The 60301-nt window shown below is 46.8% G+C and overlaps 4 protein-coding genes and 1 non-coding gene across 5 annotated transcripts; 2 read left to right on the top strand and 3 right to left on the bottom strand.

Moving 5' to 3' along the window:
* Positions 1-781: 781 nt before the first annotated feature.
* On the bottom strand, positions 782-5467 carry LOC119310076 (transcription termination factor MTERF2, chloroplastic-like). The gene is made up of 8 exons (XM_037585924.1): positions 4919-5467; positions 4406-4543; positions 4050-4295; positions 3812-3925; positions 3507-3689; positions 2848-3065; positions 1813-2289; positions 782-1532 (listed from the first exon to the last, which is right to left on the bottom strand). The coding sequence occupies exons 1-7, from the start codon at positions 5465-5467 to the stop codon at positions 1980-1982; spliced, it is 1758 nt and encodes a 585-aa protein (XP_037441821.1). The 3' UTR covers positions 782-1532; positions 1813-1979.
* A 38378-nt stretch (positions 5468-43845) lies between these two features.
* Positions 43846-49485, top strand: LOC119311604 (TORTIFOLIA1-like protein 2). Its single transcript, XM_037587262.1, has 8 exons — positions 43846-44062; positions 44689-45448; positions 46083-46277; positions 46356-46458; positions 46879-47501; positions 47988-48686; positions 48786-48967; positions 49077-49485. The coding sequence occupies exons 2-8, from the start codon at positions 44822-44824 to the stop codon at positions 49135-49137; spliced, it is 2490 nt and encodes an 829-aa protein (XP_037443159.1). The 5' UTR covers positions 43846-44062; positions 44689-44821; the 3' UTR covers positions 49138-49485.
* Positions 49486-49542: 57 nt separating this feature from the next.
* On the bottom strand, positions 49543-53513 carry LOC119311605 (protein STRUBBELIG-RECEPTOR FAMILY 5-like). Its single transcript, XM_037587263.1, has 13 exons — positions 53463-53513; positions 53281-53352; positions 53109-53180; positions 52824-52895; positions 52664-52732; positions 51915-51980; positions 51614-51834; positions 51218-51483; positions 50670-50935; positions 50473-50593; positions 50251-50387; positions 50018-50174; positions 49543-49913 (listed from the first exon to the last, which is right to left on the bottom strand). The coding sequence occupies exons 2-13, from the start codon at positions 53298-53300 to the stop codon at positions 49779-49781; spliced, it is 1602 nt and encodes a 533-aa protein (XP_037443160.1). The 5' UTR covers positions 53301-53352; positions 53463-53513; the 3' UTR covers positions 49543-49778.
* A 938-nt stretch (positions 53514-54451) lies between these two features.
* On the top strand, positions 54452-54524 carry TRNAE-CUC. Its single transcript has one exon. It is a non-coding gene; the product is annotated as a tRNA-Glu (tRNA).
* A 662-nt stretch (positions 54525-55186) lies between these two features.
* On the bottom strand, positions 55187-58553 carry LOC119311603 (organic cation/carnitine transporter 7-like). The gene is made up of 6 exons (XM_037587261.1): positions 58415-58553; positions 57524-57792; positions 56813-57050; positions 56109-56646; positions 55814-56016; positions 55187-55731 (listed from the first exon to the last, which is right to left on the bottom strand). Exons 2-6 carry the CDS (start codon positions 57790-57792, stop codon positions 55507-55509), a joined length of 1473 nt encoding a protein of 490 aa, XP_037443158.1. The 5' UTR covers positions 58415-58553; the 3' UTR covers positions 55187-55506.
* Between the last annotated feature and the right edge of the window lie 1748 nt (positions 58554-60301).

Here is a 60301-nt window from a genome sequence, read left to right as displayed (position 1 = left end):
AGGTCATGGTATTATAGTTACCCTGTGCATTTCTTTCCATTTACCATATTTTAGACGATCAACTTGTGGTTATCTTATGCTCACCACAAGAAAGCACGGCATGTTTTTCAGGATACACCGTTGGCAGGTCGAATGAAGCTGCTATGTCCAACAAGATCAAGGTGCCTTGCATGGTATCCGGAAGTAGGCCTCTAACAATGCAACAGGAGGAGATAGTCAGGGAGAAAGTCGGGGCGATTGGATCTGAATTCCCTGTGTTTGTGAACGTGATGACGGCACGCAGCGTCTCCGGGCAAGTAAAGGCGCCGGTGAGTTCAAACACCACTTGTTGCTGCATTAACCACCGGCCCAGCCGGCTTGACTGACGCGCTCTTTTCCGAAATTGGTTGAAATTATAAAACTTTGACTTAGGACAAATGGTAGAAGTACAATTAAACTTTGACTTAGGACAAATGGTAGAAGTACAATTATTCGTGGACGGGGGGAGTCTGTACAGCATTGTGTTGGTGTTCCCTACTTGCACGTGTTGCTGCTTCAACTGTCCAATGTCAGGGACCGGCTGCTATGAATTTCTTTCAGGATCATGCATAGCAGTGGTGCTCATCTCAGCTGCATATATTAATTATGGCAAATTTTAACATGCTCCCTCTTACCCTGTATTTTTACATGTGAGGTAAGAAGGGTAAGAATAAATCAGACCACTAATTAATGAGATCGGCGGCCCAGATCTAAATATACATACTTTTACCTCTCACGCGAAAAGAGGAGGTAAGAGGGAGCATGTTAAAACTGCTCATTAATTATATATACTCAACGAAAGTTTGGTGATGCACAAGCTATGATAACTAATACATATCCGTTTGAGCGACAATTAATATGGTACGGAGTACAGCAAGCAAAAACTCAGTGAAATCTAATCTACAGCACTTACCTATAACAAAATCCAATTACAGTGCACGCTCATGTATACAGCAAGTACAAAAGGGTGACACTGATTTTTCTTTTAAAGGCATCCTCAGGGTAATCGACCTCGCAATCTTCGCCTCTTCTGGCTTCTTACGCCTCGAAGAGGAGCGCGTATCAATCCAATGCAGCAACAGAGCGGTGTTCCTGCTCCTGTCGGTTGGAGCAGCACCGGATGTGAGAAGCTTCTTCTCCCCAAGGACTCTCCCCGTGCCAAAACACATAGCAGCAGGCAGTTTCAAGCACAATGGAAGTTGGGCTTTGCTGTTGACGCGGGCGCTCTTAGCTTGCTGATACATGGAGGTGCAGCTTCACATATGCACAGAAACAGACAAAGAATGGGGATCAGCTCTCAGAGGTAATATTTCTGCAGTTGGTCTCTGTCGTCAATGGTCTCGAGGGTTGGCCTCCAGTTCCTCAATCTGGTCTCAAGGGGATATCTCAACGGACTAGGTCTGAAAATTGCCGTGGCCATCCAATAATCCGTGCTGGTACTCAACTATTCATGCAAAGTTAGAGAGCATACTTATTCTTTTTTCAGTTGCAATCCAGATTTTATCATATAAGACCTGAAAAACAACATGCCGAAACAAATTAACATACACGCATAATAGGTATTTGCCCCTGATATGTAAATATGAAGCCAGAAGAACACTGGAAACCAGTATCTAAATGCAGTTCACATATTGGGGCTCTACTGATATGCAAAGTCAGCCATGGGTACTACTGGAAACTTCTTTGCATAGTGAAAAATACAGGCGTTAGTCAACTCGATTGCAAAAGTAGTCTCCATTATGACAAACTGGTATTCTGATAATGAGTAAAGAAAAACACGAGCAATCCATGTACCTTCTGAATGTTGAAGACTCGACAAGTGGCTTCCCATCTGTAAAACAGCCTCCCCAGATCCAGATGGAATCATAAAGCTGTATAATCAGGCACAGGAACAGAGTCTGCTCATGATCGAAACCCAGAAATTAACCACCTTTGATTGATTGTGGAGAAAGTGTCACAGGTCATGTTTCTATTCCCAGGTACTCTTCAGCAAAAAGTTCATTGTTTTTGCCAAACATGTCAGTCAGACTGCAGTCTATATGTCTACTCTTGATTATCCAAAACCGTGGCTTTATCCTCCCCTCCAGAGAATAGCTGAAGTACCTTGGATATTCCACAACCGCTTTAAGTGGTTTCTTCATGGTTTGTAACAGAAAATCAAGCTTTGGTTTCAGAACATGCTCAATACTGTACCCCAGAAGTGGGGAGAATCTAGAGATCATTGAGCAGACATCTTTCTTAGACAAGCCCTTCCCCAGAAAGTAATTCATTCTGTAAACATCACAATTAACACTTACGAATTAAGACAATGTCTTAGCGTTACTAGTGAAAATCACATTATTAGACTTCAGGTAAGCAGCAAATAGGAAAACCAGCTATTGGCTACAATGACTTGAGATCATAAGCACAGTTGATCCTATCTTGTAACTGGACATATTTCAAATGCTTTACCCATAGTGACGTGTTGGTGGCGACTTACTTAGTCAGTAGTTCTGATAGTAGATCTTTACATGAGAAGTAGCGGGTTGCCAGAAACTTGGACACACTGTTTTACTTGGGCACAGTTTTTTAATTATTAGTTATGTCTCATGTGAAATTATGTGTTTATGTGCAAGGCTAATATGAAGCTCGGCGGAAATTAGGTGAAAACCATCCATAAAGGCCCTAACTAAATAAATATTGGGTGTAGGGTACCTGCCTGCCTAGTCTAACTACTCATAGCCAGATGAGAAGTGAGTTAACGTCATTTACAAGTTTACAAGAACAATACACTTATCAACTGCATTGACTAAGACTTTGCAGTAAAACCAAATGTCATTTTTGTCATACCTGGGGAGCAGTGTGCGATTTATGTCCAACAATAAAAGCTCTGGGTACTTCTTAATGATACGGGGAAGGTGACGCTCGGAAATACCAAAGTCAATAAGAAAGTCGATTTTCTTTTTGAGGGTATTCTCCAAATCTGAAGCAAAAATTTCTGGAGAACGACAGACAATCTTTCCCACTGCTTTCTTATCGAAACCCATATCTTTGAAAAAGGAAACAATCTGGGACACAAGGCAGGACGATTAGTACCAAGATAGCCAGTTACTAGAAGATAAAATACAACTCAAGATCATCCCCAAATATGGATCACAATGTAACTAAAAGACTTGCTCCGTGTAACAACTACATACTGACAGGAAAGTATGCTATGAACCTATATCAACCATTTTGGACAAGAGGTTGGCCACACATTCATGCCTCCTAAATTGTAATCCTAGGAATTTTTATTTGAAATAACTAGGCAACAATATAAAATTGCAAAACTCAAAACATAATGATGAACTATTATTGATGTCAATTTAATGTAGCATGTACGATACTGAATATCTACTAACAATAGATTATTGTTTGCCAAAAGAAGAAAAAGAGCTAAAGCTAAGTAAAGAAGCTTTTCCACTACCAATGGAGTTTTTATGAAAAGCAAAGCAAACAAATATACATACCTGCAAAAACTCATTAGGTTTTCTCAGCAGCAACTGTGGACTTGATGTAAGAACAGGCACTAACATTTTCTTACTGATGCCCAGATCATCAAACAGCACCAGAATTGAGTTCATTCTTGTTGTTGAACAACCCAGAATGTGAGGCCAACTTTTGACAGCGGTACCAAGAAATGCACTGGAAATCTGAAAGCAAGAACCTGATTTACGAACATTATCGTATCCAATTATGATAGACTACTAACAAACACAACATATAACAGATATCTTAAGCCATGTTGGCGTAGTATGATTTTTCCCCCAGTTACCTTTCTTCTGTTGAAGAACAAAAGCGTCTGCTTGTAGTTTTCTATCACACTTGCTGAAAGAATCCATGGATACTTCAACAACATCCGACCAATATATTCTTGTTCTATGCCAGCCTAGGAAAAAAAAAAGAATAATATGACTCTACTGCACTTGTTGTCTAGAGAGAGAAAAAATGCAGGTTCCAAAATCGTTCACAAACATAAGGGTTCAGTTGAGAATCATGTACTTTTAGCGTACCTTCTCCCATGCATGAATCCTTGGCTTGATATCCTTTTCGACATCAGAAAGAATAATAGGAGGAAATGCCAGCAGAACTGATGGAATCCTCGGCTTGGGAACTCCAACGTGTTCAAGGAAATCAATTAATGCCTTAAGATGTTTGTCCTCTGAGCAGAGAAGAAGCATTGGAAATGATTCGATGAGATAGGGAAATGACACATCCCCATGTGCCAACATGCTCAGACCACCATGTCTGGCCTCCATCTGCAGTTATATGATCCGAGACAGATTAAATTTGAGATATTTGACGCCATGAAACTTTTATGAGGAAACAGTGATATGCTTTTACCAATAATTGGGACTGTGAAACTTACCTTTTCGAAAAATGACAGCGTACTCTGGAGTGCCTCATCTGCGGGTATTGAAAAGTGCGCCATCATGCGCTTAGCATTCCATCCGATTAGAGTTTCATAGCCACTGCTTGAAAACAGCATTTCCTTGAAGAACTTAACCTATGCACGAATAAAAACCATAAGTAACGAATGCTGCAACCTACTACCGAACATAAGATAGTAACAAACAGTCATAATCCATACTGTCAGGATATCAGAGATGCGAGTCAACGAAAATTTGCTACACATTTTCTAATCTGACTAGCAGTAAATGGTTCCATAAAATGGCTTGGCATTTTACAGGACAGACTGAAGCAATGGTGATTGATCCACCGGATTGTCGCAGGCCATGGCCACTTTCTGTTAGCCGCAGGCGGAAAATGCAGCGCAAACTGCAAGCTCTATTCTGTTGTACTAATACGGAGGCGATGTCCTAGATTGGGCAGCTTCCAAGATGGAACTTTGACTACATGAGCGTAGGCCATGGCCACTCACCCTGCGGATGAGCACCGGGAGACCCTCGGCGGCGACGTAGGGCGCGATGAGCTTGGCGGAGGAGAGGCGCACGCCGAGGCTCTCGACGAGCGGGACGACGGCGCCGTCGCGCCGGCTCCGCCCCATGAAGTACACCTTCCTGCCGAACCCGAGCGCGCCCATCTCGGCGCCGGCGCGCGCGCCCGCCCCGGCGCTCCAGGACGCCCAGAGCCCGAGCTCGTCGAGCTCCCTGACGCCGTCGGCCAGCATGGCGGCGTACCCCGGCGCGCGCGCCGCGATGGCGGCCGCGTCCTCCGGCGACGCGCCGTTGTCCCGCAGCAGTTCCGCCACCGCCGCCTCCGCCTCGCGCGGGTCGCCGCGGGCGGACGAGAGGGAGCTCGCGGCGTGGGCTGCGGCCGGAGTGGTGGTGGTGACGGGGCGGCGGCGCGGGAGCCGGAGGCCGAGACGGAGAGGCGGGCGGGGCGGGCGCCCGCGGGGTGGAGGGGCCGTGGTGTAGGGGGGCGGGGGGGAGAGGAGCGCGGGAGTGGCAGCGAAGGTGGCCATGGCCATGGCGGAGGCGGAGCTGTTTGGCTTCAGAATTATCTTCTCTGCCTCCTCCGAAGCCTGAACTTGAGGTTGAGGGAACACATTTCAGACGATTTTTTTCCCAGTAATTTCAGACGAATTTCAAGATTCAGACAAATTTGCAGAATTTCATGAAGATGGGGTCTAGAAAATTTTGCATTTCATGACATTCTTATTCTGAGTTTTTTTAAAAAAAAAAATTGTACACACAGGCACTTCACATTCTTAAAAATTCACAATAACAACAAAAATTCACAAAAAAGACTATGATTGTGCATTCTCAAGATTTGTCGAGCACCTGGAACAATTCAGACAATAATATGATTAAATCGTGTTCAGAGAAAAACAAATGTTGCAGTTACGCATGAATGTTTGTATCTTATTTTGTGCAGGATATACTTGATTGCAAGTTTTGCATGAATTTCTCGCAGGTTAGCCATGTTATATACATTAAATATTATCATGCACATATACGATGTTTTGATTAATTTATAAGATGCTGAAATAGGTAAGCCGTAGGCTGTAACACTCACGGTTGTGTGTACCAAATCGACTCCTTTTTGTTCTTCTTCCATTTGCGGGATCTTATGGCATCTTCAAGGGCATGCATATGAAGTTATTAGCTATCTATATTTTGACATGTCGACCACCATTTGCCCGCCTCTTTCCCCCGAAATTTTCAAACAGACTCAATTGACACAAAACTTAAAGATAGCACATTCGTATGACAGAAATCAAACATAATTAAACATACGGCATAGTTGAAACATAAACTAAACCTTACCTAACGGCTATTGAACGGCCGCCCGAAGTTATCGTGCAACTCAAAGGTGGTCGGGCGGCCACCGTCGGCATCATCTTCGTCCGAGGAGGACCTACCCAGTCGTCATTGTGGTCACGTCGACATCTCCAACTGGTTGTCATTGTGCGTCCACTGAGAAGGGCTTTGGCCTTCACGGCGCTCTCTTTCGCTTGTTGCCCGTGTCGCGTTTCGAGCCCCTGAAACCCTTCTTCGGCGTGGTTTCATTGAGTAACCGGTGGCGGTGGGCGACACTTTCCTTCGTGCTTGGGACAAGGTGAGGGGCCATTTGACCGCGATGTTCTTGTTTCGGAGGACCTCTAGCGCCAAAACTTGATCGCGCAAGGAGGACGTCGTGCAGCGAGACAAGGAGGGTGTGTCGCGACATCCGTCGGGGACCGCCATCGCAAGGCGGGGCGGAGGCTCAGATGACAATCAGCGGTTTGCGTCTGTCACCGACCACTTTAGCGCCTCCTGGAGCACCCCGTCGAGTGGCCCAGAGCCTGGCTCGCTGGAAACGCTCGAATCGACCATTTCCTTGAGTCGGGCACAAAAGTGGGCCACGACGTACGCCGCTGTGCAGGGGGGATCGAGCATAGACTAATGTCTACTACGCAACTTTATTCTTGTAGACTCGTGTTGGCCCTCCAAGCGCAGAGTTTTGTAGAATAGTGGCAATTTTCCCTCAAGTGGATGACCTAAGGTTTATCAATCTGTGGGAGGCGTAGAATGAAGATAGTCTCTCTCAAGCAACCCTGCAATCAAATACAAGAAATCTCTTGTGTCCCCAATACACCCAATACAATGGCAAATTGTATAGGTGCACTAGTTCGGCGAAGAGATAGTGATAAAAGTGTAGTATGGATAGTAGATATGAGTTTCTATAGTGCGAACAATAAAAAACAGCAAGGTAGTAAATAATAAAACGGAGCACAAACGGTATTGCAATGATGGAAAATGAGGCCTAGCGTGCATACTTTCACTATTGCAATCTCTCAACAATGCTAACATAGTTGGATCATATGATTATCCCTCAAAGTGCAATAAAGAATCACTCCCGAGTTCCTATTAGCAGAGAACAAAAAGGTAGAAATTGTTTGTAGGGTACGAAACCACCTCAAAACTATTCTTTCCGATCAATCTATCCTAGAGTTCATACTAAAATAACACAAAGCTATTCTTTCTGATCAATCTATCCTATAGTTCGTACTAAAATAACACAAAGCTATTCTTTCCGATCAATCTAACCAAGAGTCCGTACTAAAATAACACTATATGACACACATCAACCAACTCTAATGTCACCTAGATACTTCAATGTCACCACAAGTATCTGTGAGTTAATTCTACGATATGCATCAAGCAACTTCATGATCATAATATTCAATCCACACAAAGAACTACAAGGGGACCCAAAAGTTTCTATCGGAGAAAAGATATTAAAAACGTGCATCAACCCCTATGCATAGATACCCCAATGTCACCTCGGGAATCCGCAAGTTGAGTGCCATAACATACATCAAGTGAATCAATATGATACCCCATTGTCACCTCAAGTATTCATACCGCAAGACATAAATCGTGTGTTCTCAGATCTGAACATTCAATCTGACAAGACAAAACTTCAAAGGGTAAAGATTCAATTCATCACAACAAAAGTAGAGAGGGGAGAAACATCATATGATCCATCTATGTTAACAGAGCGCATGATATATCAAGATCGTGACATCTCAAGATCACGAGAGAGAGAGAGACAGATTAAACACATAGCTACTTGTACAAACCCTCAGCCCCGAGGATGGACTACTCCTTCCTCATCATGGTGGCCGTCGGGATGATGAAGATGGTCACCGGTGATGATGTCCCCCTCCGACAGGGTGCCAGAATAGGCTCCCGATTGATTTTCGGTGGCTACAGAGGTTTGCGATGGTGGAACTTCTGATCTAGGTTCTCCCCAAGGGTTTTGGGAATATTTGAGAATTTATAGGGCGAAGAGGGGGTGCGGGAGGCCATCGAGGTAGGCACAACCCACCAGGGCCCGCTTGGGGGCCAGGCGCACCCTGGTGGGTTGCGCCCTCTCGGGGCACCCCCCAGGTGCTGCTCTGGCCCATTGGTAGTCTTCTAGTCCATAAAAAATCCACAAAAAGTTTCGCGGTGTTTGGACTCCGTTTGATATTGATGTCCCGCGATGTAAAAAACAAGCAAAAAATAGCAATTGGCACTGGGCACTGGGTCTATAGGTTAGTCCCAAAAAATGATATAAAGTTGCTATAAAACGATTGTAAAACATACAAGATGATAATATAACAGCATGAATACTTCATAAATTATAGATACGTTGGAGACGTATCACGTAGACGGATGCAGAAGGAAATTGATGGAGGTGGGATGGTGCGAAATCTAGGCTCACCCCCCATTTACTCGGTCACCTCTCGGAGTCGGCGGCGTTGGCGACTCATATCTACGCAAGCGACGGCGACATAACTCTTCGGCAGCATGAGCTGCTTCTCCGCTTCTTCTTAGACTCTGTATGGCCATCCTCGTCTAGCCATGGCCTCCCCACCATCCTATTCGTCGGTTTGGAAGCTGCTAAGCAACATACATCCCCTTCCTTTGTTAGGTCATTTATTAGGACGGTGTAGGATTAATTGCACCATTGTTGACCGCACTATCGATGTCGCCTAGGTTATGGAAGAAAGGATGAAACTGGTAGTTCTGGCAGCAGCACTGATAGTGGTGATTCAGGCCTAGATCATGTTGGTTCACAAGAGAGTTGTTCGTCGGAGTGACAAGCCTGTCATCCGCTATGGTCCAATGTTAATCCGAAATCAGGAGAGAATAGCGAATCTAAACTACATCTGCTGCAACGACACAGAGGCTCTATGGATGCTTTGAATGAAAAGAGCACCTTTCGCTACGCTTGTGCAGATGTTCAGGAGTAGGGGCTGCTAGAAGATAGCATTCACACCATTGTGGAAGAGCAAGTTCCTCCATGTTGTAGGTCATTGTCGGTGCCAAAACCGGCAGATCTCGGGTAGGGGGGCCCAAGTTGTGCATCTGAAGATCAATGGTAACAATGGATAAGGGACACAATGTTTACCCAGGTTTGGTCCCTCTTAATGGAGGTAAAACCCTACTCCTGCTAGATTATATTCATGGGTATAGGCGTTACAAGAGTTGATCTACCACGAGATCGATTCGGCTAACCCTAGTTGGCTAGCCTAACAATGTTATGATCCTGCCTCTGTTCTAACCCTCCGATTTATATAGACACCGGAGGGGCTTAGGGTTTGTAAAAAGTCGGTTTTTACAGAAAGGAATAATATATCCGGACATATATACTTGCCATCCACGCATGTGAGAGTCCCCACCGGATATGGGAGAGGATCTTTGGTCTTGTATCCTGACGGCCCATCAGTCCGTCCCACATCAGTAGACCGGACGCCCGAGGACCCCCTAATCCAGGACTCCCATAGTAGCCCCTGAACCAGTCTTCAATGTTGATATGTTCGGTGCTTCAAATTGTCTTCGGCATTGCAAGGGGGGTTCCTCAAAGAATACACACCGGCTTCCCTCTGTAAAAAGAATTGTATCCGGCTTTTCACAACAAACACGACCTCAGCCACGAAGGCAGGATATGTATAAAAAAGGAGAACGGTGTCTTTTACTGACAACTTTTCCAGCGAAGCGTTAGACTTGACCTTTCGGCATTTCGAACCGTTTTCACACCCCGTGTTATGTGTTTTGAGGCTACACCTCATTGGCATGTCTTGTCAAAAACAGAAATCGTGCCTACTAAATACGGGATTGCATATCAATGATATTTGGGTAATCCAACCGCCTGTGGCGCATACCCACATTTGGAACAGACGAGGTTTTAAGGCTAGGGAGGCGAGCGCTTGGCATTCACGGCTTATATAAATGGGGTAAGATTCATCTTTCCATCCCACGCCTTCTTCCTTCCTTTACCTCCCTATCTCCGAGCTCTAGCGCCCGACCCTCGCAACCTCCCACCACCATCAACCTCTCCAATCATATCTGGATCCTTCCCTGCCAGCACCAACCTCTCCACATGTGGGAGTTTAATCCGGAAGGGCTGCGGACCCTGCAGCGATTCTTTGGCACGACGCACGAAGATATCTGGAGGCTGCTATTCAAGGCCCGGAAGCAGAAGTCATGGCCGGAGATGACTGGCGAAATTGGCCTCGACTGCCCCCACCCGGCTACTCCGGTAAGTTTTTAGTTTCCGTACATAGCTTAGTTCAGAAATCACAAGGGTGTATTGAGACTCTCATGTTTGAAACAGGGCTGGACAAAGGAGGCGGAGCGGATCAAGTGTCCGGCTCCGCTACCCGAGAGCCCTGCTGATCCTTTGCTGACGAGGATGCTGGTTTTGGCGCCGTACTAGGCGCCGAAAAAGAAGACCAAGAAGAAGGGCAAGGAGGCCAAAGATGGCCCCGCTGAAAAGGCCCCTCGGACACTATGTCCGGGGAATCCGAAGCCCTCTCCTCCCATGAGGGAGATGAAGACGAAAAGGAAGATCAAGAAGAGAACAACTCTCCCCCTAAGGGAAGGAGGAAGAAAATGGTGGCTTCCGCAGACCCAGAAGCGGAGGCGTCAAAAAGGGGGAGAGTATCTCTCACGGACGACTCAGATTCGGATGTCGAAGTCATCCCCGAACACCGCCCCAGGTCGAAGCACCCAGCCGAATCATGAGTATCTTTAGATACCTTACATACATCAGCGCTTACAGTTTTTAAACATATTGCATTGTGTGTTTCAGCCCGGCCCGCGATCTCCCTCAAATATCGTCTATGGGAAATTCGTTGGAGCCAGGGATGGTGGAGAGCGAGATGCCTCTGCGGGCTTCCCCGCCTATCACTCTAGACGACACCGAAGTCGTGTCCCGAAGAGCCTCTCCAGGTCATGAAGAGGTGCATGAGGCCGCCAGGACGGCACCAGAGGGTAATACCTCAATTGTCGAAGACATGGGGGGGCAACCCCCATGGAGACTGAGGATGGGGCCATGACCAATCCATCCCCCAGCCGCACGTTGTTCTGGAAACCCATACGGTTCCGGAATCCAACAAGCGCCCCCCTTTGAATGAGGGGGGAGCGTCGACTCCACCGGCGACCTCCATGAACCCGGAAGCGCCCGATAATTTGACGCAAGCGCTTCGTCGTGGAGGAGCACCGCACCATTATGGGTGTGGTGGCTGAGAAGATTCAGTCCGCCAAAAGCGGGCTGACCGAAGCTCTTACTAGTCTGTTAACGGGTTTTGAGGTATGCAATGTAATTTTCTAACCGATTTCAATAAAGAGATATACCTGTGTGTAGATAGTAGCCCATGAGACTCTGTCCGGTTTCGAACAAGCCGGGCAGAGGATCACATAGTTTTTGGGAGAGGTGACATTCTATTGTACAATAGGCTTCCCTGCTTGCGGTGAGCGCCCAGTTCACCGAAGTTTCCGAACTCACTCGGAAGCTGCGGCTGGCTGATGAAGAGGTTTTCCACATTAACAAGCGGTTTGAGGAGACGCAAGGTATGCGTACATTGAATATAAGTCCCCAAGCGTATATATTTTGATCATTTTGATGACGGACTAAGAAATGTTTTAACTGTGCTTGCAGTTGGCACCGATGAGGTCGAGTCCCTCAAAAGCGCCCTTGCCGAGGCCAAGAAGGAGGCAGATGCGAGCAAGGCGGCCGTAGACAAGGCGGCTGAAAGCTTAGAGGAGGAGAAGACCACCCGCCAACAACATGAGGCATGGGTGGGTGAGGTTGAAAAAGAGCTCAAGGACGCCATTGCTAGATGCGAGTCCTTGGAGAAGACGAGCTCGGAACAGGCCTCCGAGCTCGCCAAAGCCCGTGAGAGCCTAGAGAAAGCCCGGGCCAATGCCCAGGATGCTCGCCAGGAGATCCAGGAGGCGAGGCGTATTGCGGCAGGTAAGGCCTTCATTATGCAGAGTAGGTATACCAGTAGAAGATATATTTTACTAACCCGAGTTCGGAGTTCTCCAGGCACCTTTGCCGACCTGCCAAGAAGCATTGCAGACGCCACCGCATTCTTCCGAGCCGAAGAGGGTAGCTCCACGGAAAAATTGTTCGGGTCGCAGTACCTAGCGCCGGAGCTTCCGGTGTCCCTGAGTGACCAGATGAAGCAGTTGTCCGAGCTGCATAAGGTGGCTGGCCTGGCCATGAAGGACGTGACAGTCCGTCTGAGGCCGGCCGAAGCTGTACCCAGTAGCCACTTCAGGCTCATGAAGAAGCTGGTGGAGGCGCTCCCTCGGATTAATGTCCTTAAGCGGCCATCCTGTATTTAGGGTGCTCGGATGGCCTTTGCCCGCGTGAAGGTTCAGTGGGCGAAGATGAAAGCCACCGAGGTTGGCACCGCAGGGCCATCTAAGGGCAAGGAGCATCGTCGGCCAGAGATGTACTTCGACGAGGTCCTCGAGGGAGCCCGTATTGTAGAGGGCCAGTGCTCTAAGGACATAATTTTGAGTAGTTGTGTCCAGTTTGTAAGAGCTATGTGATGAACTCGTAATGCGTGATAAGTATAATTGTGCTTTATTATCAGTTTATTATCCTATTAGCTTTTTATATGTCCGAAAGTTTACCAGTCGTCGGCTTCTGCCCCCACGTAGATGCTATAGGGGTGTTGAGGACCGCATAATTGCACTTTATCCAATGTCTTGGTCCAATGTAGGAGGCGTTTTTGTGAGGTGAACCAAGCAATTAGACTATGCGGTTTTAGTACTTTAATTTTAGCCATAAGAGTCCATTGGTGGCGCTAAGTACTTAGCCTCTCGTTGCATGATCGGTAATCCGGAGTGCGGTGCCTTTGCAACGTGGTTGTTCAAAAACCCAGCCCCTCGTATAACATGGCATAAATCACGAGTGATTTGTAGTATAACACTAAGTCACCCGATAGCTGATCCGCTCTTGCTTATCATGACAGTCAGTTTTCGGCTTTCTCTACTGAGGTACTTGACCGGACGAACCGGAAATACAATCACAGCAGTTCTCCCTTTACTACCTTAGCCAAACTTGCGAAACGTAAGGTGGCAAACATAGACCAAAGACATGATTCAAAGCAGATGCATATAATGCAATATCAGGTACGCCAAAGAGTTCCTTGTGGGAGTTCGGACTTCAGAATTAGGGCCGACGACAGCCCCTTGTATGAAGACCGTGTGAAGTCATTGATGCCCGTCGACCATAAGGGGGAGCGCATATAACAGGTAGAAAATCCAAAGAAACCAACCAAGATGGTGATAAGCATCTGTGCCCTTCATATCTTTATTGATATGTCGACTACAGGCAATGTCGTTCAATGTGAGGGTCATGTTACATGCCCGGAGAAAAAAAGGAAAAGATTTTACATAAGGGAAAGTCTATCACAGGGCCTAAACAACCACAGTTTGGTAAAGAAACTCCAATGATACCCTGCCGCACGTCTGCGCCTTTCCTCCTTAGTAGTTGGTCCTTTGAGAGGATCGTTGGATGGTTGGGATATACTGGCCTTAAAGGGATATCCTACGACAACCATCTTGTAAGTAGGGCTCTTGATGAACCTGTGTTAAAAGAAAAAAGATATATGCGATCCAATTATGGTCAAGCTGTGTAATGGACCTATTCTGCAGTGTGCCTCCAACGCCGCCCAAGGTATTTTTAGTGCGTAGTTATGTACGCGTGGTACGTAAACCGCAGCCTAATGGGGCGGTCGGCGGAGGCCGAACTGCTAATCAATGTCCGGATCCGTTGATTTATCGTTGTTATAGTGCCATAATGGAGAAGAGGAGAGGAGGCTAGGGCAGGGCCGCGCGCCCCTCCCCCTAGTCCGAATAGGACAAGGAGAGGGGGGAGGCGCCCCCCTTTCCTTCCTCTCTCTTCCTCCTCTCCCCCTTCTCCTAATCCAACAAGGAAGGAGGGAGTCCTACTCCCGGTGGGAGTAGGACTCCCCTTGGCGCGCCTCCTCCCTGGCCGGCCGCCCCCTCCCCCCTTGCTCCTTTATATATGGGGGCAGGGGGCACCTCTAGAGAGAATAACAGATCATTGATCTCTTAGCCGTGTGCGGTGCCCCCCCCTCCACAATAGTCCTCCTTGATAATATTGTAGCGGTGCTTAGGAGAAGCCCTACGATGGTAGAACATCATCATCGTCACCACGCCGTCGTGCTGACCGAACTCTCCCTCGACACTCGGCTAGATTGGAGTTCGAGGGACGTCATCGAGCTGAACGTGTGCTAGAACTTGGAGGTGCCATGTTTTTGGTGCTTGATCGGTCGGGTCGTGAAGACGTACAACTACATCAACCGCGTTGTTCTAACGCTTCCTCTTTCGGTCTACGAGGGTACGTGGACAACACTCTCCCCTCTCGTTGCTATGCATCGCCATGATCTTGCGTGTGCATAGGAATTTTTTTGAAATTACTACGTTCCCCAACAGTGGTATCAGAGCCAGGTTTTATGCGTAGATGTTATATGCACGAGTAGAACACAAGTGAGTTGTGCGCGATACAAGTCATACTGCTTACCAGCATGTCATACTTTGGTTCGGCGGTATTGTTGGATGAAGCGGCCCGGACCGACATTACGCGTACGCTTACACGAGACTGGTTCTACCGACGTGCTTTGCACATAGGTGGCTGGCGGGTGTTAGTTTCTCCAACTTTAGTTGAACCGAGTGTGGCTACACCCAGTCCCTGAGAAGGTTAAAACATCACTAACTTGACAAACTATCATTGTGGTTTTGATGCGTAGGTAAGAACGGTTCTTACTCAGCCTGTAGCAGCCACGTAAAATGTCACATCCCTAGTTCTGGTATGCAGTAGGCTAGCCCTTCATGTGTGCATCATGTTTAACTTGCATTTAAACTTGAAATGGGGATTGACAAACCCTAGCACCAAAATTAAATCAAATAGGGTCAACCATAAAATCTTTTCAATAAACCCAAAATATCCCTAAGAAAAGTTCATGATTTCTGGTTAAGGTGGAAACCTCTACCAAAAATGATGAATATATTCTTAGATCATTTTTGGATTTTTGAATTAACTCATATTGTATTTGAGTTAGGGCATTTAAATCCTATAAATAATTTTAAATGCTCTAATAATTCTGAAACTGCTTGAGGGCTGTTGGGAATAATTTCACAAGTGCCCACAGTTATTTTCATCATTTTATCAAATGGTTTAGTATTTTACTAAATCAAAACAAAACAGAATAAATAGAAAACAGAAACAATTTAAATTAGAAAACAGAGAGAGAGAGAGAGTTACCTGGGCCGGCCTACCTATTCTGGCACTGTAGCGGCCCAGCCCACCGAGGGCAGAGCCGTCTTCTTCCTCCTGCCAGTAGGCAGAGGGGAAGCGTGGCGTGCGCGCGTGCGTTCCCGGCCACCTCCTGCTTGCCGACGATCCCCTGGACGCGTGGACGACTTTCCCGTGTCGTCCCGATCCTGCTGACCCCCTCGCTCACTCTCCCTCTTCTCTGGCTCTTTCACTCTCACACACCCGAGCGGCACCGTCGCCGCCGCTCACCGCTCACCGCTGCCGCGGCCACAACCACCGCCTCACCTCCTCGACGCATCCCAAAGCTCCGCCTCGACCTACTCTTCCTCCTCACCGCGCCAAGAGACGCCGGGAGCCCTGCAGTGGCGCCGACGCCGTCGTCTTCAACCTTCGGCTCCGACGATCGCCGCCGTGGCTCCAATGTCGTCCAAGCCTTCCCCGAGCTCGCCGACCCCTCCGTTCGATCCGTTGTGAGCTTCTGCTCCGAACCCCCTTCTTCCCCGCCTCGATTTCTTGCTGTAGTCGTCGCCCCCTTGAAGACCGAACCGCGCCGCCGCACGAGTTCGTCGCCGGCCACATTCCGGTGACCATTTGGTCTCGTGCGTGTGCCTGTTGCACTCACAGCTCCGCGTAGAGCCTCTTCAGCCTACTACTTACTTGAACGCAGGTCGTAGCACCAAAACCGCGAGCACCCGAGCTCCGGCCGCCGCCCAACTTGCCGTCGCCGCCGCTTCAGGCCACCCCAGCTCCATTCGCTGCCACCAGTGGATGCGCCACTCCTCCAGCTCCCCGTAGAGCCAAACCCCGTCGCAAACCACCATCTGTAGCGCCGTCCCAAGCAACTCCGGTGAGGTCCCGCCGTCGCCGTGGTCGCCGGCGTCACTTGCTGACGTGGTTGCTTAATTAGCCACTAATCACCGCCTCGTGCCACTGACACTGGGCCCCACACACTTAACTAATCACTGTTTAATTCCTGTTTAGTTTAGATTAATCACAGTGGCCCACGCGTCGGCATTGACCTCGCTGACGTGGCCGTTGACCGTGCCCACCTGTCAGTGTCACTAACTGACACTGGGTGACTGACCAGTGGGCTCCACCGGTCAGGTTTGACCTGGTCAGCCACAGCCGACCTGCTGACGTAATGCTGTTGTCATGCTGACGCAGTAAATCTATTTCTGGATTTAGTTTAATTTTAAATAATTCAGGAAATTCCAGAAAATATCCAAAACTTCTAAAAATTATATAAAATCAGCCGTAACTCCAAATGAAACAAATTATATATGAAAATTGATCAGAAAAATTCAATCTATCCATCTATACCATTTTCATGCATGTTAAAATAACTTATCACTACTGTTTAGGACAAATGAAAGGAATGGCATTTAAATAACCACATGTGGAGTTTGAATTTGAATCTTTGATTCAAATCAACTTCATTTAACCTATTGTAGTTGCATTAGTCCAACACACTCATATTACCATGTCATGATCATGCATCATATTGTGCATTGCATTGATTGCGTTCTTCCTTGTTTGCCGGTGTTTGTTCCCTCTCAGTAGACGACGTATCGACGATGTGATCGATGACTCCGATGAAGAACTATACTATCTTCAGAAGTGCCAGGCAAGCAAAACCCCCTTGTTCATTCCGATACAATCCCACTCTCTCGCTCTTGCTCTCTTTTACTGCATTAGGACAACAACGATTCAACTGTTACATGCTGCGGTAGTTGAACCCCTTTCCTCTGCATGACCTGTCATTGCCACAGTAACTAGATGAAACCCACTAGCATGAGTAGGAGTTGTTTGAGCCCTGATGTGCCTACTCATTCATGCTTGTTTGTCATGCCTGCTATTGCTTAGAGTTGTGTCAGGTCTGATTCATCGGGGATGAATTGGAATGTGGTGAACATGTCCTACTGTTGAGAGCTAAGTGTGTGAACACGATTTGGTAAAGGTAGCGGTGAGAGGCCATGTAGGAGTACATGGTGGGTTGTCTCATTGCAGCCGTCCTCAGGAACTGAGTTCTGTGTTTGTGATCCATGAACAGCTACTACCACACATTGGGATCCTTAATTGACTCTCTCGACTTATTAATCAACTTGATCTCTGTCCAGGAGTTGCAACTAGTTTCTGGTGTTTGTAGGTAGTGTTAGTAGTCTACCAAGTGGCACCCGGTACAGGTGGGCTTGGGACAGACTAGGCACCGTGGCACGGTGTACCAAGCGTAGATCCACCCGTCGAGGTGGGCTTGGGAACCCTGCACACATCGTTTGGGGCCATGAGCGACACCCCGGCCGGATCTCCTTGCGGATGGAACCCGAATAGGCGATAAACCTGGATGAGAGACTTGTGTGGTTAGTCAGGTCGTGGTCGACACCCTCGTTGGGCTTTCGCTTGAAGGTTGCCGAGTACATGTCGTGTAAACGGCGGTAAGTGGTGAGAGCGTGTGTGAAGAAGTACACCCCTGCAGGGTTAATATGATCTATTCGAATAGCCGTGTCCGCGGTAAAGGACTTCTGGGTTGCCTGTACAGTTCATAGACAAGTGAAAGTGGATACTCTAAAATACGCAAGATAAGCGTGAGTGCTATGGATGGCGTTCTCATAGGGAGACGGGAGCGGATCCATAGTGGTGTATTGGTATGGTGAATATGTGCACTCGTGTGCGCCACCTCAAAAGAGTTACTTGCAGTCGTAGTTTAGGATAGCCACCGAGTCAAAGCTGGCTTGTTGTAGTTAAACCCCACCATCCCCTTGTTGATAATGATGCATATGTAGTTAGATCTGATGTAAGCTTGCTGGGTACATTTGTACTCACGTTGCTTAATTTATGTTTTTGCAGAGAGACTTCAGTCTCGCTAGTAGTACCGCGTGGACTTCGATGTTTAGCTTGTTACCTCAGCTACGATCTTGTGCCCTCGGCAGGATCTGGTAGATAGTCGGGCTTCTCAGCCTTTTTCATTTGTAGATGTCTGTACTCAGACATGTTAAGCTTCCGCATGTGCTTTGACTTGTATGCTCTGATTGTTGGGTCATGAGACCCATGATTGTAATATCTCGCTCCTCGGAGCCTATTGAATAGAATACTTGAGTCGTAGAGTCATGTTGTGATGCCATGTTGTATTTGCACATATCGAGCATATTGTGTGTATGTTATTGAAATGCTTGGTATGTGTGGGATCTGACAACCTAGTTGTTTATCCTTGGTAGCCTCTCTTACCGGGAAATGTCTCCTAGTGCTTCCACTGAACCTTGGTAGCTTGCTACTGCTCCGGAACACTTAGGCTGGCCGGCATGTGTCCTTCTTCGTTCCTGTGTCTGTCCCTTCGGGGAAATGTCACGCGGTGTCTACCGAAGTCCTGCTAGCCTGCTACAGCCCGGTTTACCGGAGTCCTGCTAGCCCAGTTGCTACAGCCTAGATTCACTCGCTGATGACCGACACATTCGTTGTTGGGTCATGTATGCCTGTCCCTATAAGTTAGTGCCACTTTGGGTTCACGACTAGCCATGTCAGCCCGTGTTCTTTATCATATGGATGCTAGCGGCACTATCATATACGTGAGCCAAAAGGCGCAAACGGTCCCGGGCCAGGTAAGGTGGCACCCGTGGGAATACCGTGCGTGAGGCCGCAAAGTGATATGATGTGTTACATGCTAGATCGGTGTGACTTAGGATCGGGGTCCTGACAGATTTGGTATCAGAGCTTGACTGCCTGTAGGATTACCAAGCCAAACTGGTCGAAGTTGAGTCTAGAAATTCTTTAGTTATATAAGGGAATTGATTGTGGGATGGAACGTAAGGCTCTTTTTACTCCTTATACCTCATGCCTTCTGATCCGAGTCATCTTATCTTCCTACGGGGTTAAGAAACTAGGTTTTCTCTTCTTTCTATCAGGATCACGTGTTACTAACCCGTAGACTTGTAGGGTTGATGGTTCTAAGCTTGAGTTCAGTTCCTACTATCTTCTGTATGTTCATAATTGATCTCAGAACCTTGATATTATGATGATCGAGTGGTTATGCCACCATTTTTGTGGCATGTCTCCAATCTTTTCGAGCATTTACAGCCGTTATGCTGTCCGAGTCGTCTCAGGTTTCTAAATAGTCTGATGCATTTGCAAATCCCCCTTTCCCTTCACGATGTTTCTTTGGGCTAGATTAAGCACACTAAGCGCTGAGTTGAGGTATTCTATTACCTCGACATATATGTTGGAGTTATTATTATGACCCTAGGTGTCTTAGGGGATCATCTAGTAATCTAGCCATGATTTGTGTCCTAGTGTGATGATTCTGGCCTTTATTCTCGAAAGCATCCCGTGATGCCACTTAGTAGTAGGTATTCTATTCCTGGGTTTTGAACCCGAGATTCACCCTACTTACTTCATGTTGATAGTGTTTGCTCGTTCCTTTAGGAAATTAGTAACCTTTACAATAGTCCTCGAAGTTCATGGTATTTCCTTCTTCCAAATACTCTGAACCACTTTATGGCAGAAGTTTGTTGGATCAAAAGATCACAACAGGAGTGCCCTCGATGAGTTCTCCATTCTATATTGCGACTCTGTCAGATCTACCTTCTCCGCATGGGTTATCCGGAAGAAACCTGTTGAACTTGGTTCGACATACTAATCTATGCATCCACAACTCAGAAAGTTATACGTTCCTTGAGCTGTGCCTCCTTAGTTATATTCTGACCCCCGTCTGTCGATTGATAGTCAAGAGTATGCGTGCATTCGTTTATCGATGCCTATTATTCTTGTGTTCCGTCAAGCCATTCTATCCCAGAATGACTAGGAGAAATGAACTCCAGTACCTCATCCATATCTAGGATTGGGTCAAAGTAGTCATACTCCGCAGATTAAAATACTAATCCAGTTTTTGTTCTGTTCTACCCTGAAGCATTACCCTCTTTATGTCAAGAAAGTCATAGGAATTACACATCATCTTATGAACTCTTGATACAGTGATACTTCTCGCCCTCATTATTCATTTCTCGGTTTCCATGTTGTTGCAACCGGAACACCGACAAGTGAATCGTGGTGTGTGAAATCTATACTCCTAGCAACTCTGTTGCTTGGTAGTTAAATGGACAATAACCTCATTCTTAGCGTGTTGATTATTGAATCATCGCCCTAAGGTTGATCGTGCTACCTAGTCCTTATTTTCGGTGCACTCTCCGATCAATGAGTTAGGGCTATGCCAATCCCTTGCTTATTTGATCATTTCTTCTTGCCCTTAGAAGCAATATTATTCTCGAGCTTAGTAACATATCAGTGGTTCGTGATTTTCAGATATCTTCTCGGAAGTATCACCAGGTCGTCACCTGACCGCTATGTTGTGTTCGTGATCAAGTTGGTTTTCTTATAAACCACCCCTTCTCCAAGAATATGTGTTGGATACCCCAAGCTAGTTGGTTAAGCTAAACAACAACTTGGAGAGTTGGAAGATGGAAGCTTGTCCGATTTAGTTCATCTTAAGGGATATCTTGTATGTGCGTTGAAGAAAGATGATATCTTCACCGATTGGTCCCTATGATCAGTTAATGGACCTATCACCTTATCCAATATTTGATTTTGAGTGTGGGCTATTCTCAGATCAAATCAGAACCAACGATATTCATAATGTTGTCTTACTCATGGTTGTTTCCTCGAGCATACACCATTATATCTTTTTGGTCTGACCAATGCTATCACCGTGTTCACATAATTATGGAATTCTATCTTCATGGAAATATGGATGACATGTTGTTGAGCCCATCGACAACATTTTTTCCTTCCCCATGATTCTTGTTAAACATCCAGCTAATATTGGAAACATTTATAATCATTATCTTCATGACTCGTTCGTGAAGCATATGTTTGGACGAAAGAAGTGAGTCCCTCTAATTCATGTGCACTTGATGCAAGTTGCTGCCATGAATTTGAGAAGGCTTGTTTTACCTCCTTTGGAATCATCCCAAGTCAGTCATGCACATGCAAAGTATTCTGTGGTCTGTTAGACTGATCATCTTCATTCCATATGAACTCCGTAGCACACTAAGCCACTAATTGACTTGTTCAAGGAAAAGGAGTTAAGTGCTAATCCATGGTAATGCACAAGACTTCGATATCCCTGATGATGGTTCCCTACCAGAACTCTGTAGTGTTTTATTGTAAGACTACCATGTGATCATGTTTGTCTGGGACAGCGTGTTCACATGTGTGTAGCAGAACCAACTCATGTTTTGGAGCTTGCTATCGTAGTTCATTCCCGAGAATCTTGCAACGTCATCTCGTCAATTTGTGTTGCAAACTTTCATTTTTTTCCTAGACTCAATGAGTCTGGAATATCCTGACACCAACCAGATCTGAATCTCAGGCAGATATGATGGTTGGAACATTTCCCAAGAACTATAATATTGGTCCCTCGATAACCGGTAAAGTGGATGTCGTGGCCAACACACCCAGCCGAAAGACCTATTATTGTAGTATCTTGTTTGAGGAAGTTGGCCACCTCCCCATAAGGATTTCGTAGGATTTACTCCAATAAGTTACTCCTTATGGATTCTTGTGCTCTCGAAGTCCGACCTTTTACTTGATGTTCTAGTTATCAAACCATATCTACAAATGGGTTGTGCTAGCACATCAAGGAGAACATTAGAAGTGGAGTGCTAAATGTCTCTCGGTCGATCATCCGGATTTTGATCCCTTGGCCTCGTTAAGGTGAAATTTGAGAAGGTGTTATCTTCGTTTGCATCTGCATCGTCCATCACTATTCATCATGGTGGTATGTTGTGTTGCCAGGATCCTTGACACGGATGTTGGTAAAACCTTGATGAATATGGAAATGCTCAAGTTCTGGAGAGCACGCGCAAGCAAAATCATCCCTTGAGTTGTTTTCAACAAAGTAATCCACATCATCTATTCTAATCCGGGTATGCCATTCTACCAAAACCCTCCAAACGATCGCTCGAGAATTGCCTTAGGCTGGTATAAAGAGTTTCAATGATCTCTGAATCAAAGGTAATGATTTTTGCCACCTAAGGGGATATATCTACGAGTCACCATCCTAAGGTGTCTCGTTGTGGTGTCATGGCAACTCAACTCCTCGCTACGTTGACAACCGTTCACCACCCTCTTAAGTGTGGAATTGTTGCCTACCTAGTGAACCTTCGTCATCCATTTCACTCCATCCCTTCAGATGTATGCTTCGTGTCTCAGCTTGAGAGATGTTGCTATGTCTCATTCCATGAGTTGATCCTAAGTTGTTCTACCTTCGATAAGATCGATCCTTCTAGAGTCTTTCTTTCCCTCTCGTTGTCATGTTAGTAGGAGTTCTCAGAGCAAGACTTCGAGACAATGATGGTGATCGAATCAACGCTCTTATGAAGTGCACCCTGGATCGTGAAGATTATACTAGTTTGCGTTTCCCCTTCATCTTACCCTACGCTTGAATCTCGAGACGAGATTCTTGTTTAGTAGGGGTGAGCTGTCACATCCCTAGTTCTGGTATGCAGTAGGCTAGCCCTTCATGTGTGCATCATGTTTAACTTGCTTTAAACTTGAAATGGGGATTGACAAATCCTAGCACCAAAATTAAATCAAATAGGGTCAACCATAAAATCTTTTCAATAAACCCAAAATATCCCTAAGAAAAGTTCATGATTTCTGGTTAAGGTGGAAACCTCTGCCAAAAATGATGAATATATTCTTAGATCATTTTTGGATTTTTGAATTAACTCATATTGTATTTGAATTAGGGCATTTAAATCCTATAAATAATTTTAAATGCTCTAATAATTCTGAAACTGCTTGAGGGCTGTTGGGAATAATTTCACAAGTGCCCACAGTTATTTTCATCATTTTATCAAATGGTTTAGTATTTTACTAAATCAAAACAAAACAGAATAAATAGAAAACAGAAACAATTTAAATTAGAAAATAGAGAGAGAGAGTTACCTGGGCCGGCCTACCTGTTCTGGCACTGTAGCGGCCCAGCCCACCGAGGGCAGAGCCGTCTTCTAACTCCTGCCAGTAGGCAGAGGGGAAGCGTGGCGCGCGCGCGTGCGTTCCCGGCCACCTCCTGCTTGCCGACGATCCCCTGGACGCGTGGACGACTTTCCCGTGTCGTCCCGATCCCGCTGACCCCCTCGCTCACTCTCCCTCTTCTCTGGCTCTTTCACTCTCGCACACCCGAGCGGCACCGTCGCCGCCGCTCGCCGCTGCCGCGGCCACAGCCACCGCCTCACCTCCCCGACGCATCCCAAAGCTTCGCCTCGACCTACTCTTCCTCCTCACCCTGCCAAGAGACGCCGGGAGCCCTGCAGTGGCGCCGACACCGTCGTCTTCAACCTTCGGCTCCGACGATCGCCGCCGTGGCTCCAATGTCGTCCAAGCCTTCCCCGAGCTCGCCGACCCCTCCGTTCGATCCGCTGTGAGCTTCCGCTCCGAACCCCCCTCTTCCCCACCTCGATTTCTTGCTGTAGTCATCGCCCCCTTGAAGACCGAACCGCGCCGCCGCACGAGTTCGTCGCCGGCCACATTCCGGTGACCATTTGGTCCCGTGCGTGTGCCCATTGCACTCACAGCTCCACGTAGAGCCTCTTCAGCCTGCTACTTACTCGAACGCAGGCCGTAGCACCAAAATCGCGAGCACCCGAGCTTCGGCCGCCGCCCAACTTGCCGTCGCTGCCGCTTCGGGCCACCCCAGCTCCATTCGCTGCCACCAGTGGATGCGCCACTCCTCCAGCTCCCCGTAGAGCCAAACCCCGTCGCAAACCACCGTTTGTAGCGCCGTCCCGAGCAACTCCGGCGAGGTCCCGCCGTCGCCGTGGTCGCCGGCGTCACTTGCTGACATGGCTGCTTAATTAGCCACTAATCACCGCCTCGTGCCACTAACACTAGGCCCCACACACTTAACTAATCACTGTTTAATTCCTGTTTAGTTTAGATTAATCATAGTGGCCCACGCGTCAGCATTGACCTCGCTGACGTGGCCGTTGACCGTGCCCACCTGTCAATGTCACTAACTAACACTGGGTGACTGACCAGTGGGTTCCACCGGTCAGGTTTGACCTGGTCAGCCACAGCCGACCTGCTGACGTAATGCTGTTGTCATGCTGACGCAGTAAATCTATTTCTGGATTTAGTTTAATTTTAAATAATTCAGGAAATTCCAGAAAATATCCAAACTTCTAAAAATTATATAAAATCAACCGTAACTCCAAATGAAACAAATTATATATGAAAATTGATTAGAAAAATTCAATCTATCCATCTGTACCATTTTCATGCATGTTAAAATAACTTATCACTACTGTTTAGGACAAATGAAAGGAATGGCATTTAAATAACCACATGTGGAGTTTGAATTTGAATCTTTGATTCAAATCAACTTCATTTAACCTGTTGTAGTTGCATTAGTCCAACACACTCATATTACCATGTCATGATCATGCATCATATTGTGCATTGCATTGATTGCGTTCTTCCTTGTTTGCCGGTGTTTGTTCCCTCTCAGTAGACGACGTATCGACGATGTGATCGATGACACCGATGAAGAACTATACTATCTTCAGAAGTGCCAAGCAAGCAAAACCCCCTTGTTCATTCTGATACAATCCCACTCTCTCGCTCCTGCTCTCTTTTACTGCATTAGGACAACAACGATTCAACTGTTACATGCTGCGGTAGTTGAACCCCTTTCCTCTGCATGACCTGTCATTGCCACAGTAACTAGATGAAACCCACTAGCATGAGTAGGAGTTGTTTGAGCCCTGATGTGCCTACTCATTCATGCTTGTTTGTCATGCCTGCTATTGCTTAGAGTTGTGTCAGGTCTGATTCATCGGGGATGAATTGGAATGTGGTGAACATGTCCTACTGTTGAGAGCTAAGTGTGTGAACACGATTTGGTAAAGGTAGCGGTGAGAGGCCATGTAGGAGTACATGGTGGGTTGTCTCATTGCAGCCGTCCTCAGGAACTGAGTTCTGTGTTTGTGATCCATGAACAGCTACTACCACACATTGGGATCCTTAATTGACTCTCTCGACTTATTAATCAACTTGATCTCTGTCCAGGAGTTGCAACTAGTTTCTGGTGTTTGTAGGTAGTGTTAGTAGTCTACCAAGTGGCACCCGGTACAGGTGGGCTTGGGACAGACTAGGCACCGTGGCACGGTGTACCAAGCGTAGATCCACCCGTCGAGGTGGGCTTGGGAACCCTGCACACATCATTTGGGGCCGTGAGCGACACCCCGGCCGGATCTCCTTGCGGATGGAACCCGAATAGGCGATAAACCTGGACGAGAGACTTGTGTGGTTAGTCAGGTCGTGGCCGACACCCTCGTTGGGCTTCCGCTTGAAGGTTGCCGAGTACATGTCGTGTAAACGGCGGTAAGTGGTGAGAGCGTGTGTGAAGAAGTACACCCCTGCAGGGTTAATATGATCTATTCGAATAGCCATGTCCGCGGTAAAGGACTTCTGGGTTGCCTGTACAGTTCATAGACAAGTGAAAGTGGATACTCTAAAATACGCAAGATAAGCGTGAGTGCTATGGATGGCGTTCTCGTAGGGAGACGGGAGCGGATCCATAGTGGTGTATTGGTATGGTGAATATGTGGACTCGTGTGCGCCACCTCAAAAGAGTTACTTGCAGTCGCAATTTAGGATAGCCACCGAGTCAAAGCTGGCTTGCTGCAGTTAAACCCCACTATCCCCTTGTTGATAATGATGCATATGTAGTTAGATCTGATGTAAGTCTTGCTGGGTACATTTGTACTCACGTTGCTTAATTTATGTTTTTGCAGAGAGACTTCAGTCTCGCTAGTAGTACCGCGTGGACTTTGACGTTTAGCTTGTTACCTCAGCTACGATCTTGTGCCCTCGGCAAGATCTGGTAGATAGTCAGGCTTCTCAGCCTTTTTCATTTGTAGATATCTGTACTCAGACATGTTAAGCTTCTGCATGTGCTTTGACTTGTATGCTCTGATTGTTGGGTCATGAGACCCATGATTGTAATATCTCGCTCCTCGGAGCCTATTGAATAGAATACTTGAGTCGTAGAGTCATGTTGTGATGCCATGTTGTATTTGCACATATCGAGCATATTGTGTGTATGTTATTGAAATGCTTGGTATGTGTGGGATCTGACAACCTAGTTGTTTTTCCTTGGTAGCCTCTCTTACCGGGAAATGTCTCCTAGTGCTTCCACTGAGCCTTGGTAGCTTGCTACTGCTCCGGAACACTTAGGCTGGCCGGCATGTGTCCTTCTTCGTTCCTATGTCTGTCCCTTCGGAGAAATGTCACGCGGTGTCTACCGAAGTCCTGCTAGCCTGCTATAGCCCGGTTTACCGGAGTCCTGCTAGCCCAGTTGCTACAGCCCGGATTCACTCGCTGATGACCGACACGTTCGTTGTTGGGTCATGTATGCCTGTCCCTGTAAGTTAGTGCCACTTTGGGTTCACGACTAGCCATGTCAGCCCGGGTTCTTTGTCATATGGATGCTAGCGGCACTATTATATACGTGAGCCAAAAGGCGCAAACGGTCCCGGGCCAGGTAAGGTGGCACCCGTGGGAATACCGTGCGTGAGGCCGCAAAGTTATATGATGTGTTACATGCTAGATCGGTGTGACTTAGGATCGGGGTCCTGACATAAAATTTGCAACAACAAAGTAGAGGACGTCTAACTTGTTTTTGCAGGGCATGTTGTGATGTGATATGGTCAAGACGTGATGCTATATTTTATTATATGAGATGATCATGTTTTGTAACCAAGTTATCGGCAACTGGCAGGAGCCATGCATATGGTTTTCGCTTTATTGTATGCAATGCAAACGCCGTGTAATTGCTTTACTTTATCACTAAGCGGTAGCGATAGTCGTAGAAGCAATAGGTGGCGAAACGACAACGATGCTATGATGGACATCAAGGTGTCACGGCGGTGACGATGGTGATCATGACGGTGCTTCGGAGATGGAGATCACAAGCACAAGATGATGATGGCCATATCATATCACTTATATTGATTGCATTTGATGTTTATCCTTTATGCATCTTATTTTTCTTTGATTGACGGTAGCATTATAAGATGATCTCTCACTAAATTTCAAGAAGTGTTCTCCCTGAGTATGCACCGTTGCGAAAGTTCTTCGTGCCGAGACACCACGTGATGATCGGGTGTGATAGGCTCTACGTTCAAATACAACGGGTGCAAAACAGTTGCACACGCGGAATACTCAGGTTAAACTTGACGAGCCTAGCATATACAGCTATGGCCTTGGAACACTGGAGACCAAAGGTCAAGCGTGAATCATATAGTAGATATGATCAACATAGTGATGTTCACCATTGAAAACTACTCCATCTCACGTGATGATCTGACATGGTTTAGTTGATTTGGATCATGTGATCACTTAGACGATTATAGGGATGTCTATCTAAGTGGGAGTTCTTAAGTAATATGATTAATTGAACTTTAATTTATCATGAACTTAGTCATGGTAGTATTTTGCAAATTATGTTGTAGATCAATAGCTCGCGTTATAGCTTCCCTATGTTTTTATATGTTCCTAGAGAAAAACTATGTTGAAAGATGTTAGTAGCATTGATGCGGACTTGGTCCGTGATTTGAGGTTTATCCTCATTGCTTCACAGAAGTCCTTGATGCACCGCTAGGTGACGGACCTATTGCAGGAGCAGATGCAGACGTTATGAACGTTTGGCTAGCTCAATATGATGACTACTTGATAGTTTTGTGCACCATGCTTTATGGCTTAGAACCGGGACTACAAAAACATTTTTGAAACGTCATGGAACATATGAGATGTTCCATGAGATGAAATTGATATTTCAGACTCATGCCCGTGTCAAGAGGTATGAGACCTCTGACAAATACTTCGCCTAAAAGATGGAGGAGAATTGCTCAACTAGTGAGCAAGTGCTTAGATTGTCTGAGTACTATAGTCGGTTGAATCAAGTGGGAGTTAATCTTCCAGATAAGATAGTGATTGGCAGAGTTCTCTAGTCACCATCACCAAGTTACTGGAACTTCGTGATGAACTATAATGCAAGGGATGACGAAAACGATTCCCGAGCTCTTCATGATGCTGAAATCGACGAAGGTAGAAATCAAGAAAAGAGCATCAAGTGTTGATGATTGACAAGACCACTAGTTTCAAAAAAAGGGCAAAGGGAAAGAAAGGGAACTTCAAGCAGAATGGCAAGCAAGTTGTCACTCCCGTGAAGGAGCCCAAAGCTGGACCAAAGCCTGAAACTGAGTGCTTCTACTGCAAAAGAAATGGTCACTAGAAGCGGAAATACCCTGAATATTTGCTGGATAAGAAGGATGGCAAAGTGAACAAGGGTATATTTGATATACATGTTATTGATGTGTATGTTACTAGTGTTTATAGTAGCCCCTGAGTATTTGATACTTGTTCGATTGCTAATATTAGTAACTCGAAACAGGAGTTACAGAATAAACATAGACTAGTTGAGGGTGAAGTGACGATGTGTGTTGGAAGTGGTTCCAAGATTGATATGATCATCATCGCACACACCCTATACTTTCGGGATTAGTGTTAAACATAAATAAATGTTATTTGGCATTTGCGTTGAGCATAAATTGTTGGGGAACGTTGCATAAAATAAAAAATTTCCTACTTTCACCAAGATCAATCTATGAGTTCATCTAGCAACGAGAGAGAGAGATGCATCTACATACCCTTGTAGATCGCGTGCGGAAGCGTTCAAGAGAACGGGGTTGAGGGAGTCGTTCTCGTCGTGATACAAATCACCGGAGATCCTAGCGCCGAACGGACGGCACCTCTGCGTTCAACACACGTACGGTCAACGTGACGTCTCCTCCTTCTTGATCCAGCAAGGGGGAAGGAGAGGTTGATGATGATCCAGCAGCACGACGGTGTGGTGGTGGATGCAGCAGGGCTCCGGTAGGGCTTCACCAAGCGACTACGGGAGGAGGAGGTGTAGCAGGGAGGGGAGGGAGGCGCCAGGGTGTTGGGTGTGGCTGCCCTCCCACCCCCCTTTTTATATAGGGACCCCCAGGTGGCGCGCCGGCCCTAGAGATGAGATCTCTAGGGGGGCGGTGGCCAAGGGGGGTGGAGTGCCCCCAAGACAAGTGGAGGCGCCCCCTCCCTAGGGTTCCCAACCCTAGGCGCAGAGGGGGGCCCAGGGGGGCGCACTAGCCCACTAGGGGCTGGTTCCCCTCCCACTTCAGCCTATGGGGCCCTTGGGGATAGGTGGCCCCACCGGGTGGACCCCCGGGACCCTTCCGGTGGTCCCGGTACAATACCGGTGACCCCCGAAACTCTCCCGATGGCCGAAACTGCACTTCCTATATATAATTCTTTACCTCCGGACCATTCCGGAACTCCTTGTGACATCCGGGATCTCATCCAGGACTCCGTACAACTTTTGGTTTGCTGCATACTCATATTCATACAACCCTAGCGTCACCTAACCTTAAGTGTGTAGACCCTACGGGTTCGGGAGACATGCAGACATGACCGAGAGGGCTCTCCGGTCAATAACCAACAGCGGAATCTAGATACCCATGTTGGCTCCCACATGCTCCTCGATGATCTCATCGGATGAACCACGATGTCGAGGATTTAAGCAACCCCGTATACAATTCCCTTTGTCAATCGGTACGTTACTTGCCCGAGATTCGATCGTCGGTATCCCAATACCTCGTTCAATCTCGTTACCGGCAAGTCACTTTACTCGTACCGTAATGAATGATCCCGTGACCAGACACTTGGTCACTTTGAGCTCATTATGATGATGCATTACCGAGTGGGCCCAGAGATACCTCTCCGTCATACGGAGTGACAAATCCCAGTCTCGATCCGTGTCAACCCAACAGACACTTTCAGAGATACCTGTAGTGCACCTTTATAGTCACCCAGTTACGTTGTGACGTTTGGTACACCCAAAGCACTCCTACGGTATCCGGGAGTTACACGATCTCATGGTCTAAGGAAAAGATACTTGACATTGGAAAAGCTCTAGCAAACGAACTACATGATCTTTGTGCTATGCTTAGGATTGGGTCTTGTCCATCACATCATTCTCCTAATGATGTGATCCCGTTATCAATGACATCCAATGTCCATAGTCAAGAAACCATGACTATCTGTTGATTAACGAGCTAGTCAACTAGAGGCTCACTAGGGACATGTTGTGGTCTAAGTATTCACACGTGTATTACGATTTCCGGATAATACAATTATAGCATGAATAAAAGACAATTATCATGAACAAGGAAATATAATAATAATCCTTTTATTATTGCCTCTAGGGCATATTTCCAATAGTCTCCCACTTGCACTAGAGTCAATAATCTAGTTACATTGTGATGAATCGAACACCCATAGAGTTCTGGTGTTGATCATGTTTTGCTCTCGGAAGAGGTTTAGTCAACGGATCTGCGGCGTTCAGATCCGTATGTACTTTGCAAATTTCTATGTCTCCATCTTGAACATTTTCATGGATGGAGTTGAAATGACGCTTGATGTGCCTGGTCTTCTTGTGAAACCTGGGCTCCTTGGCAAGGGCAATAGCTCCAGTGTTGTCACAGAAGAGAGTGATTGGCCCTGACGCATTGGGTATGACTCCTAGGTCGGTGATGAACTCCTTCATCCATATTGCTTCATGTGCTGCCTTCGAGGCTGCCATGTACTCCGCTTCACATGTAGATCCCGCCACGACGCTCTGCTTGCAACTGCACCAGCTTACTGCTCCACGATTCAACATATACACGTAGCCGGGTTGTGACTTAGAGTCATCCAGATCTGTGTCGAAGCTAGCGTCGACGTAACCCTTTACGATGAGCTCTTCGTCACCTCCATAAACGAGAAACATGTCCTTTGTCCTTTTCAGGTACTTAAGGATATTCTTGACCGCTGTCCAGTGTTCCTTGCCAGGATTACTTTGGTACCTTCCTACCAAACTTACGGCAAGGTTTACATCAGGTCTGGTACACAGCATGGCATACATAATAGATCCTATGGCTGAGGCATAGGGGATGACACTCAGGTATGGTACTCTTCTTTATCTTCTGCCGTGGTCAGGCATTGAGCCGAGCTCAATCTCACACCTTGCAATACAGGCAAGAACCCTTTCTTGGACTGATCCATTTTGAACTTCTTCAAAATCTTATCAAGGTATGTGCTTTGTGAAAGACCTATGAGGCGTCTCGATCTATCCCTATAGATCTTGATGCCTAATATGTAAGCAGCTTCTCCAAGGCCCTTCATTGAAAAACACTTATTCAAGTAGGCCTTAATGTTGTCCAAAAGTTCTATATCATTTCCCATCAAAAGTATGTCATCTACATATAATATGAGAAATGCTACAGAGTTCCCACTCACTTTCTTGTAAACGCAGGCTTCTCCATAAGTCTGCATAAACCCAAACGCTTTGATCATCTCATCAAAGCGAATGTTCCAACTCCGAGATGCTTGCACCAGCCCATAAATGGATCGCTGGAGCTTGCATACCTTGTTAGCATTCCTAGGATCGACAAAACCCTCCGGCTGCATCATATACAGTTCTTCCTTAAGATAGCCGTTAAGGAATGCCGTTTTGACGTCCATCTGCCATATCTCATAATCATAGTATGCGGCAATTGCTAACATGATTCGGATGGACTTCAGCTTCGCTACGGTAGAGAAAGTCTCATCATAGTCAACCCCTTGAACTTGCTGATAACCCTTAGTGACAAGTCGAGCTGTATAGATGGTAACATTACCATCCGCGTCCGTCTTCTTCTTAAAGATCCATTTGTTTTCTATCGCTCGCTGATCATCGGGCAAGTCTGTCAAAGTCCATACTTTGTTTTCATACATGGATTCTATCTCAGATTGCATGGCCTCAAGCCATTTGTTGGAATCTGGGCCCGCCATCGCTTCTTCATAGTTCGAAGGTTCACCGTTGTCTAACAACATGATTTCCAGGACAGGGTTGCCATACCACTCTGGTGTGGAACGTGTCCTTGTGGACCTACGAAGTTCAGTAGCAACTTGATCTGAAGTACCTTGATCATCATCATTAATTTCCTCTCCAGTCGGTGTAGGCACCACAGGAACATTTTCCTGAGCTGCACTACTTTCTGGTTCAAGAGGTAGTACTTCATCGAGTTCTACTTTCCTCCCACTTACTCCTTTCGAGAGAAACTCTTTTTCCAGAAAGGATCCATTCTTGGCAACAAAGATCTTGCCTTCGGATCTAAGGTAGAAGGTATACCCAATGGTTTCCTTAGGGTATCCTATGAAGACGCATTTTTCCGACTTGGGTTCGAGCTTTTCAGGTTGAAGTTTCTTGACATAAGCATCGCATCCCCAAACTTTTAGAAACGACAGCTTAGGTTTCTTCCCAAACCATAATTCATACGGTGTAGTCTCAACGGATTTAGACGGAGCCCTATTTAAAGTGAATGTAGTTGTCTCTAGAGTGTATCCCCAAAATGATAGCGGTAAATCGGTAAGAGACATCATAGATCGCACCATATCCAATAGAGTGCGATTACGACGTTCGGACACACCATTACGCTGAGGTGTTCCAGGCGGCGTGAGTTGTGAAACGATTCCACATTTTCTTAAGTGCGTACCAAATTCGTGACTTAAATATTCTCCTCCACGATCTGATCGTAAGAACTTTATTTTTCTATCACGTTGATTCTCTACTTCATTATGAAATTCCTTGAACTTTTCAAAGGTCTCAGACTTGTGTTTCATCAAGTAGACATACCCATATCTACTTAAGTCATCAGTGAGTGTGAGAACATAACGATATCCTCCGCGAGCCTCAATGCTCATTGGACCACACACATCAGTATGTATGATTTCCAATAAGTTGGTTGCTCGCTCCATTGTTCCGGAGAATGGAGTCTTGGTCATTTTGCCCATGAGGCATGGTTCGCATGTGTCAAATGATTCATAATCGAGAGACTCTAAAAGTCCATCAGCATGGAGCTTCTTCATGCGCTTGACACCAATGTGACCAAGGCGGCAGTGCCACAAGTATGTGGGACTATCGTTATCAACTTTACATCTTTTGGTATTCACACTATGAATATGTGTAACATTACGTTCGAGATTCATTAAGAATAAACCATTGACCATCGGGGCATGACCATAAAACATATCTCTCATATAAATAGAACAACCATTATTCTCGGATTTAAATGAGTAGCCATCTCGCATTAAACGAGATCCAGATACAATGTTCATGCTCAAACTTGGCACTAAATAACAATTATTGAGGTTTAAAACTAATCCCGTAGGTAAATGTAGAGGTAGCATGCCGACGGCGATCACATCGACCTTGGAACCATTCCCAAAGCGCATCGTCACCTCGTCCTTTGCCAGTCTCCGCTTATTCCGCAGCTCCTGCTGTGAGTTACAAATGTGAGCAACGGCACCGGTATCAAATACCCAGGAGTTACTACGAGTACTGGTAAGGTACACATTAATTACATGTATATCAAATATACCTTTAGTGTTACCAGCCTTCTTGTCCGCTAAGTATTTTGGGGCAGTTCCGCTTCCAGTGACCCTTCCCTTTGCAATAAAAGCACTCAGTCTCAGGCTTGGGTCCCGCAACTGGCTTACCGGGCGCGGCAACATTTTTGCCGTCCGTCTTGAAGTTCTTCTTACCCTTGCCCTTCTTGAACTTGGTGGTTTTATTGACCATCAACACTTGATGTTCTTTCTTGATTTCTACCTCTGCTGACTTCAGCATTGAAAATACTTCAGGAATAGTTTTCACCATCCCCTGCATATTGTAGTTCATCACAAAGCTCTTGTAGCTCGGTGGGAGCGACTGAAGGATTCTGTCAATGACCGCCTCGTCCGGGAGGTTAATGTCCAGCTGGGACAGGCGATTGTGCAACCCAGACATTTTGAGTATGTGCTCACTGACAGAACTGTTTTCCTCCATCTTACAACTATAGAACTTGTCGGAGACCTCATATCTCTCGACCCGGGCATGAGCTTGGAAAACCATTTTCAGCTCCTCGAACATCTCATATGCTCCGTGTTGCTCAAAACGCTTTTGGAGCCCCGGTTCTAAGCTGTAAAGCATGCCGCACTGAACGAGGGAGTAATCATCAGCACGTGACTGCCAAGCGTTCATAACGTCTTGGTTCTCTGGGATGGGTGCTTCACCTAGCGGTCCTTCTAGGACATATGCTTTCTTGGCAGCTATGAGGATGATCCTCAGGTTCCGGTCCCAGTCCGTATAGTTGCTGCCATCATCTTTTAGCTTGGTTTTCTCTAGGAACGCGTTGAAGTTTATGTTGACATGGGCGTTGGCCATTTGATCTACAAGACATATTTTGCAAAGATTTTAGACTAAGTTCATGATAACTAAGTTCATCTAATCAAATTATTTAATGAACTCCCACTCAGATTTGACATCCCTCTAGTCGTCTAAGTGTTACATGATCCGAGTCGACTAGGCCGTGTCCGATCATCACATGAGACGGACTAGTCATCATCGGTGAACATCTCCATGTTGATCGTATCTTCCATATGACTCATGTTCGACCTTTCGGTCTCTGTGTTCCGAGGCCATGTCTGTACATGTTAGGCTCGTCAAGTTAACCCTAAGTGTTTTTGCATGTGTAAAACTGTCTTACACCCGTTGTATGTGAACGTAAGGATCTATCACACCCGATCATCACGTGGTGCTTCGAAACGACGAACTTTAGCAACGGCGCACAGTTAGGGGGAACACTTTCTTGAAATTATTATAAGGGATCATCTTATTTACTACCGTCGTTCTAAGTAAACAAGATGCATAAACATAATAAACATCACATGCAATTATATAGTAGTGACATGATATGGCCAATATCATATAGCTCCTTTGATCTCCATCTTCGGAGCTCCATGATCATCTTCGTCGCCGGCATGACACCATGATCTCCATCATCATGATCTCCATCATCGTGTCTCCATGAAGTTGCTCGCCAACTATTACTTCTACTACTATGGCTAACGGTTTAGCAATAAAGTAAAGTAATTACATGGCGTTAAATCATTGACACGCAGGTCATACAATAATTAAGACAACTCCTATGGCTCCTGCCGGTTGTCATACTCATCGACATGCAAGTCATGATTCCTATTACAAGAACATGATCTCATACATCACAATATATCATTCATCATTCATCACAACTTTTGGCCATATCACATCACATAGAAATTGCTGCAAAAACAAGTTAGACGTCCTCTAATTGTTGTTGCATCTTTTACGTGGCTGCAATTGGGTTCTAGCAAGAACGTTTTCTTACCTACGAATAACCACAACGTGATTTTTTGTCAACTTCTATTTACCCTTCATAAGGACCCTTTTCATCGAATCCGCTCCAACTAAAGTGGGAGAGACAGACACCCGCTAGCCACCTTATGCAACTAGTGCATGTCAGTCGGTGGAACCTGTCTCACGTAAGCGTACGTGTAAGGTCGGTCCGGGCCGCTTCATCCCACAATACCGCTGAAGCAAAATAAGACTAGTAGTGGCAAGCAAGTTGACAAGATCTACGCCCACAACAGATTTGTGTTCTACTCGTGCAATAGAGAACTACGCATAAACCTGGCTCATGATGCCACTGTTGGGGAACGTTGCATAAAATAAAAAAATTCCTACGTTCACCAAGATCAATTTATGAGTTCATCTAGCAACGAGAGAGAGAGATATGCATCTACATACCCTTGTAGATCGCGTGTGGAAGCGTTCAAGAGAACGGGGTTGAGGGAGTCGTTCTCGTCGTGATCCAAATCACCGGAGATCCTAGCGCCGAACGGACGGCACCTCCGCGTTCAACACACGTACGGTCAGCGTGACGTCTCCTCCTTATTGATCCAGCAAGGGGGAAGGAGAGGTTGATGATGATCCAGCAGCACGACGGCGTGGTGGTGGATGCAGCAGGGCTCCGGCAGGGCTTCGCCAAGCGATTATGGGAGGAGGAGGTGTAGCAGGGAGGGGAGGGAGGCGCCAGGGTGTTGGGTGCGGCTGCCCTCCCTCCCCCCCTCTTTATATAGGGACCCCCAGGGGGCGCCGGCCCTAGAGATGAGATCTCTAGGGGGGGCGGCCAAGGGGGGTGGAGTGCCCCCCAAGGCAAGTGGGGGCGCCCCCTCCCCTAGGGTTCCCAACCCTAGGCGCAGATGGGGGCCCAGGGGGGTGCACCAGCCCACTAGGGGCTGGTTCCCTCCCACTTCAGCCTATGGGGCCCTCCGGGATAGGTGGCCCCACCCGGTGGACCCCCGGGACCCTTCCGGTGGTCCCGGTACAATATCGGTGACCCCCAAAACTCTCTCGATGGCCGAAACTGCACTTCCTATATATAATTCTTTACCTCCGGACCATTCCGGAACTCCTCGTGACGTCCGGGATCTCATCCGGGACTCCGAACAACTTTCGGTTTGCTACATACTCATATTCATACAACCCTAGCGTCACCTAACCTTAAGTGTGTAGACCCTACGGGTTCGGGAGACATGCAGACATGACCGAGATGGCTCTCCGGTCAATAACCAACAGCGGGATCTGGATACCCATGTTGGCTCCCACATGCTCCTCGATGATCTCATCGGATGAACCACGATGTCGAGGATTTAAGCAACCCCGTATACAATTCCCTTTGTCAATCGGTACGTTACTTGCCCGAGATTCGATCGTCGGTATCCCAATACCTCGTTCAATCTCGTTATCGGCAAGCCACTTTACTCGTACCGTAATGCATGATCCCGTGACCAGACACTTGGTCGCTTTGAGCTCATTATGATGATGCATTACTGAGTGGGCCCAGAGATACCTCTCCGTCATACGGAGTGACAAATCCCAGTCTCGATCCGTGTCAACCCAACAGACACTTTCGGAGATACCTGTAGTGCACCTTTATAGTCACCCAGTTACATTGTGACGTTTGGTACACCCAAAGCACTCCTACGGTATCCGGGAGTTACACGATCTCATGGTCTAAGGAAAAGATACTTGACATTGGAAAAGCTCTAGCAAATGAACTACACGATCTTTGCGCTATGCTTAGGATTGGGTCTTGTCCATCACATCATTCTCCTAATGATGTGATCCCGTTATCAATGACATCCAATGTCCATAGTCAGGAAACCATGACTATCTGTTGATCAATGAGCTAGTCAACTAGAGGCTCACTAGGGACATGTTGTGGTCTAAGTATTCACACGTGTATTACGATTTCCGGATAATACAATTATAGCATGAATAAAAGACAATTATCATGAACAAGGAAATATAATAATAATCCTTTTATTATTGCCTCTAGGGCATATTTCCAACATAAATATGATTTGATCATGTTTTTTGCAATACGGTTATTCATTTAAAGTCAAAAGAATACTTGTTGTTCTGTTTACATGACTAAAACCTTCGATGGTCATACACCCAATGAAAATAGTTTGTTGGATCTCTATCGTAGTGATACACATATTCATAATACTGATGCCAAAAGATGCAAAGTTGATAATGATAGTGCAACTTATTTGTGGGACTTCCGTTTGGGTCATATCGGTGTAAAGCGCATGAAGAAACTCCATTAAGATGGACTTTTGGAATCACTTGGTTATGAATCATTTCATGCTTGCGAACCGTGCCTTTTGGGCAAGATGGCTAAAACTCCGTTCTCCGGAACAATGGAACGAGCTACTGACTTGTTGTAAATAATACATACCGATGTATGTGGTCCAATGAGTGTTGATGCTCGTGGCAGGTATCGTTATTTTCTGACCTTCATAAATGATTTGAGCAGATATGAGTCTATCTACTTAATGAAACACAAGTATGAAACATTTGAAAAGCTCAAAGAATTTCAGAGTGAAGTGGAGAATCATCGTAACAAGAAAATAAAGTTTCTATGATCTAATCGTGGAGGAGAATATTTGAGTTACGAGTTTGGCCTTCATTTAAAAACCAATGTGGAATAGTTTCACGGTTCACACCTCCTGGAACACCACAGCGTTATGGTGTGTCCAAACACCGTAACCGCACTTTATTGGATATTGTGCGATCTATGATGTATCTTACCAATTTACCACTATCGTTTTGGGGTTATGCATTAGAGACAGTTGCATTCACTTTAAATAGGGTACCATGAAAATCCGTTGAGACGACGCCTTATGAACTGTGGTTTGGCAAGAAACCTAAGTTGTCGTTTCTTAAAATTTGGGGTTGCGATGCTTATGTGAAAAAATTTCAACCTGATAAGCTCGAACCCAAATCGGAGAAGTGCATCTTCATAGAATACCCAAAGGTAACTATTGGGTACACCTTCTATCACAGATCGTTGCTAAGATGGATCCTTTCTAGAGAAGGAGTTTCTCTCGAAAGAAGTGAGTGGGAGAAAAAGTAGAGCTTGATAAGGTAATTGTACCTTCTCCCGAATCGGAAAGTAGTTAATCACAGAAATCAGTTCCAGTGATTCCTACACCAATTAGTGAGGAAGCTAATGATGATGATCATAAAACTTCAGATCAAGTTACTACAGAACCTCGTAGGTCTTCCAGAGTATGGTCCGCACCAAAGTGGTACGGTAATCCTATTCTGGAAGTCATGTTACTAGACCATGATGAACCTACGAACTATGAGGAAGCGATGATGAGCCCAGATTCCGCGAAATGGCTTCAGACCATAAAATCTGAGATAGGATCCATGTATGAGAACAAAGTATCAACTTTGGTTGACTTGCTCGATGATCAGCAAGCCATGTTAAATAAATGGATCTTCAAGAGGAAGACAGACACTGATAGTAGTGTTACTATCTACTAAGTTCGACTTGTTGCGAAAGGTTTTTGACAAGTTCAAGGTGTTGAATACGATGAGATTTTCTCACTCGTAACGATGCTTAAGTCTGTCAGAATCATGTTAGCAATTGCCACATTTTTGAAATCTGGCAAATGGATGACAAAACTGCATTCCTTAAATGGATATTTCTTAAAGAAGCGTTGTATATGATACAACCAGAAGGTTTTGTAAATCCTAAAGGTGCTAACAAAATGTGCAAGCTCCAGTGATCCATCAATGGACTGGTGCAAGCATCTCGGAGTTGGAATATACACTTTGATGAGTTGATCAAAGCATATGGTTTTATACAGACTTTTGGAGAAGCCTGTATTTGCAAGGAAGTGAGTGGGAGCTCTGTAGCATTTCTAATACTATATGTAGATGACATATTGTTAATTGGAAATGATATAGAAATTCTGGATAGCATAAAAGGATACTTGAATAAGAGTTTTTCAAAGAAAGACCTCGGTGAAGCTGCTTACACATTGAGCATCAAGATCTATAGAGATAGATCAAGACGCTTGATAAGATTTTTTCAATGAGTACATACCTTGATAAGATTTTGAAGTATTTCAAAATAGAACAGTCAAAGAAGGAGTTCTTGCCTGTGTTGCAAGGTGTGAAGTTGAGTAAGACTCAAAACCCGACCATGGCAGAAAATAGAAAGAGAATGAAAAGTCATTCCCTATGCCTCAGTCATAGGTTCTATAAAGTATGTTGTGCTGTCTACCAGTCCTATTGTGTACCTTGTCATAAGTTTGGCAAGGGGGTACAATAGTGATCTAAGAGTAGATCAATGGACAACGGTCAAAATTATCCTTAGTGAGGACTAAGGAAATATTTCTCGGTTATGGAAGTGATAAAAGAGATTGTCGTAAAGATTTACGTCGGTGCAAGCTTTTACACCGATCCAGATGAATCTAAGTCTCAATCTGGATACATATTGAAAGTGGGAGCAATTAGCTAGAGTAGCTCCGTGCAGAGCATTGTAGACATAGAATATTTGCAAAATACATACGACTCTAAATGTGACAGACCCGTTGACTAAACTTCTCTCACGAGCAAAACATGATCATACCTTAGTACTCTTTGGGTGTTAATCACATAGCGATGTGAACTAGATTATTTACTCTAGTAAACCCTTTAGGTGTTGGTCACATGACGATGTGAACTATGGATGTTAATCACATACAGATGTGAATATTGGTGTTAAATCACATGAAGATGTGAACTAGATTATTGACTCTAGTGCAAGTGGGAGACTGAAGGAAATATGCCCTAGAGGCAATAATAAAGTTATTATTTATTTCCTTATTTCATGATAAATGTTTATTATTCATGCTAGAATTGTATTAACCGGAAACTTAGTACATGTGTGAATACATAGACAAACATAATGTCACTAGCATGCCTCTACTTGACTAGCTCGTTGAATCAAAGATGGTTAAGTTTCCTAGCCATAGACATGAGTTGTCATTTGATTAACGGGATCATATCATTGGAGAATGATGTGATTGACTTGACCCATTCCGTTAGCTTAGCACTTGATCGTTTAGTATGTTGCTATTGCTTTCTTCATGACTTATACATGTTCCTACAACTATGAGATTATGCAACTCTCGTTTACCAGAGGAACACTTTGTGTGCTACCAAACGTCACAACGTAACTGGGTGATTATAAAGGAGCTCTATAGGTGTCTCCAAAGGTACATGTTGAGTTGGCATATTTCGAGATTAGGTTTTGTCACTCCGATTATCGGAGAGGTATCTCTGGGCCCTCTCGGTAATGCACATCACTATAAGCCTTGCAAGCAATGTAGCTAATGGGTTAGTTACAGAATGATGCATTACATAATGAGTAAGAGACTTTCCGGTAACGAGATTGAACTAGGTATTGAGATACCGACGATCGAATCTCGGACAGGTAACATACCGAAGACAAAGGGAACAACGTATGTTGTTATGCGGTTTGATCGATAAAGATCTTCGTAGAATATGTAGGAGCCAATATGAGCATCCAGGTTCCGCTATTGGTTATTGACCGGAGACGTGTCTCGGTCATGTCTACATAGTTCTCGAACCCGTAGGGTTCGCACGCTTAAAGTTTCAATGACGATTATATTATGAGTTTATGAGTTTTGATGTACGGAAGGTTGTTCGGAGTCCCGGATATGATCACGGACATGACGAGGAGTCTCGAAATGGTCGAGGCATGAAGATTGATATATTGGAATCCTATATTTGGATATCGGAAGTGTTCCGGGTGAAATTGGGATTTTACCGGAGTACCGGGAGGTTATCGGAACCCCCCGGGGGCTTAATGGGCCATAGTGGGCCTTAGTGGAGAAGAGGAGAGGAGGCCAGGGCAGGGCCGCGCCCCCCTCCCCCCTAGTCCGAATAGGACAAGGAGAGGGGGGCGGCGCCCCCCTTTCCTTCCTCTCTCTCCCTCCTCTCCCCCCCCTTCTCCTAATCCAACAAGGAAGGAGGGAGTCCTACTCCCGGTGGGAGTAGGACTCCCCTTGGCGTGCCTCCTCCCTGGCCGGCCACCCCCTCCCTCTTGCTCCTTTATATACGGGGGCAGGGGGGCACCTCTAGAGAGAACAACAGATCATTGATCTCTTAGCCGTATGCGGTGCCCTCCTCCACCATAGTCCTCCTCGATAATATTGTAGCGGTGCTTAGGCGAAGCCCTGCGACGGTAGAACATCATCATCGTCACCACGCCGTCGTGCTGACGGAACTCTCCCTCGACACTCGGCTGGATTGGAGTTCGAGGGACGTCATCGAGCTGAACGTGTGCTAGAACTCGGAGGTGCCGTGTTTTCGGTGCTTGATCGGTCGGGCCGTGAAGACGTACGATTACAGCAACCACGTTGTTCTAACGCTTCCGCTTTCGGTCTACGAGGGTACGTGGACAACACTCTCCCCTCTCGTTGCTACGCATCACCATGATATTGCGTGTGCGTAGGATTTTTTTTTGAAATTACTATGTTCCCCAACAGGTGTGTACCGCTCATCGTAGGGCATGGCAGGGCCAGAGACCCCGTGATACCGAATCTTCAGAGGTTCAAGCTTCTGCAAAAAACAAGTAATGACAAATCTTAAGGCATGTCAATTTCAACTAAAGGCAAATTTTCAAAATATTTACAGTACTCATTATTACCATCTCCTTCTCGTGCATCATGTAGGCCCGGTGTCGTGTGTCGTAGGCATCATCGAGAAGCCAAACCATCCTTACAAAGTTCAAACAATAAACATATATGAGTTCATTTTCATCTCAAATATCGGTATACACTAAACATCTCATATGAGTTCAACTACAACAATCTCAACATGTTCTTCTCGCACAATTAATAAATGATTGTAAATTCTCATATATATATATCTCAAAAAAACTCAACATCTCATATTTCAAATAAACTCAACATCTAATATATATCTAAAAATAACTAAACATCACATATATGTCTACAAAACTAAACATCTAATATATATCTGCAAAAAACTAAACATCACATATATGTCTACACTGTGTGGCGCTGCTGCTCTCTGTCCAGAGAGCAACTTCATGGAGAGGGGAAGAACTGCCTGGGAGGGCTGGCCTGATGCGGCTTAAGTCAATGTGCAGCGCCTAAGCACTAGGCGCTGCACATTACACTGTGTGGCGCCTAACCCTTAGACGCTGCACAGCTGGCTGTGGGGCCGCACTTGGCCCCGGGCTGCCACGCTGGCCGGGTACGCGACGCCTTAGGCAAAGGCGCTGCATAATGCAGTGCGTTGCAGGGCGCCATCCAAAACGGTTTGTTATGTGAAATTTTTTCGAGATCAGGTTAGATTGTGATTTGATTTCGCCCTCAGGTTAAATATGTGATTTCTGCCGGGAACAGAGGGAGTATTTTAGAACAGAAGCAAATCCCTCTTGGAATTCCAAAAAATGAGTGACTCATCGGTGGTCAGTACTCCATTTAACCATTTTTAGTCGGACCGGGGCAGACGTTTAGATTTGAATGCGCGGTCGGGTCCTAGGCCGGCAAAGCAGGCTGTGCGAGCCCGCCGTGACCCAGTGCCATCACTCCGTTCCACTGCTGGCTCCTCCTCCTTGGCATATTCCATTCCACCTAGTAGTACTGTGCTGTGCCCCTTACATGGGGGCCCCGCCCGCCTGCCTGCTCCAGGACAAGACGAGAGGGAGCGTCGTCTGCCTCTCTCTCCGGCCAGACACGGTCGCCGGCGGCCGGGACCCAGCGGCCACGTCGTCGTCGTCCGCGAAATTCGAAATCCCGGCCTGCCGCGCCCCCGCGTCCATGACGGGCGGGCCCCGGCGAGCTGACCAGCCGTCGTCGCGGCAGCACCTGCCTCGGGGCCGCCGCCCTCCTCGCCGAAAAAGAGGGGCGCACGGGGAAGTAAAAGACGGGAAAAGGTTAAAAAAAAAAAGAGACAGCAGAGCACGCTGCCATTTTCACCGCTCGCTCGCTTGGCTCGGCTTGGTTACCGCAGGCGCAGGCCCAGTTCGAATTCAAATCGCGGCTAGTGGTGGGTGGTAGAAGGGGAGGAAGAAGGGCGGACCGGCTCGGAGGCTTCTCCCCAGGCACAGCCAGGCAGCTCCCGCGCCGGAGAGGGAGGTGGAGGCTCGGATAGCGCGCCACCGCCGCCGCTCCTGCTCCCGCTGTAAGTGCCTGCCGCTCCCCTACTGCCTCCACCCTCCCCTCGCCCGCGGCGCTGCTCTGCTCCCGCGTCGCCAGCCAGCTCGTCCTCCGTCCTCCGGCCCGGGGGGCGCGAGCCAAGCCAAGCCAAGCTCAGAGGGAAGCAAGCTCGCTCGCGCGGCGGGCGGGTTCGAATCGAATCCGGGCGACTCGCCTGCGCCGCGCTATAGCTACTGCCCGCGGTTCTGTTCCGAGCGAGGGAGAACCCTCTTCGAACGCCGCGTCATCTCGTCGGTTCGTGCCCCGATTCGCGGGCTGCCCGCCGCGGGCTCGGTCCAGATTTCTGCGGTGAGATTCGTTCGGTCCCTAGTGCTAGGGTGGGCGGGTTCTTCCAGGGGTTTAGCCGAGCCGTACGTTTGGGGATGTACCGCGCCACCGCAAGCTCAAGCTCGACATACGCATGCCGGCGATGGATGATGCGTTTGCGGTTTCTGTCCGCCTGGTTTCGATTCGGCCGCTTCCTGTTTCAGTTCCAGTTCCAGTCGATTTCTGAATCCCGGTGCACGATTGCCGGCAATTTGTTGGCACTTGTTCAAATTTTGAAAACTCTGGATCGATCTCACTCTGCTCGATTTCAAAACCGCTCTGCAGGGATCAAGCCATGGCTGGCGTCGGAGCTACCACCACCCCCAGCCCCCACCCCCAGGGGAAGACGAAGGCATCCGCCCCCTTCTGCACCCGCCACTGAGACCGACCCCCGCCAGTTCGTCGCCCCGCCGCCGAAATGAAGTCCAGCACGGCCGCCCCGTCCAAGGGCAAGGCGGCGTTCGAGCTCAAGCACAGGCTGGTGCAGGCCCTCAACAAGATCGCCGACCGGGACACCTACCAGATCGGCCTCGGCGAGCTGCACGGCACCGTCGACGCCCTGGCCCCGGACATGGTCGGCCCCTTCCTCTCCTGCGTCGTCGACACCGACGCGGACCAGAAGAGCGCGGTGCGCAAGGAGTGCGTCAAGGCGATCGGCGCGCTGGCGCGGTCGCACGGGGCCCTGCTGGCGCCGCACATGCCCAAGCTCGTCGCCAGCGTCGTCCGCCGCCTCAAGGACGCCGACTCCGTCGTCCGGGACGCCTGCGTCGACACCTGCGGCACCCTCTCGGCGTGCGCCAGGGACTTCGGGGACGGCGGCGCCGCGCTGGTCGCGCTGGTGCGGCCGCTGTTCGAGTCGCTCGGCGAGCAGAACAGGTATGTCCAGGCCGGGGCCGCGCTCTGCCTGGCCAAGGTGATCGATGAGAGCAGCTACTTCCCTGGCCCTGTTCTGCCGCAGATGCTTGTCCGTGTTGTTAAGATCCTCAAGAACCCGCATTTCATGGCCAAGCCCGCGGTGATCGAGCTGCTCAGAAGCATTGTTCAGGTCCCTCTCCTGCTCTCTTACCAATATTTGCATTGTAATTGTGAACCCCTTCATGCACTAGCAGCACTATTGCCTATATGTTCTCTATATTTTGGAATGATTACCTTGCTTTTTTAGCTGAGATGAGAGCTTTGCTTTTATCATCTTCAGTTTCTTATGTGTTCAGCCATTCTGGTCCATCATTTTTGTCAGAACATGGTCTAGGTAGTTGAATGATTTTGTAGTCATGGCATGCATCATTAATTGCTATAAAGTAGTGCTGTACTAGTAATTAGTACTAGTATCATGGGAAGGAAGCATGCTTCATTGTAATAGCAGAGTAGCTGTTATCTAATGGCTGCTCAGCAGTTTGTAATAACAGAGTCTATTATTTAATGGCTGCTCAGTAGTTTGTCACATAAAATACAACTAGCTTGCCCTGAAAATCCAGGTGTCGCTGTTGCTTGTTCACTGCGAGTATGCTTCACACTGCTAGTATGATTGGTGTCTTTCTGCTGGAAATTCAGAAATATTCTAGAAGCAGAGTGATTATCTATTTATCTTCATCTTCAAATTTATGTCGTAAGTTGTAACTTGAGGCTGCCCTTAGCCTTCTGTTGTTGTTCTTATTTTGCTGTGGTCCCAATTTTTGTAGGCTGAAGGTGCTTCTACAGATCAGGCTTTATCATCAGCACTAACAAGTATTATGGATTCCCTGAAGAGTAGTGACTGGACTACAAGGAAAGCAGCTTCTCTAGCTCTTTCAAGTATCGCTGTCAGCTCTGGATATTTGGTTGCCTCTTTCAGAACTTCCTGCCTTCGCTCCCTTGAACGTTGTAAATTTGACAAGGTAGGTACATACATTGTGAAATTGATGTGGACACATCTTTTGCATATGCAACACTTACGTTTGTGCTTTGTATGATAGGTAAAACCGGTGCGTGATGCAATTACCCATGCCATCCAGTTGTGGAAAGCTATCCCAGGTTCCGAGACTCCTGAACCTTCAGAAGCTGGATCATCCACAAAAGGTATATATTCCTTTAATAATAACTCACTGTTTGTCTAAGACTAGCCACAGTGGGAGTAACTTCAGCAGTAACTTCAAGTCCAACTCAGCAAATTTGTCTATGTGGCAATGAGTTAATGAAGAGAGAGGTGGTTCTAGTAACTTAGCTAGTTACTGTAACATCACACATATCAAGGCAAGATGAGTCTATAGCATAATAAATGAAGTATTGCATGTTACCACATATATGTTACTTCCCACTATAGAGGTAGTAACATAGAGTAGTAACATGCCCATGTTACTACTCTATGTTACTACCCATTGTGGCTAGTCTAATGTGCAGGAAAGCAGATGCAATACTTTGTCCTCAAGCATTAACTCAACTAATATAATTAGCTTTGTTTCTATTATGTGTACTGAAATCTTCTCTCTTCCCTGGCAGAAAACTTTTTTGGTGACCATAATGATGCCAGAAGTGTACATGATGGTGGATCAAGAGCGACTTCTTTTAGGAGAGTTGATCCTACACCTTCAGCATCTGTTCTCAGTGGCAGTTCTATCACTTCAGTAAAGAAGAGATCCCCATTGTCTGTCAACAAGATACCTCAAAACAATGCCTCAAATCAGCAGCATTTGAAGTCAAGTGACTGGCATGTGGAGATATCAGTCCCTAAACAGAATACAGTGCCAGATCTTGGGAAAAAGGGATATGGCAGCAACCGCATGTTGAAATATACAAAAGGAAGTCCTTATGGAATTGTAGATGAAGACATCAAGTCTGACTACGACCCTATGGATGATAAACAAGAATGCTCCTCTTTATCAGAAGTAGCCAGCAGGAGCTATGAGACGAAGCATGTCACCTCTGCTCTGGAAGTCACTGAAGATGTCACTGAGCTTTGCCCTAGGGCTCGAGAGACCAAGAGCATAGACTCCACTGTTACAGATGTCACTTCACATGGCACACATACTTGTTGCCTGAGTGCGACGAAAGAATTGGCCCTTATTAGGAAGCAACTACAAGAGATGGAAAGGAAGCAAGCAAATCTTTTTGATCTTTTGCAGGTGATTCTCATAACTTTTAGTTGTTGAAAGCAAGCAAATCTTTTTGATCTTGTTGAATTAACTCCTTTCTATACTTGCCCAATTTACACAATGTTTATCTATGTGATCTGATAGTAAAGCGCAGTAACGATTTAGTTCAAAAGTTAACATCATGTATATTATTTTAGTTACATGATGAATTGTTTCCTTTCAAGCACCTGCACAGGCCTATTGCCAGTTTAGACAAAACAAAGGGCAATTCACGTTGATAATAAAAATCATGAACAAGAATTCACGTTAATGGTTACTATTATCGTTCTCATCTATCATTTATAGAAAAATAATGCATATTCTTCACATGGAAAAATGCTGTGTCGTATACAAATACTTATGAACAAACCACGTATGTAAAGATGAACTGCAAAGAATTGCCTTCCCAAGCACCTTTTTTGTACTAACTACTGTGGAGCAACAGCGCACTTACTTTTCTTCACCTGTTTCTTGTAGGAGTTCATGTCGAATTCTGTGGAGAACATGTCAGTGCTGAACTCAAAAGTACACAATTTGGAGTATGCTGTAGACAAAACTGTGTATACAATCACTCAGAGTGAAAGCCGCTATCAACTTCCTGGCTCCAAGGGTTTTAAGAACCAGAGTGTCTCTTCTTCACCCAGGCTTTCTAATTCGACACCAAGATCATCCGTTGATGCCAACTTTAGGCCACCAACAATTCCTCATTTGAAACAAGAGAAGAAGTGGGCTCACGATCTACCATCTAAGGGCACGAGCACTTGCGTAAAAGAGGGTCATGAGTTTCTGAAGGCCCATGCTCGTAACAGAGTTATGAAGCCTGGGGCTGGGAGCTCAGAGGAAAGTTACATTCCAAGTTCAGTGAGGAGTCGCGCATCTGGGGTCAAGGGGGCCTTCCCGGTTCCATTTACGGGTCCATGTGATCAGCCTGACCTGCAAAATGCATTGTGTGCTTCTAATCAGGCTGGCGAGTTTCGCGGTGCTGACGGCATGGAGCCTGCATATGCTGAAGCCCTTAGCTATGGTGATTCTGATGATCTGATTGACCTGATGGACAGAACTGGGCCTGTTCTTGACAAGTTGTCGCGCGAAACGGCAAATGAACTTTTAAGGGTTATTGCTGGGCAGTTCCTTGACACAAAGTTATTTGACCTGGCCCTACCTTGGATTCAGCAGGTAAGCTAAGTACTAGTAGCAATCTGTTTATACCTGCAATCATCTCCATGTCTGAAGAACTACAGTTGTGCATTTGCTGATTTGTGTGTGTCCGCCCAGGTGGTGGATCTAAGCACGGTTTACAAGCCGAGCCAAGTCTTTGTATCCGCGAGAGCACAGAGGGAGTTCCTTTCTGCACTGGAGGAAGCAGCAACCAGCGGATCCACAGAACCAGCCGTCAGAATCGCCATCGTGCAGCTTGCATTTAAACTGACCAAGGCCTGTGAGGCCGCCCCATGCAGGTAATCCACATCATCCATGGACAGTGACTAGTAATCCACTCCACCAGTTTGTGCCACCCAACTTTGGTTTCCTGTCTTACTGATGGATGCACCCATTCTGCTGTTGCAGGAAAATCTCAACCAGAGTATCCAGGGGAAGCGAATCCGTCGTCATGGCCACCGCGATGTGAAGTACTTCTCCCTTGTGATGTGACCCTAGACCCTAGTGTGTGTTGAGGCATCAAGCAATGCCCTTGCAGTGGTGTTCTAGTGAGATTGTTTTCTTTTCTTGTCGCGACGATGTATACTAGGGCTCGATTACCGTATGCAAGTCAGTAGTAGTGGTTTGCTAGCTAATCATATGTGTACTAGGTCTCAGAAGAGGTGCTGGTTGTTTGAGCCTTTTTCCTTTTCTTTTCTCGAACACTCGTCGTGGTGCGTGTCATTGTGTATTAGAAGAAGGATGCCGAGACGGCGCTTGCCTTGTGTGGTGTTTGCTCTCTCGCGAGAGGCGATCAACGAGCTTGTGAGTTTTATGATGTGATCAGAATGTCAGTGCTGATGATCTTTGATGTTAGTACCTACTTATGCTTTCTTTTCAGTGAAGTATCAGACTTGCTTACATGTGCTCTCTTTACATGGGTAAACACACGGGGAGAGAAGGACTCAGTGCAGTTACATGTTCACCACATTTTCAAACATGACTCATTTCACCACAGTAGAAAAATGTAGCACCCACACTCACATACACTCACTTTTTACATTGTCTAGCTTAACCAGTGTTGCTTACCCTCACACGCTGTTCTAGTAAGTATGTTCAGATGGACGGGCATCACCAATCCGAGACGTCGCTGCGCATCGACGCGCTGTAGAGGAAGCCGCCCCTCCTGCTGCTGGCGCTGCGCTGGACGCAGCCGGTGAGCTCCTGCGACACCTCCGACATGCGCGGCCGGAGCTGCGGGTCAGACTGCAGGCATTTTGCAGCCACCAACAAAGAGCAGTTTTCAGATTTATTTTTTTACATGTGAGAACTGATCAGTTTCTCTAAGGATTTCAGTGAGAGGGCTGAACCTGAACGCAGCGGGCGATCACGTCGGCGAAGCGGGACAGCGCCTTGGGCGGGTACAGGCCGCGCAGGGCCGGGTCTGCCACCGATCCCAGGGCGTCGCTGTCGTGGAGCTGCGGCGTCACAAACTTGACCAAGGACTGCTCATTTGTCGGCTTTGAGCTGGGGATCAGACAACAGCTCACATATTACCATTTCAGTTCACAGGAATTTTGCAGGAAACAACTGCTTGCTTTACCTATCGTAGGACTTCCGGCCGGTTAATAGCTCGAGCATGACCACACCATAGCTGTACACGTCGCTCTTCATCGTGTAACCCGATGGCCTTGTGCACTCCGGGGGACTGTACCCTGGCCCCAAGCTCTCGTTTGGATCCTGCACAGAATTTCCATGTCGGAAGATTTTGCCCTCATTCTACGAGCAAGCAAAAATCGTTGTCTCATGGCGCAAACAAGCAAACCTCGTAGAAGAATGCGAGGCCGCAGTCGGAGAGGTGAGGGTTGAGGTCGGCGTCGAGCAAGACATTGGATGACTTTATGTTCTTGTGGATGATCGGAGGCGAGCAGATCTCATGCAGGTACCTAAACAGAAACAAAACCTTTAGCATCTTAATTATCTTATGAACTGAGTATGCTTCAGTGTTGCTTGTCAACTTACTCCAGAGCCTGAGCTGTACCGAGAGCGATCCGAACGCGGGTATCCCAGGTGAGAGGCTTGCTGTAATCGTCTGACAAATGGAGGAACTGATAGAGGGACCCGTTCATATGGTGCTCATACACCATGATGTAGTGCCCGGGCTCCGCGCAGTAGCCCACAATCTCACAGATGCTCGGTTGGCGCAGCCTGGAAATGCAGGTAACCAGCTCCACAAAGTCGCTTCTCTCCGAGAAGCTCAGAGGATCAAACTTCTTGATAGCCAGCACCTGAAAAATCATCATGGTAAACAATAAGCTTCGATTATGGGACATGGTCATCATGTCCAGGCCTCTTGACTCTCTCCAACCATTTTTCTTCAGGCCGCTTGACAGAAATAAACTGCCAAAAACATTCAGTTCAACAGCATTTGGCTGCAACATGTTTTATATGCATATCTGACACCATTTTGTAGATGAAACTTAAGTTCTAGGCAACGTTGACTTCTCGAGATGATACTGTGGGATAGTTTATTTTTTCTCTGAATTTGGAGGGAAATCATGAGGACGTACCTGTCCGTTGGCATATTTCGCCTTGTAAACCCGACCGACCATTCCCTGGCCTATTATCCTGCTACTGTGCCAGTTGCCAGTGGCCGCTTGTAGCTCCGACGATGAGTAGGTCACCAGGCTGATCGGTTCCAAGATCCGCCTAGAATTGTTTAGCATTATCTGATACTTGTTGTCGTTCATCGTCTTGTAAGGCACAGAAGGCAGCGTTACACTGTCAATCGACGTCGATTTCTCCAGCGGCTTTATGCTGACTATTGAAGAATGGCCTGCAAAAGGGAAGACAAGAACCCTTATTGCCCAAAGCCAAAATGTACAAGTACCTGCAAACACTACTGGTGGTTGCATCCATCAGTAAACGTGCTCTTGTCGAAAGGAACATAAATTGTCGGTTCTCACCTGACTCGTCCATGTAGTAATGAGACGAGACGGGAGAGGATCGCTTCATCTGCAACACTGACAAGAGAATAACGGCTGCAAGGAGCACAGCTATGACCATTGCTCCGATAAAGAAACCGTTGACCCCGACGTCACTCTCTTCGCTCGATGAGGCTCCCGCTGAAGACCCCTTCTCCATGCCAGGAGGAGCCGACCCCGATGACCACTGGTTCCCACCAGTCCTTGAGAATGTAGTTAGCACTGTCAGAACTCATGAAATTGTAGTGCAATAGGAGCAATGTTGGGTGCAGGTACCACTCACTTGAGGCTGTCGATTTTTTTCAGTTTACTTGGAATCCACCCGGTGAACTTGTTGTTCTGCAGATTCCTTGAGCACAAAGGGAGGAAAACCGTTCTAGCTTAGTTCTGAATCATCACACTTATGCAAATATATGGATTTGAATCAGTGCCTTTTCAAGTAAAGTAAGCAAAATTAAGAATTATTTTTAGAGTGAATTCCATTTTTTACCTTGTAGTTGTACATTTGTGACACATATTACCCTATTTAGCGGAACTTTTATCGAAATGTCAGATTTTGGAGACTTTTAACACGGTTTTACCCCAGTTTTACATTTTGTTTGTTTATGATCGATAGGATCGGCATGTTGCGTCATTGATTCGTAAAAAAAACTGTAAGGATCGGAGGGCATCATTGGCGATCTTGTCCAAGCTTCTCTTGCCTATCTGTTCCACTCCTTGTGGCCGTCCATATGTTTTTGGATACAGGGCGTCACCTCACACCTTACCTGATGGACACGCATCAAAAAACAAGGGTCCAAAGATTTCAAAAGGGGCATTCTAGACGAATTTTCACTCGAAGGGGTAATTAGTGTCACAAATGTATAAATATTGGGTAAAAAGTGGAATTCACTCTTATTTTTACATGCATTTGTATTAACAACACTGCTTCTTTTGCATTTCCATGTTGAAGTAATTAACCAGAAGCATGCACTTTTAACCATGGCGATAAAATTGGTTTGCGATGGCAGTGTTTACTCGGGGTATACTTACAGATCCTCCAGAGAAGAAAGTTTGGCCAGAACGTCGACATCGCCAGTGAACTGGTTGCTCTCCAAGTTCCTGGATATATATTTTTTGAGAAGATTGACAGTCATTTGTTGATCCAAAGGAGAAATAGCCAGTGAAGTTCCTAAGAATCCGGTTGCCTTACAGTGTCTTGAGGCCTGTGAGGTGCTGGAAACTCTGGGGCAGGTTCCCGGACAAGCGGTTGTCAGAGAGATCCCTGATGACACAAATAGAATTGCTTACTATCAGAAGAAAATTAATAAGCTCCGAGCAAATCAAGCATATGCATTTGACCGGAAAAAGAAGTCAAGCATCACAACCTCATCTCTGTTGCCGTGACATTATATACAAACTAGTAGTAAAAACTGTGGTAAATTTGTGAAGAGATGCTAGCTACAATGGACTGTGAATCTGATTTTGCTTAACTTACATTTTCGAGAGCTTTGGAAGTTGCGAGAACATGTCGGTCAACTGCCCGTTTAAGTGATTGCTTCCGACGTTTCTGCGGTCCGTTGAAAAGGCGGTTTGGTGACCGATTCAATCAAGAAAAACAATCATCATGAAAAGAAAAAAAAAGACAGCAGCATGAAATAGATTCTTACAGTGTCTCCAGATCAGACATCTGAGATACCGACCAAGGAATCCCGCCGGTAAACGCATTCCCTTGCAGATTTCTGCATCACAACATATGATAAAACGCACTGGTCTAACTAATGGGATTACCCGTGCCAACAGCAACCATGGAAGGCAAAAAAAAAAAAAAACCCCAGGAGAATGAACTCACAGCTGAACCAGGTTGGGCGGGAGCGCGTAGGGGATCTCGCCGCTGAGCTTGTTGTCGCTCACATCGCTGTGCTACGCAAAAGAAGGGAAAGCTGAACTAAGTTGCGCAACCAAGGGCGGCGGCGGTCGATGGACCGGAGAGAAGGTTCGGGTTCACAGTTGGGCATGACTCACAATTTGGTTACCGATTTGAGGCTGGACAGCTGGAAGCCGAGGTTGCCGGTGAGGTCGAGCCCCGAGAGGTCACTGCTCCATGCAGAACGGTCAAGCCAGAAAACAAAGCTGTTAAACGTTCTGTGTGAGGAAGAAGGGGATGGATGACAAAAAAGAAGCTTGGGGTTTCACAATGGTCTTCTGCAGGAAATTTGCTGATTCGACTCCCTTTGTTTGGCGATTATTACATTTTGGTGACGGAGTTGTCGCTGCAGTCGACCCCTCGCCAGCCGTCGTCGTCGTCGCAGGGGTCGCCGCCGTCCGCCTTCCAGTTGTCCAGCTTGGACGGCTTGTGCATGCTGGTGAAGAGCACGTTCAGCGCCTCCACTGGCGAAACAGGGCGGGAAAACGTCACAAAATGTTCTTCGGAAGGCAGGAAAGGGGAGGGGAAATTCCCCGGTCTCTCTCTCGCTCACCGTCGGCCCGGTCGGTCTTGGCTGCCGCGACGGCGACCACCGCGGACAGGAGGAGGAGGAAGGCGGCGACCGGCCGCCGTGGACGGGCCATGGCGGGTGGACGTACGGGGACCAAGCGAGGGAGGGAGGCGTGTCAGGGGGCATGCAGGAGGAGGTCACCTCTCCTCCTCTCGCGTGTGGGCATGTGGATGGGGGTTTCTAAAATTGGGAGGGAGGCGGGAGGAGGGTGGGGAAGATGGCGCCGGCCGGGCGGCGAGAGTGGCGGGAAGCCCCCCGTTTTGAAGGTCCCATCTCCCATGGGGCATCTCACATGCCTAGGTCCAATGGACAGAGAAGCTAATACAGAACAGGATTAACAAGCTCCGTCGTAGTCTAGGTGGTTAGGATACTCGGCTCTCACCCGAGAGACCCGGGTTCAAGTCCCGGCGACGGAAACCTTTTTTATTTTTTTTACTACTGTAGAAATGCAACTTTTTCTAATTACATTTTTACAAGAAATATCTTTCAATCCTGTAAATAAGCTTTTTTCAAGAAATATCTTTCAATCCTGTCAATAAGCTTTTTTCAAGAAATATCTTTCTTAATCCTGTCAATAAGCTTTTTAAAACTTATTTTCTCTTACATGTTTAATCATGTGTATAAGCATGTTCTTTTTTTTTTGCAAGCAGGGAGAGATACATCAAATGGTAGGAGTCAGAGAGCATATTTGGTGAGAGCTCCATCGGTGGTCGTTGATGGTGGAGTCGGAGTCGCCCTGGCGGAGGTGTGATGACGATGACACCAGATTGCTACCTCGACGCTTTTCTCCTCGACGGCGTGTGTGCGTTCTTGTGTGGGTTGCCAGGTCGCCCGGGATGTCCTATGTGGGCATGTTGTAACGGTTTTCGCCCGGTTTTCCGTTAAATTAACCGGACAATTCTCTTCTTCTTTATTAATGAGATGAGGCAAAACTTTTGCCTCCGTTTCAAAAAAAAAACTGAGAGCAAAAATAATGATAATGGAGGAATACAGTGATCGACGGACAAAATGCAGAGACTAAATTCTCTGCTAGATGAAGCAGGTGGCATATTTGGATAAAAAACAAATGCAGACCGCGTGCAAAAACGGACATTTCAGATTTTATCAGCGTTGTATTTTCCCCTCGAAAAAGTCACAAAATCATTGTACATATCGTCTGCTGAACCCAGTGTAATTCAACAACAACATCCAGAACTCGGAATCAAACTTTACTCCTTCCCTTTCTATTCTCTCTATATATGTATGCTCTTGCAGAGGGAAACAATGGCCTAAAAAGAGGAAAGAAACTGAACAGCTTCCATCCCTGGCGCCAGCTCTGCAGGATCCCTGTGTATCTGGGGAGTCTAATGCCGACAGCGGCAATAGCAGCTGTAGCAATGTCATTGTCAGGTGCCGCGCTTACGCCGCGATGTGGTCGCTCAGCTTCCGCCCGCTCGTCTCCAGGGGGAAGTAGGACACGGCCACGGCCGACACGAGCATCACCGTGATGAACACCGCGATGGCCGCGGTCTGGTGGCACGCGTGCACCAGCCCGACGGCCACGAGCGGGCACAGGACCCCCCCGAAGCGGGCGATGGAACTCGCGAACCCCACGCCCGTCGCCCTCACGGCTGTCGGGTATATCTGCAGGGGGCGACGGTGTAAGACGTTTGACCAAAGAGGTTTAACAGAGTTAGAGGGCACTACTACCATGGCATGAACAAACCTCGGGGGCGTAGATGTGCAGCACGATGAAGCTGGCAGAGATGCAGATGCGCGCTCCAAACAGGAAGATGGTCGTCAGGGATTCCGTCTGAGTGAACATGAGAGGAGCTATACACAGGCAACTGGCGTAGAGCATCGAGGACATCGAGAGTTTGCGTCCGAACTTGTCCACGATGGCGGCCGACAGAATAAGGCCGGGAACCTCTGCGTTGATCAACATGATATGAATGAGAAGGATACTCTGGGAAGGATAGGTTAAAGGAAAAATGATTGGCCATAGGAGAAAGCATATATACCTCCAAAGCTAGTGATGAATACATTTCTGTAGAGATTAACATCAGTTGAGTGGGTTGTTTCAGCTGTTACTGCTCCTTCTGAGCCACAGATCCTATTTCCATGACTCAGCTCCGAGGTTAGCAGAACAAGACCGTAGTACAAGAAGGCGAGACCGAGAAAGACAGTCCAAAGAAGAAGAGTCGATCTAATTAGATTTGGGGACAAAAGCCTTAAGATGGCATTCAGGCCCCCAATCCCAGGTTTGCTGGCGTGATCGACAGGGTTGGTTTTCCTAGCTGAAACCAACTGCGCAGATTCTGCGGAATCTGCCATCTCGTGGAGCTCCACTCGATGGCCAGCACTAAGCCGTCCAGAAGGGAGAGCTACACGGTTTACTCGTGCCATTGTTTCCATAACATGCACTGCATCAGTTATTCTGCCCTTCATGCATAGGTATCTTGGTGACTCGAGTGTCAATGGGTAGAAGAGTAGTAGGACAAATGATGGCAATGATGAGAGCGCTAGCAGCCACCTCCAGCCAAAAGCTGGCATCACAGCCTGCAAATTAAGCGGGTTAGTGCCTGCAAATTGCCGTGTCTGTTTTTTAAATAGTACAGTTACAGATTAGAGTGAATGTTTGTGTGGTTTGATCTATTGTGCCAACAAGAATTTCACTAGATCACCCAGACAATGGTATTACTTTCGCAAAAATGTAGGAACTTACCCAAGCAAGCGAAGCTTCCAGTATTGTGCCAATGGTCCAAAATGCTGAGAAGATAACCATCCAAGTTCCTCGGTTAGGAGCAGGGACAAACTCTAGAAACCAAGAAGATAGAACTGGTCCACCACCCAGTCCAACACCAACAAAAAATCTTAGTACAATCAAAGATGAATAGTTTGGCGCGAAGGCACTGAGAAGACCAGCCCCACCGGTTACAAGGGCTGTGAAGTTGAACCCAACCCTGGAGAAGTACGAAGTAGCAACAATGAGGAAGAAAATACTTGCAGCATGTAAAACATGAACTACAGACAAAAATAGATATCCTAAAAATGTATTTATTTGCCTCTCCCAGAAGACATCTTAATTAGTTAAACTTAACTAGTCTGGTATGCAGATTCAACGAAACTAGTCTGGTATGGAGATTCCCAACCTACATCCCATATGTAGCAACCTATAGGCTCTCAACTTGAGAGTTATCGCGCCGGCAAGCTCTACCATAGACAGGGATTATATTAGCCTGCCTCTCCTGGAAGACATCCTAATTAGTCAAACTCAACTAAACTAGACTAAAGTTATCAAGTGAAAGATTATATTATTTATGCCCATAGTATTAATGAAGCATCATTCCAAAACATTACTTGTCTCAACTGTGTATGCCTAGCTAAATTCCAAATTTCCAATAAATAAACAATGGAAAAGCAGGAACGGACCTACCTTCTCCCGTAGTTGTCTGAAACTAAGCCCCAACAGTATGCTCCTACGAGCATCCCTAAAAATACAACACTTGTGATGAAACTCTCTTCCTGTGCAGAAAGCCCCCATTCAGCGTGAACCGACTGCCCAACAAACGACAGAAGCATCATTTCCATCGCCTCTGAGATCTTGGCCATCCCGGAATAGGCAAGCACGAAAGCTTGGAACTTTCCGAACCCCATGGACACAAGCGCCTCATCGACAGTATAAGTTGACACACCGTCCTCCATCTGAAAAATAAGCAAACAGCCACGATACATGGATTAACCGGTTTCATGTTTGTTATCATGCTGCATTGGCAAAGAAGTCTTTTTCTTTTCCAGTAAGACGGCATCAGAAGTAAATGGGATTCATGCTGTCTGGGATCCTCCATCAGAAGTAAAAGATAAGCTTAAGGACCATATTTCTCTGATCTGACAATCCAAAAGACAGCAAATTCCAGACAGTGCCAACCAACACTCTACTGTCTGGGATTCGTGCTATCACAATGTAGACAGCCCCCCCTGCTCAACACAGATAGAGACCTAAGTTGTAGTACCAGAGGAAAACAATGGATGACAGACTAACCCAACGATTTTCAGTTAGCCTCCCAAACAGTCAACAGCTAACAGAAAGATAACCAGACCACCGGATCAGATTTATAAATCTAGGCAACCTAGGCCTCACGTCTGGGCCACGGATCCTCGGCTTAACAGGTCGCGCATTCACGCCGGACTGATCGCTGGGGCCGGCAGCGCGTCGCCGGACGGGAACCGGCTCAAATCGAGCGTGTTGCGAGGACGGAGCGCGGCGGCTGGGGCGGAGAGAGTGGGATACGGGGAGGGGTGGAGGGAGCTCGGCGGGGAGGAGTACCTCGTCGGGGTAGGTAGGAGGAGGGCCGGCGCCGGCGCGGCCAGGAAGTCGCCGGGAACGGACGCGACGGCCGGGTCGGGTGTTGGCGGCTCGTTATTTTCCCCTCTCTTTTTTCTGAGACGACGAAAATGGAAAGAAAACGTCCGTTTTACGCCTAAGTAGCGGTTATCATGAGTGTGCTTTACGCCTAAGGATGGTCTGAAAGGGATGAATAGTACTCCTATCATAGTATTTCTTTTTGCACAACCATCGTTTTAACGTATTTCATCATGAAAATTTACACACTTGTGCATTATGCCTTTATCTATATTTGTATTTCTTTTCATATTTTTTTGAATTGTAAGGACGAGAATTTTCGCGAATTTTGAATTTTGCATTTGGAGGCCTCCAAAAAATGTCAATGTATTTCATACAATAAAACTCTACGTGTCTACCCTTTTTTTTTGAAAAATTCTGATCTAGTATTAATTAAACATCATGACATTACAAAGAACAGGAGGAGTAAAAGACCACCTAGCGACGACTACAAGCACTGGAACGAACCAAAGGCGCGTCACCATCATCACCTTCCCTATCTAGATTATGGAAAACCTTGTTGTAGCAGACAATTGGGAGCCATCATGCTAAGGCCCCAAAGGGCCAGCGCATCAGAACAACAACCGTCATCGATGAAGAGAAGCATAGATCGGAAGGATTTAACCTGCAGACAATCGGGAAGTCATCGTGCTAAGACCCCAAAGGGTCAGCGCATCAGAACAACAACCATCATCGATGAAGAGAAGCGTAGATCGGAAGGATTTAACCTGTAGACACATGAACGCAAGCGAACAAGGACCGGATCAACGCAGATCCACCTAAGACAAACATCGATCAAATCCCGTGAGATCCGTCAGAGACACACCTTCACACGCCCTCCAACGACACAAGATGCGCCTCCGGGACTCGTCGCCGCCTCTCCTTCTTGAGCAGCACACAAAACCTAAAAATACTAAAATAACACCTAAAATGAAGCATGAGCCCTCCTGTCGCATGGGCCGAGATCCACTACGCTTCCATGGCCGTAAGGCCATAAGGGACGAGGTAGATGGCGGCGACACTGATGGGAGGCAGGGAAACTCTAAATGCCTTGGAGCCTTTTTTTTCGGGAAGAAAGAAAATACACCTATGTATGTCTCTACTCTTGTTTGAGTCATATAATGGTTCCCCACCTTCAACCCCTTCTTCGTGGAACATTAAGGACAATAAATTTGAACCTAAACTGAGCCTTCTCACGCGCTAAGCATTTCTAGCCATCTATTTTTGTGATCTTTGCATTCTGGCCGTCTAATCTGCTGTTCGCTCATGCCTGGTCCACACAATTGCAGAATCGTGGGCTAGCTGTCCTGTAGGCAGCTACTCCCGAGGCCGAAACGGATACCGTAAGTTAACTGAGCCTTCTCCCTCTACCGCACAACCCATCCTATGAATCATGTTAAGCGATGACGCCTCTACGAAGAAACAAAGGCACGCCTTCTCTCTTTCCTGACCTCTGCTCTCTCATGAGGCGGCGAACCCTAGCTGCGCCCGTCGTCGCCAGATCCTATTGCTCTTCCGCACCCCGTACGCTGGTGAGTTCCCGCCTCCCACCTCGTCGGGCTCGCACGATGGTGCAGGTGCCAACCCTCTCATGCTCCACTAATTCGATTGCCATCATCCCAGGCTCCCAGCAGATTACCTACGCCACCACGATATTGGTGCCTCCAGCCACCCACAACACCGCTGCCTCCTCATGTCGCTTCTTCGTGCTTGACGAAGCCAGATCCTATTGCTCTTTCGCACCCCGTACGCTGGTGAGTTCCCGCCTCCCACCTGGTCGGGCTCGCGCGATGGTGCAGGTGCCAACCCTCT

Source organism: Triticum dicoccoides, chromosome 5B (assembly GCF_002162155.2).
Source record: "Triticum dicoccoides isolate Atlit2015 ecotype Zavitan chromosome 5B, WEW_v2.0, whole genome shotgun sequence".
NCBI classification, from domain to species: domain Eukaryota; kingdom Viridiplantae; phylum Streptophyta; class Magnoliopsida; order Poales; family Poaceae; genus Triticum; species Triticum dicoccoides.
Note: the sequence above shows the minus strand (reverse complement) of the source record. Positions and strands in the feature narration are given on the sequence as shown.

Bases quoted from the DNA above. Each gene is read 5' to 3' on its own strand.
- LOC119311605 (XM_037587263.1), bottom strand. From the start codon at position 53,300: ATGTCTGATCTGGAGACACT. The intron at 53,181-53,280 runs GTAAGAATCTAT...AACGGACCGCAG, and splicing joins ATGTCTGATCTGGAGACACT to AAACGTCGGAAGCAATCACT. The intron at 49,914-50,017 runs GTTCAGCCCTCT...AAATGCCTGCAG, and splicing joins TGATCGCCCGCTGCGTTCAG to TCTGACCCGCAGCTCCGGCC.
- LOC119311603 (XM_037587261.1), bottom strand. From the start codon at position 57,792: ATGGAGGACGGTGTGTCAACTTATACTGTCGATGAGGCGCTTGTGTCC. The intron at 57,051-57,523 runs GTAGGTCCGTTC...GTACTTCTCCAG, and splicing joins TCAGACAACTACGGGAGAAG to GGTTGGGTTCAACTTCACAG. The intron at 55,732-55,813 runs GTTTGTTCATGC...CGCCCCCTGCAG, and splicing joins TGCACATCTACGCCCCCGAG to ATATACCCGACAGCCGTGAG.
- LOC119310076 (XM_037585924.1), bottom strand. From the start codon at position 5,467: ATGGCCATGGCCACCTTCGCTGCCACTCCCGCGCTCCTCTCCCCCCCG. The intron at 3,690-3,811 runs GTAACTGGGGGA...TCTTGCTTTCAG, and splicing joins TGTTCTTCAACAGAAGAAAG to ATTTCCAGTGCATTTCTTGG. The intron at 2,290-2,847 runs GTATGACAAAAA...TGATGTTTACAG, and splicing joins AATCGCACACTGCTCCCCAG to AATGAATTACTTTCTGGGGA.
- LOC119311604 (XM_037587262.1), top strand. From the start codon at position 44,822: ATGAAGTCCAGCACGGCCGCCCCGTCCAAGGGCAAGGCGGCGTTCGAG. The intron at 46,278-46,355 runs GTAGGTACATAC...TTTGTATGATAG, and splicing joins AACGTTGTAAATTTGACAAG to GTAAAACCGGTGCGTGATGC. The intron at 46,459-46,878 runs GTATATATTCCT...CTTCCCTGGCAG, and splicing joins AGCTGGATCATCCACAAAAG to AAAACTTTTTTGGTGACCAT.